General features: G+C 41.8%; 1 protein-coding gene across 1 annotated transcript; it reads left to right on the forward strand.

Moving 5' to 3' along the window:
• Nucleotides 1-17,195: 17,195 nt before the first annotated feature.
• On the forward strand, nt 17,196-44,900 carry LOC148014756 (Heavy metal transport/detoxification superfamily protein). The gene is made up of 4 exons (XM_087667306.1): nt 17,196-17,541; nt 19,443-19,496; nt 19,603-19,662; nt 44,399-44,900. Exons 1-4 carry the CDS (start codon nt 17,254-17,256, stop codon nt 44,555-44,557), a joined length of 561 nt encoding a protein of 186 aa, XP_087523432.1. The 5' UTR covers nt 17,196-17,253; the 3' UTR covers nt 44,558-44,900.
• The last annotated feature ends 27,189 nt before the right edge of the window (nt 44,901-72,089 follow it).

The raw sequence follows: 72,089 nt of genomic DNA on the forward strand, positions 1-72,089 counted from the left end.
CTTATCATGTACGCTAGAGTTCTCTCTCTCTCTCCCAACGTCGTTGTCCGCTCTAAAGCTCTCTAGCTTGTACTGTCCCGACTGGAGTTCCTCATGCTTCGCTCCCTAAGCTGATCTTCCACCTTTATTGCCTCTTCAAAAACCCTAGCTAGCATATCTCTGTGTAGGGTGGAGTTACTAGCCAAGGCCTGGTAGAGCTCCTCACTTCGGATTCCATTTATAACACCGTAGACATAGCCTTCTTGTTAGGTCGCTCATTGGGCGGGATCCTCTTAAAGAGGCTATGCACATGAGTGACGTAGTCCCTTACGTCCTCCTTTGACTAACATTCATCAATTGGATGATGAGGTTGTCAGAGTATCTTGCCTCAGAGAACCTCTTGATAAAATGGTCTTTAAGACAAGCAAAGTTCGTGCGCTCGGCTGCATTTAGACTAGTGTACCAAATTCTCCCCTTATCACCTAAAGACAGCCCAAAAGCTTGAGAGCATTGTGCAAGGTCTGTGAGACCGTTTGCTTCACAAACTTGCTCGAACTGCTCCACAAAGCTATATGGGTCGTTGCTAGGTTCATACTTGTCTAGTTGCTTTGCTACCACAGGGATCCTAGATTGCCCCTTTGCCCCTTGCAAGACCCCTAATCCTAAGAGTAATGTTGTGGCTAAGGCTGCTACGCTCTGCTCAACGGACGTGTTGTCCATGAGCCGCCTGGCTACAAGTTCACTTAATGATAAGTCAGCCTCCACTATTCGCTCTCTCTCTGCATTTGGTCTTGCCTTGGCTGCTCTAGCCAGGGCTAGCACGCGCGGCCTCGTACATATCTACGTCTTGTTGGAGTTTCCTAGCCTTTTGCTCGTGGTTATAGGCGATCATGCTCTCTAGCGCCCTTCTGATCGCCTTTCTTTCCTCTTCTAGGGTTGCTACCACTTCCTCTACTGGCCTACCCTGAACTACCATCCTAGCCAACAAGTCATAGTTGTTGACTAACTCCTACACCATGACTGGGAATTCTCCCAAGTCCAGTCGGTCCTCTCCTTGTCCACCTTGTAATCCTGACATTGCTCCCACTTCCAGCTCCACAAGGTCATCGATCAACTTGAGTAACTCCGGCAACTTCCAATCCTCTATGTTGTTGCCTTCCGGATCTTTGTATCCTCTTAGGGCCCTACTGATGGGGTTCTCTAGTAGCCAGCTATGTTTTGGGATCTTCTTCTAGTAGTGGGTTCCTTGATGTTATTATGTTTCCTGATGAGCTCCTTGTTATTGGAAATCGTCATCAATCTTATCCACAACTTGTGCTTCGTGCTTTCTAGTGCTCAGTGCGAAAACAGGCTTTTCCTTTCCTTGTAGTGCACCTTAGGTGATGAAATCAAAAGGTGAGGTGAGGATGCACGAAATGCTCAATGCAGATTCTACCCTACCCCTTACGTTTGTAGCCTGATGTGGCTCTAAGCACAGGTTCTGGCCGATCTAAAGTTTTATTGAAAGACCCTACTGTATTCTCTATTCTGCTTCAGGGTTGGCTAGTTGGTTGGCTGGTCGTCGAATGTCACGTCCAATTCCAAATTTGGTCTGCCCAGTATCTAGCTGTTCAGGGTGAATCTTCGGTCACCCTGTCTGGCCTCTAGCTTCTAAGGTTAAACTGGGTTTCCTGGGGGATCAGAGATGTGACCAAGGTGACCAGGACTGTGGGACAGGTTTAAAAGCCTTCTATTCAAACTCTGTTGAACTGGTCCGATTCTGGGAATCGGACGGGATGGTCCGATTCTAGCGATTGGACGGGATGGTCCGATTCTAGCAATCGGACGGGCGGGTCCAATTTTACTTAGGTATGACCTCCCTAGTCGGACGGGGGTGGTCCAACTACTGCAATGGGTTGAGTGGTCCAAGTCCGGGACTAGGACACGTGGCCTAACTTTGACACCAGATCCGATTCTGGGAATTGGATCAGACACGTGGTCTGGAGATCGGATTGGACAAGTGGTCCGATTTTTGGCTGGTTCGATTCTGGAGATCGAATTGGACAAGTGGTTCGATTTTCGGAGTCGGACAGTTCGACTGTTGAAATCAGACAGTCCTATTCTGGGACTCGGACGCACTGGTCCGACAACGCGGACGACGGCCCGCGAGTTGCGCGCGATGTCTCTAGGTTAATGTCTACTCTACCAAATTGTGCCATGCCTTCCAAATAGATCAAAGTAATAGAGGGGACCGCCTGGCATACCTCGAAGCGATGTGGCGCTTGAATCGATCAGTGCTTCGCGATTTCCCGCAGCTCTCTCTCTCTTACTCTCTCATGGCTCTCAAGCTCACTCTCTTCTCAGAAGTCACAATATCAAATGTAGCATTCCCTGGCTCCCTGGGCCCCTTATTACCTAATCCCAGTCTGCTGTAGACTCGGAGATTAATCTCTCACACTCTTCCAGCCAGATGTCTGAATCTGTGCCCCTACTTCCCTGTCTCCAGCAGCAGCAAAACCCTTCTTTTTCCTATCCTACACTTAACCTAATGCAACAGAAATCAAAACAGAGATAGAGATGGATGATCCTACTCTAACATTCAACAACAAATCAAAATACTTACCTGCTCCAGGGATTAAAACCTCCTAAATCTCCTAACTATCTCGAGCACCGGTTCAAGTTGCAAACCCTACTGCTATGCTCGATTTGATGTGCATGGTGCTCAAGGCTTGATTCCATTGATCCCAGCAACGGAACCAAAATGTAGGGGAGCTACGGAGCTCTACCCCGAGACCTACGGACCGCTTATTGATCAAGCGTTTCAAGCTGAGCAGCCATGGCTACCTCTCACATAGCCAACACGTAATGCCTACCTTGCGGGTGTAGTGAGCTTACCTTGATGCTCGATCGAGTTTCCTCCTCTCTCTTGCACTCCGATAGCTCCACGATCCTTGTGGCAAGCTCAAGCAACCTCAAGCCCCCTCCGTCAAGCTCCATCCTCCATAGCAGCGCGAGACAAGAGAAGAGAAGAAGAGAAGGGAAGATGAAGAGAGAAAATGGGGAGCTTCTTCTCCACAATCCCTCACTCTCACACACTCACTCCCTCACACTCTCTCAATCCCTCACTCAAGCACAAGCATGAAGGTAAGAAACAAGAGAAGAAGAAGAAGAAGCTTTAGCCACACCCCAGAATGAGCTTCTCATTCACTTTTGAACTTTATATACATGCCCTACTTTTTGGGCAGTCATCCCCACCTTTTACATGGCCGCCCTCTTTTCCTATTTCCCACCGTTCTAACTTATCCCATTCCCACTAATGCATACAATTTACATGGGAGTGAGCCCGGCACTCTTTTTACAAGGATTCAGGAGCGCCTTCATATTTAATGGCACACTTTTACTCTTTTCTTTTCTCGAGGTGACACCATCATTCAAATCATTCAAATTTTCAGGGTCTGACCTCCATCCAGGACGCCTTTTCCTTCCTTTGTCCTGTGCCTTCTTGGTTGTCTCCTTCTTCCATTTTTCCCGCACTTCTGCTCCATTTTTCGTTCCTCTGTGCTGCGGTAAACAATTGGAATGGGACTATACCCTACGGGTAAAGAGATTGAGCAGTGCATCCCTCTTGTTTCCCATTCTCTTTGAACCAAGTGCAGCATGGGTCTGCTTCGGTTTGGGTATCTCTGCATAAAGTCGGATGTCCAAGATCCGACACTAGAATGCTGTCAGGAGACCTTGGCCACTAGGAACCTAAATTTCAGATTGATCCCATGGGTTCGGCCACAAATGTTTTGTTGCGAGGTGGACTCAAGAAACCCTAGGAGACAAACCCCGTAACATTCCATGAGAGTTCCAGGCGGCATCGCTTAGATTTTATCTTGATGGACCACTAAAAACATGCTTCAGCCACGTTACAGGAAGGTATGGGCATGAAGCCATCCACTGCAAATTGCCTTGAGTAACCTTATCAACAATACTACCCAATGAACTGTTGATACCGCTTTGATAGAGAAGCTCCACTAGCTCTTCTAGCACCTGGTGATCAAAGGCTAGTTGCACCCAAGGTAGACATTAACAATCCACATAGCTAGACCCTATGCACCAATCACAACTTTGCCCCAAAGTAATGCTCCTTCCACTATATTGAGGAGCCAATATGGAGGAAGAGCCTTATATAAACCCCTACATCTCATATGATGAAGAGGGAAACCCAGTTCTTGTGGACTATATGCTAATTTCAATGATGACATTGGACAAGGGAAGAGGATGAGGATTAGGAGAAATGTAGTCCTAGGAACCTATGACATGTTGGAATTGCAATCACCCTAGACATATCTCCTCTTGGTGCCCTAAGAAGGAACAAACTAACAAAGACAAAGTCAAGTTGCGATGCCTTAAGTGTGATGTCACACATTTGTGCACTAATTTCCCTAAGAGAAAAGTATCAATGAGCAGCTCAAGCATATCATCCGTACCCTTTGGGATTTTTTGGTGTCAAATCTTTGGATGATTAGGCCAACCCTGTACCACGAAATGTGATGACTAGGGCACAAACCAAGTAGGCAGGAGTATCAATACTTAGGCTGAGCAACATGAATATTTCCTCTATTGGAAAGAAAAATAGGAAAAAGAAGAAAAAAGAGCCAAAGGAAAGATTACTCTGAAGAGTAATAATGCTACAATGGTAACATCCAATATGAAAGTACTAGATGCAAAATTTGAAACCTTAGCTCCAAAAGCTAAGACAAAGAGGAGTGCTAAGGTAGGAGAGCACCTTCACCTAAGGCACCAAATGAAGATCATAGAGAAAGTGAGGGGTTGGGAAGAGGAAGCTCAAGCACGTATGGGACATTCAATACCAAATCACAAAGATCATGAAATATCGAGCATAGAGCCACCCTCCTCTCCAACTTACATATGATCAGTATAATGAGCCAAGGGCTAGAACCTCATGCTCAACCAAGTGAATCCACCTTGCCTCAACATGACCTAGGGATAGAACCTCAACTACCCAAGAGAGATAAAGCCAACGACGTCGATGCAAGACTACTAGTAGCCCTCATGTCCAGTCAAGTGTTGTTGCCTTGGGGCAAGTAATGAGACAAAACCAAAATCTGTGGAATACATTCAAGATATAGATTGAGGAGCAAGAATGATCAATAGTACCACACAAAACAAACAATGACACCCACATTCCAAGTATGACACCCTCCATAGTCAGGGACACTAAGAGGTTTCAAGTTGGCTACAAGATTGTCAAGCTAATTTTCCTATCAAATACTCAAGGATCCTATGCAATTCTAATTTGCTCATTGGAACATGATCTGTCATAGGAATTGGCCATTTGCGTGAGCTTCTTGCCATCATATGCACATGGATACTATGGGCAGGTCATTGTTCTTAGGTATAGTGAATTTTCTAGCTTCATAGAATGCGCTTGCTTTCTCAACAGCCCTCTTGTAATCATCCTTGTCATTGGAGAACAACATGTAAATGATCGTGAGCACATGCATCCAATTGTGCTTGTCCTATGGACAAGGGATGTATTTGGTCAAGGGACTGTGGTTGGGTTTGCTACGTGATTCTCCATTGAACATGGTAGATATGGCATCTAAATCGACTAGAGAGGGCTTCCAAGAACTACTTCTATTCTGTTTCCAAAGAACATTATCCCTTTACAATAATCTTCTGTCACTTAAGCACCTTGCATCTAGGGTCTTCCTAGTAAGATATTGTAGTCCACACCCTTCATAATAACAATGAAATTCACTGAGAACTAGACTCTTGCTATCTTAATTTACCAGTCTTTTAAAACTCTAAATGGACAAAATTTTGTGCCATTAGCGAGTGTCACTGTGAATTTAGTAGTTTCCACAGGGGGGACTACCCCACGCTTATAACACTATGTGGCCAAGGACATCACTCTTGCCCCTATGTCCATAATGTCTTTTCAAGTCACGTCTCCTAATGCCACAATTGGTAGGACATCAGGGATTTGGAATATGATGAGCAAGTAGAGGATGAGCTCACTAAATGGGAGAGTTTTGACGAGACAAATGCATAGACTGTGACTCTAGGAATGAAGTGAGTGATGAGAAAGTAGGTATTATTGACTAAGACATAGAAATGTAGACAATTGAGCAGATAATTATGGACTCTAAGCCCAAAGAGATGAATATGTTCAATATTGAAAAAGGAGTCATCAGGGTGGATTGCAATTGATCCTTGACTGGAACATCGAGATGTGGTTGAGTATGAATGAGCACGATTGACCCAACTTCAATCTACAATGTTGTATGAAATGGGATCAGCATCAGAACTCTAAGCATTGGGTTCAACTGAAAGTCCAAAGTGAGTTCTAACAATGACCTTAAGATACCGTGACCCTCTAAGACTAGACACACTAAAGGGGACCTTCCAGTCCACCTGAGGCATAGTAGGTTGAAGAAGGAGAGAAATAAATAACCTAAGGACTTAGAAGCATAATAGTAAACGAAATCCCACAATTTGCCAAAATTCTTTACAAAGTTTTAAAAAGGTGACCGAGTAGTGTGTTGTTAGTGGGAGCCAAAAGGAAATGCCATGCCATTGAATTCATCGAGAAACTTATCAACCTGGCAAGGGAAGGGGATAAGTTGACTTGTGTTCATAGCTGACGATTCGACTAAGGAGAAGGAGACCAACCTATTCATCTCTTAAATGAATTATCAAACTTGTTTGCATGGCCCATGGAAGAGTTGAAAGATATTGATCTGAGTATAGTGACTCATAACATCCCTATGGTCCCTAATGCAACACCGGTCAAAACAAAGACCTTATGCCATGAATCCTAAGCATCCTCACAGTATAAAAGAAGAAATTGAGAAGCTTTTGGGCATTGGGTTGATTTACAAGATTGAGCACACTAATTAGATCTCACTTATTGTGATTATACTAAATAATGGAAAGATTTGAGTGTGTGTTAACTAGAAAAAGTCAATGCATCAATGAAGAGAGATAACTATCCTTTGCCTTACACCAACCAACATGCTTGGGAGAGCAGTAAAGAAGGAAGCCTATAGCTTTCTTCACAGGTTTTTGGAGTATAACCAACTGCAAGTCCACCGAGATGACAAGCACAAAATGGCATTCGCTATAGAATGGAGAGTGTTTGCGTATATATCATGCCATTTGGGCTGACTAGTACCCTATCACCTTCCAACACTCATATATGCAATCTTCAAAGACATGCTTAGGAAATTGTTAGAAGTATTTTTCAATAATCTATGTGTTCATAACAATGGGAAGGAACACCTAGAAAAACTTTGCATCACCTTTGAGCGATGTAGACAATATGTCTCTCATTGAACCCCTTAAAGTGCTAATTTTGGGTCAAGCATGGCTACATACTAGGGCACATAGTGTCAAGGAATGGGATTACCACGCTTACTTCTTGAAAGTTAAAGTGATTGTGGATCTTCCACCATTGAACAACTATAAGGGAGTTCAGTGTTTCCTAGGTCATACTGGATATCATCTGCAATTCATGTTCAATTATGCATTAATTGCTAGACCCCTATAAGATTGAAGAGATGAATGAACTATGGTTGTAGAGAGTTTGTTGCGAATCATATAGTTGATTGTGAATAGATTTTGGCTTGCTTAGAAGGAGTGCATTTGACTCTTTAGGACAAAAGTCTATGTTTGGAGTTAAAGAGATGTTGACTGTGGGTCCTATGTATGGGCCTATAGTAGGAAGCCTTCATAGCAAAGGTAGATGGGATTGATAGGATGCAAGATAACTATTTGAGCATTTTAGAGGTTAGAAGGTTTTTAGGGGTGTATGACTTTTACCTCATATGGATACCACATCTCATGCATGTGGTTAATGATTTGTATAAGTTATTATGTAAGGGATAGAAATTCTAGTGGAGTAGAAAGGAGACCAAATCCATAAAGAAGCTAAAGAGATTGTTCGAGTCTACACCAACATTGAGAAAGGCTAATTATTCAAAGGAAAAGCCTGTTATCATTACAGTGGACACTAGCTCAATTGGTATTGCATGGCAATCAGGCAAGATGAAGAAGAAGAAAATAGATATATGATTAGATTTGGTGCAAAAGTGTTACATGAAAGGTAGAGGAGATATCCACAAGTGAAGAGGGAGCTATGGGATGTTGTGATAGCCCTTAAATGCAATAAAGAGTACTTTATACATGCATATGTGGTTGTTGAAATGGATTCTTTGCCATTATTTGGGATGGTTGCTAGTTGTGCCACTTTTGATATGGCCATGCTAAGGTGGATTGCATATTTAAAGTCACTAAATCCTAAATTGCAGCATACTACAAGGAGAATAATCCAATTGGTGCAAACATGTTGTCTAGATTATGCTTTGAGGATGAAGACGGGATGATGGATGATGAAGAAGAGGGAAAATTTCCAATTGAAAATACATGTACTACTATTCAAGCTAGATTGGCAGCAAGTATAATTGCAAGCACAACATTAAATACAAGTACAATAGATGATTTGATAAAGACAATTATTATTGAAACAATAATTACAGTGGTAATAGAGAAAGTGTGTACAATGATGGATAAATCTTGAAAAGTAGAGAAAAAGCACTCTAGGTGTATTTTAGCTTTAGAGGTGGTCTTGGAAGACTTATACATAGGGAGATGGCTGAAAATAGGGCAACATCTCAACACATTGTCCAAGAGAGATTAATGATTTGAAGAATAATACAAAAGAATTAGAAGAAAAGTATATGGGTTATTTAAAAAAATAGATATATTTGGAAATATGCAAAGAAGAAGAAGAAGATAGAGCTACACAATTATAGGTAATGAAAGAGACTCAACCATAAACTAGATGAACTTATCAAGTAATATATAAGTGAGCTGCTTGTTAAATCTTCGTGTCCAGTCACACTGAACTAAAGCCCCTCATGAAGAAAACCCAACAATTGTCAATAGGCATATCAATGAACTCCCCTATAAACGTAGACTCTTTCATTGTTTCATCAATTGGACATGATACCACATGACACCCTACATGCATAAGAACAAGGTGATACCTATCCAATCCAATAGACATATAATACCCTATTTTGGAGCTTCAAAATATCCTTCTTTTAGCATAAAGATTCAATCTCTCAACCTCCTACAACATAGACTAAGAAACATCAAAAGAGCCCTCAATATCCCTCTTATCGAAATAGCCCAAAGCAATAGTTAGCACACAAAATCAAGGTAGATCAAAAAAATCCCTCCATGAATAATCGCTCGGGTTCCTTATTTAGATCAATTCATAGTTGTTATCTTCTTCATGCATCATGCCTTAATCATTTCAAGGAGATTTCTCTCAATCCTTTCCCTACTTATTGCACTCCCAGTACATAGTAGTCTCCAACCCAAAGTATGCTTTTTACCCTAGTTTGTAGCCATAACTATAAGCACCTAGATATGCCCACTTTTTGCGCCATAAAATCTAGGGGCTATCCTATAGGTGCCCACACTTCAATCCTCCTTCAAATCTTATATTGGGTCCACTTAAATATCCACTTTGCTACCCATAAAACATCATTTGACACTATTCACTCTAACAAAGGTGTAAATCAACTTCAACTTCATGATATATATGTATAGATAGTGTAAATTTAGCAAAAACATAGTCAATTCAATCCCATAGGTATATATGAAAAATACTATCACTATTAAATCTTCCTATAGTTTTCAACTATTGGACATGCACCATGATAGCCCTCAACCAAATCCATGCCAAAAGTTAATCAATGTAACATTAGTACCTTGGTCTTCCAAAGGTTTACTATCAATCCTCTATCCATGCAAAATGCTTGCAATGGATCCATGTTTTTCTGCAAGCTTTTGGGGAAATTTATGATCAATACCACATCATCTGTAGACAATAAAATGGCTATCAATATGCCAACCAAGCTCACACATAGTCCTCCTACTCTATCCACATATCATGCTTTAACTTTGTTTGAGTCTTGCAACACTCATCATCATACCAATTGTTTCATGGAGTAGTATTTTATGGTGAGGTTGGGAAACTCATGGTACAAGGAAAGGCAATATGTGCTATTGATGCATGCAAAACTTCTCCCAAGCTTGTGATTTCTGTTAACAATCATTATTGTCATGCCATGTCATGTCCTACCTGTGAGCCCTAGTCTAAGTCATACAAGGGCTATAGGAGCTTTGACATGTATGTCACTTGTTTTGACAAAAGAGGTAGCTCATTCTAGAGCACTCTGTTTATTACCTTTTAGTGCATTTTCTCCTCTAGTTAGGATTTTGTGTGCATTTCCCAAGCAATTTCTGCATTCGTTAGTCTATCTCACTTGTCAAACATTGTCCACCCTTTTCAGGATTTTTCTAAGATTGTTTGGCATTTTACCAACATTAAATGTTGGTCAACCATATTTTGGCCCCAGATTTTAAGTCAGCTAAATTTGGGGGTATTTGGCCATTTATAGTCTTCCCCACTTAGTTGGTAGATCATTCATTCATTCATCTTCCTCCTTCTTTGGTAGGTGCACACTCCAGCTCTATCATCTTTCTCCATCACTAGTGCTGCTATCATTATCAATCTGATCCGGTGCCCTCACTAACCTTGTGGGCTATGTGTAGGGATTGATTATTCCTCCTTTTATTTGCAACATTATTTCCTTGTTTAGTGCAAATTTCTTTATTCTTTTCTTACAATCTCTCTCTCTATTAATTTATCTCTGTGTTCATGTTCCTTCTTCCATTGCACACTCTCACAATTTCATCCAAGTAACAATATGGATCCAAGAAAAGAACTTGTAGTTCTATATACACGAGCCATCTCCTACAGAAACTGGTATTTAGGATATCTAGAAACTAGAGTGATATGTGAGCTCTTAGTGCAACCTCGAGTCATTGTAAAAATCAAAAGTGCATGTTCCATTGATAAACCAATAGGTCTACTTGGAAGGGTAAAGTCAATGATATCTAGCAATAAAGAGGGTGACCCCATCAAATAGTCTATTGTACTAGATTCCCCCTTGGTGTGAGGTGCCTCCTCCAACAAACCTAGAGGAGTCCTTTTAGTAGTCAACCAAAATTTATATCCATGCACATCACCATCTAGTCTCCCCATGGGAAACCTAGGACTTAGTTGAACATGGGAATCTCAATTCTACTTCAGAGGGGAAGCGTGGAAAAGTCACTCCTAACAGCAATCTAACGCCCACAATCAAAGGCAGTAGTGAGGTTAACACTGCACTTGGCTCAAAGAGAGTGAGAGACGGGGGACAGTATAACTCAACCCCCTACCCATAAGGTAAAATCTCAACTTCGGCCCCCTAAAACGGTGTTAAACCTTGTAACTAATCCTACCAATATTGGGAGGGTCACAATTTAATAAGCTCTATTTAGTGTTATCGTGTCCACCCAGTTATAGGCATTCAATTGTCAGGATCAAAGCCTCCCACTTTCCTCGATTGGGTTTGCTTTAGTTTTCTAATTAGCAAAGCATACTACCACGTTGTTTGGACATTAAAAAAGTAGATTCCTTTTATTACTCAATTAAACTGGGTTCATTAAACTCAATATTTAGCACACAACAAACAATTTGAAAATCAAATACTTTATTTCATAACAACAAGCAGAACCATCACTCAGCAGAGTGGTACAAAACCGTCTTTCTGCAAAGAGACATCGTCCAGCAAGCCTAGGATAGACCTTCCAATCTCATAGGATTGAGTTGTATGTGATCTCACTCCATCTGCAGTCAACATGGAATTTTTTGGCTTAGAGCCCCTCTAAGCTTCCCTGAGACTCACGAGCCGTCCTACATAGCAGGGGCACTTATCACTCGGGGCCCTTTGCCCTCTCAGGTGCTTGAGTGATCAAAAACCAAAAATACCTACCTCCCTTGCGAGAATACTACTCCCACCCACATGTGAGTTTTTCCACACTTCGTAGAGTGTTTAAGGAGCATTGGGTTGGAGACCCCAACGTCTCGAACCACCACAATCCACAACTTGTCTGGCTGTTACAAGCACAGAATCATAAGAGACATAATTCATCATTCACAAATCCAAAAGTAGTCATAACCATAAAACATTTTTAACACACTTGTCAATGTATGAGATGCATAGAATCTATCCCCCTCATCAATTCCCATGTTCTTTCTTAAAAAGCAATTGATAATACTAATATGTTTTTGTAAGTTTAAGTACGTTCTAACTAATCGCAATCTATGTAACATACTTATCCTATGGGCTTTTCTAACATTACTAACTTATCCCTTATTTCATCATAAGATGCAAAAAAGCAATAACATAAAATAGAAATTTTAGGAAGTTGTAAAGTTAATAGCTTAAAAGCAATAATTTTCTTATGTACTTAACTTGATTATCTCCATTTAGCCATCTATCGTGATTACGAGGTATGACCGCAACCTCGGTTTGTTGTGGGATAACTAGTCCTTCAAGTTGGATAGATTCGAGGGTAACTTCTGCTTATGCTTCAGCTTTGTGTTGAGGTTCCTCAACAACGACTACTTCCTTACGTTGGGGAGCTCTCCAAGCATGTCCTCCCTTAGCATCTCGACGTCTCTTGGGAGCCATGGAAGAAGCTTGATGGATTTGAGCAGCACTTCCACGTAGGTGTGGAGAGAGAGAGAGAGAGAGAGAGAGAGAGAGAGAGAGAGAGAGAGAGAGAGAGAGAGAGAGAGAGAGAGAGAGAGAGAGAGAGAGGCTTAGCTGATTGCAGCAGAGCTTCATCGTGTCAACAGCAAATACACTTTTTTATGGGTTGTTCTTCTGAAGTGATGCCCTATCCCTGTTTATGTAGTAATCTTGCTTTTAGCATTTTTATGACATCATCGATGATGTCAGAGAGGGGCTCCATTTTTGGAATGTAGTGTGGAGATAAAGATATGGCAATCACTGTGCGTTGCGTCATCAGGCGGGCATCACTCCAAGGCTCACGACTTAGTTTTGTTATTCTATACTACAAACATAGGTTTAATAAGATTGTCTTGGGAGGGTTTCCCAAGCCTTCCTTCCATGAACTGGCATATAATACCTCATCAATTATCTTTATAGTTAGAGCTACTTTTAAAAATGTGCAATCTTTATCGTTTTATTTTTTAGCATAAATCAAATTTTGGAAAGTATGCACACATTGTTAATTAAAATAAACTAAGTAATGGGGACATTATACTTGGGGTTTCAACATATGAGCCCTCCTGAACTTGGCCATCATGATATGCCATTAAATATGACCATCCTACGTGCGAGTAGTGCCTGATGCAAATAAATGTCTACCATACTCTATTATTTCCCTAGTGTCATATGATAATCTTTGCATGTTCATATCCTCTAGAGCCATCTCTCACTTGATACATGGCATCATGTGTGTCATGAATCACTATTTAGACAATACCTATGCATGGGATAGCACCTTTGTGTGCACTAAAATCTTTGGCTAGCAATGGGTCTCTTGTATTGGCAAGCCATAAAATGTCCTCATATAGTGCCATGTAAGGGAACTCTGGGCATCGTGCTCTATGGAGTGTGGGTACCTAGTCTACTGTGACCCCTCTGACTCATTAGCTTGCTGACTTTGGCTTTGTTTTTGTCTTGCTCCTTAGAAGCTTCTCTCAAGATGCCTAAATCTCCAATAAGAATAGTTCTAGGTATACATGGTCCTCGTATTCCATCGCCCTATAAAGAGGCCCAAGCCACTCTTGAAAAGGGCAATGACGTCTCCCTCTAATCTTATAATATATAATACATCTACAAATAAAGTGCTCCTTAGCCTCAACCTTTTGATGGCATAACTAGCACATGTGTGCATCCTCAAATGTGTATATGTTGTCTAGTCTTAATCTTGAGCTAGTGTAATGATTTCTGTATTAATCCAATGGTACTACGTATCCCATGGGAGAGGTGGATGTCCATCTATGTTGGTCTAACAACGAATTTGATACTATGCCATCTTCATACCAATGGGCTCTAGGGGATGCACCCATATGCGATCTATATCAATCTTCACAATATTTGCCCTAATCACTTGATTCCGCTCTGTACGCGTGACATCCAAGTATGGGCAATCCAAACTATATTGGAGTGGTGGGAGTGCATCCATCTCTAATCCATGTGTCATGAACCATGATTGCATATTTGCATGCAAACAATGTGTATCCCCACTCTTCATTAATTATTTCGAGGAAGTCAAAACCAATCATAGATATCTATATCTAGGGACCCATATTCTTTGTAAGCAAGTTACGACCTAAAATAATGGCTCTATGACCACAGATGCTGCTTCAATCTTTTGCAAAGGCATGGTCCCCATATTGGGGATATGCAATAGCAAGCTTGGGGTAACAAATGTATGAAATAGTAATAATTTTGTTTCAATGTTCTTGGGATTGAGCATGTATACTCTTTCCCTCAAGTGTTGTGGTTGTTGCATGACCTCTATCTGACCTAGAAGCTAGTGCATCTCGCAATGATAAATGTAGGTAATGTAAATGTGGCCCCCATATATACATAGAATCTAGCATACTCAACCATATCTCCGCTAAGAGTAAATTGATGTCCTTCTTGGGTCACCCAAGCTTGTGTGGCATTAAACACCATCACCTTAGTCTTTCGAAGCTTCACCGTCAATCCTCTATGCAAAATGCTTGCAGTGCATCCATGTGTCTCTGCAAGCCCTCAAGTATCCATGATTAGTACCACACCACATGCATACAACAAGATGGGTATCATTATGCTAATGAAGCTCACACTTGGTCCTCCTAATCTATCCACACAATCTGAGAGCTTATCAACATAAAAACCAAAGAGAGCAGACAAAAGTGGGCATTCCTACTTCACCTTGATAATATTTACCATCATATCTTAAAGCCCTCCTAGAGCCTGCACCCTCCCTATCTCACTGACTCATACAAGGTATAAATCCCCCATTATATATATTCTAGAGTGCCAATATGATGTAGTCATTGCATGAACCCAGCTTAGGGGAAAGTATCAAATGCTTTGAGAATTTCCATGAAGCAACATAAAAATCCTCTTCCCATGTGCGCTACCTTCCTCTATAATAGTAGATGTGATACAGGGCCGCCTTGCTAATGTATCAAGGTGAGTCTCATGTGTCTCGTAATGATGGCTCTAATCAAATTATAGTATGGACCCCTTAGTTGTCGCTGCTTGGTCGAGGTCATGGTGCTCGACAAAGTCCAATGGCCTTATCTAGTGTGACTTTGTGGTGTGGAGTAGGGGTCATTTGGTGAGATGGTTGTGTGTTTGTCGAGCTAGTAGTGCATGTTGGGTCTAATCTATGAAAGAAATTTGTCATTGCTCTCTACATGGGCCCCTTTGGGCGTTAGTCTCTTGTCTTGTAGGTATGTTGTGTGGCGCCTTTGGAGCTCTAGGAGGAAAAGCCCTAGACATCTCTAGTCCTTATACTCCATGACACGATGAAGAGGTCCAAAGCCATCAAGGAAAAGGCAATGATACCTTTCCTATATGTCATAATACACTGTACATCTGCATATGTAGTATTCCTTTGTCTCATGCTCTTTGTGACAGAGCTGGCATATCCTATTCTTCATTGGAGTATTTGTCCATCTGCCCGTCTCTATTCTCAACTGATGGGAGGAGTCGTACACCTGTCCAATAACAACCCACAACCCACATAGTGTCGGAGAGGTGCATGTCCATATATTGTGGTCGGACAATAAATCCATCCTTAGAGAGGTGTATGAAGTGGCTCTAGTAAAACTCTATATTTGGTCCGAGAGAGAGAGAAAGAAAGAAAGAAGAAAGAAAGTTATATTAACGTCTTCATTCGTGACATGGTATCAGAGTACCTGCACTAAGAGAGGTTGGTTTCGAAGGCTAATGAGAAGGAGAGCTCATAAGAAGGTGGTATATATCCCAATATCTCTCCTCCTCCCATTCCCGCTTTTTACGGCGGGTCAAGCGGTGCATGCGTCTCTGCGCCTGTCTATGTGTGATCTCTCCTCTGGCCTCCAAATCGCGTAGTTGTCGACGTAGATCTCTGCACTCATCATCATACCACCTGTTCTGTGGCATGGTACCGGTCCGAGGGGGTGCGTGTATGTGTGATGTGGAAAACTGAGTGTAGCAGAATCATGCAGAATGCGTGTGATATCAGTGGTCAGTGTATCAAGGGGTGCGTATGGATCAAGTGACGTGATGTGCTCCTCCAGATGCTGTGAGTAAACATGTGAGAGCTCATGAGTGAAGTGTATGGTAGTATGCATGTGGGGTATGATATCTGCAGGTGGTGATGGTAATGAGGTGAGGAGTGAGAAACTGAGAAAGGTGTGATTGGCACTGAGTGGAAGTCTCCCAAGGCCGAAGGACTCGATAGTATGCATCCCATCGATCGGTCCGAGCAGATAATCTACAGTACTCTCGCCCCCCCCATGTGGGAAGCATGTAAGACCTCCTGAATATGGCCGTCGTGCCATCCCGTTATAAATAACGAGATGATGTCTACTACCAAGCTCAAGTAAATGCCCTCCATACCCTGTGGCGTCTGGCCCAGTATGTGCTGACTCCCTACTGATCCCTAACTCCTCAGGGTCTAATGCTCTCATGATCTCTGGCTGCTCCATATCAAAACTCTCACACTGTCGGCTCTGTGTGCGCCCGTTGAAGTCCCCCATAAGGAAGACCTCACCCAAACTAGAATACAGAATAATGTCCTCTGAGAGCTGTGAATAAGGGGAGGGGGAATCTCTGGCCTGAATATCACCCTGCGTAGTAGCATATCTGGACCCTCGTGGTGAAAAGTAGCATACTGCCATATAAATCCATCTCTCATATGATATCTGCACTCTGATCCATATGTAACTGGCCTCCTCATCTCGTCTCACTAACTGGATATGTCTTTGTATCCCCTGACGGAATAGAACTGCCACCCCTCCTGAGCCCCTGAGAGAGAGAGAGAGAGAGAGAGAGAGAGAGAGAGAGAGAGGGCCAATTGGCTTTTCTCTCTCACTACATGTGGTAGTAAACCAATATAAATAGTAATATATAAATATAAATAAATAAAAAACCCTTTGAAAATTTAAAGATCCCAAGAAAATAGTATTGTTGCCACGTCACCAACATCAAGTTAGGGGGTAACCTCAATCTTAAAATACGAGAGTATAGATAGATATAGCAAAGATTAAAGATTAAAGATGATAAGATCACAAATAAAACCAGATATACCTATGCTATAATATTGGGTGCACTTCAAGGCCTATCTCTCAGAAGAGAATCAGCAGCGATGGCGGCCTGCCACCTCCAAAGCCCCATTGTGTCCCATTCTCTTCACCTATCGCGGCCTGCCCATTGCAGCAGCAGCTCGTCTACCCCACACTGTGCCGCATCCTGCACAATCTATTCGTTCCCCCGCTTGTTCCTCTCTTCCTCTTCTTCTTTTTCTTCGTCTTCTCTGTCTCATGGATTCGCCTCCTCCATCAGAAATCCACTCTCCGTTCGAGCAGTGGCCGAAGTCGAAGAGGCACCTGCTCCCGCTCCTGCTGCTACAGACGGCCTCACCATGAACCTCAAGGTTAGCTCACAAAAAATTACATTTTCTGAGAACACACTGAATCAAATGCAACGTCGGAACTTGAAATGCTGTTTGCTTTTGTTAATGCTGACCCACATCACGATCTTAGTCCTTTATACTTTCTAAGATATGGAGTTTTTCTTCACCTCCATATTGCCTGCATGTTTCGTAAAGGTTGCTATCATTTGAAGGAATTATTACCCGAAGGATGGTTGTAATCCTTAGATTTGGACTCGCTAGGAAAGGAGCTAACATGTGCGAAATTGGAGTTTAAGAATCTCCCTTGAGATCACTGATCTACTGATCAGGTTTTTAAAGCGGAAGGTCTAGTATGTTATCTGCATCACACACACACACACACACACCCCGCATGTGCACATGCACGCATGCAGAGAGAGAGAGAGAGAGAGAGAGAGAGAGAGAGAGAGAGAGAGAGAGAGAGGGAGGTGACTGCCCCATCGATGGAGGTCGTCAGTTCCACTCCTGTTGTGGTCCCTTGAACAGGTTCCCTATCTTGTCCTATTTTAAATATTTTCCGGGGGGCATGTTGGGCTGTTTTCTTAGCTGTCCATTTAGCTTTTGCTTATTTGCTGGCTGGATTTGAGCGAGGGGTGAAATAGACGTAAGGCCCTCTTTCTTCACAGGATTTGAATTCCGTCATATGGAAGGACAATCTTTACTATGGTGTCAGTTGAGCCTAGAGTTGGAGTACCTTGCCTTTGGATTTTCTTTCTGAAAATGGTGTCCTTTTTATATTTTAACTTTAGGCCTCTGTGCCGCATCCAGGGTTTGAGAGGGGGTTTAAGCAGCTATATTTGGTATGGACATCTCTTCCCACTAAGCCTTATTGTTGAGTTTGTGAAGGACATTAACTTGTCCATGTTTAGGATTTTGACATTTGGTAGGGTCTTCCCTATGCTCTTGTCTCTAGGCAACTATCTTTGTGTTGGGTGCCCAGTTAGTACTCTTCCATTTTATGAGTTAGGCTACATTTTTGATGCACGTGCTTATCTATTGAGAGACACCCTCCATGTAGCTGCATCTCTCTCAGTGCATATGCCATTTTTCCTCACTTTTTTCTTGGTGCATATATTCTTGCCTCTTTCTATCACGTTTTTACCTTTCTTTCTGCATTGAAATTTGTGGTTGTCCAACACGGCACACAGCTGAGAATGTGAACCTAGGTTCTATGATCTCAACCAATGCGTGGAAAGGAGGGGGGTTTGTAATGCTATCCACACATATAAAAACCCTCTCCTATGGTTGAGTTTAAATCCTAACATTATAAGGAAGTTTCTTAAAAAAATGGTAGGCCAGTCCTCCATCTCCTTAAGGTTTGGGTCTACATGGTTCAACCCATTGTGAAGCCTTGTAGTTAAGAGTGTAGTGGAGTGGTTAGTGTGAGATAAGTGACGTTTAGGAAGGATAAGGTTAGGTATGAGATACTATTATGTCGTTTGTAACATAACATTGTAGGCAAGATTTCCTAGTATCTATGGATGTGGATTAAGTGTTTGATATTAAGTACATAATAACTAACTGACCTGTTAGAGCTTTGGTTACCAATTTGAAATAAATTGACTTGATATCTTAGTCTTCATGTTACCCATTTTTTACCTTTAAGTTTTATCTCATATCATGTTTTATTTGCTAGGCCATTCCCTTAAAAGAAAACATTGGACCTGAATGATCTACAAATTTGAGCATTTTGTGTATGTATTTGGCATTGTTCCATGCATTTGTTTTGAGTTGTTGCCTGACATGGTTGCACTGTGGCTAGATATTAAAAGAGAAATGCACACTTTTATAGATCCTTGCATGCACACATGGATGTGAGGATATATGTGTGTGATGTTTGAATCAGTAATTGCTGTTTGGTGTGATTTTGTGATGTGATACAGGTGGAAGGAACTATTGCTGATTCCTTGATTCCAAAAGTTGAAGCTGCGCTGAAGGTAAGTTTGAAGTCTAATGTGACCCTGAACTTATGCTGACAGGTGATTACTTGTTTTGTTTGCATATTATATACAGTGCTTTTTTAATTGCATCTACTTTTTCCAGAACATTCAAGGGATTTCCAGTTCGAATGTCACTGCAAGCGAGGGGCTTGTCTTTATTGAGGTACCAATATCTAGACTGGTTTTTAGCTACTAACAATTATTCAGTGGCAATATGCCTGCAGCTTCCTGATCTATACAGAGCTCTTTTCTTTTTCTGTTGTTATTTGTTGGTGGTTTTTTTGAAATATTTCCCTGACATGTTTATAAATTTTACATTTGTATGGTTGTGGATGTTAAATTAAAGTCATCGTCTTAGCATAGAAGAGTTTTTGGCATCACGAACCAACTAATCACAGAGCTACTTAGAGCCACTTTCAAGGTGGGGGTACTAAATGCAAACATACCATGACATCATAAATCATGGCAGTATATCCCCTTGGCTTATGTGCTTACTAGTGAATGGACCTTCGGTCTAAAAGAGAGCTGGCTTTCTAAGTAGCTTCCATCAGGCTTTTGAAAGAGGATCCTGTTGCTAAAGTATTTACTATTCCTAGTTAAATGAGCTATGCTGAAAGTGATTCTTTGCCCCCCATTTTCTCTATGCTGTTTTTCCTCCTTTTTGTTTTGTATATTTTACTAATCAATACTTGTACAATTGGATCTCTCCATCTCTTATGCCATTGGGAGAAGCCATTGGTTGTGGACCATTTACCCAAGCCAAGCCTCCTTCTACCACTTGCTAGCTACAAATTTGTGATGTATATCAAGAGATTCTGAAGTGCCTTTTCAAAGGCAATGGGCTGCTAAAGTATCTGCTATTCGTTATTAAATGAGATATGCCTAAAGTTATTCATTGCCTGCCATTTTCTCTATGCTCTTTTTCCTCCTTTTTGTTTTGTATATTATATTAATCAGTACTTGTAAAATTGGATCTCTCCATCTTTCTTGCCATTGGTAGAGGCCATTGTTTGTGGACCAGTGACTGAAACCATCACTCCTTGTACCACTTGCTAGCTACAAATTTTTGATAATTAGATGTACAAGTGATCATCTAGCTGCTATATGCTGAAGATTGATGTGCAATCCGGCCCCCCTGTTGACCTTGATTTCCAAGCACACTTGACAACAGAACTGAAATGAAAACAATGTAGGATTGAAAGTACTCAGAAGATATGATACCCATTGATGATCCCCCATGAAGGAATAGAAGCTTTAGAGAAAATCTTGCTGGATACCTGGGTACAATGACTGGAGAGTGGAAGTGAACAGCCAGAACACTCAAACTTGAGTTTGATGATTGTTGCAGATAACTGAAACTTAACTTGGTACTGCTGGTTGATACAAAAAAGCAACAATGGAAGCTGTGATGATGATGGCTGTAGTTGGGAACTTTGGAAAACTTCACACGAAACTGGTTAGGCAGATTGCATAACTTGGATTATGAGCTGGCTGGCAACGCAAGGGTAACAAACAATAGCATGAGGCAACTTTTGTTGAGATTCAGCAATCACACTCACGGATAGCCTTTTTGTATGGAGCTTCAGGGCCAAGGACATGTAGGCTTACCTATCCCATATGCACAGTGGTGCCTACTGCAGTTTCCTACTTTCCTATAAAGCATTGTACTTGCTTCCTTTTCTTAATGCAATGATAGTACTCTTTTCCTTCCAGTAAAGTGTCAGTGTCATTGTCCACACACAAGATTGTGTTTATGAGTTCAAGTCTCAATCTTGAAACCTAATTCACTTGTGTGACAGTCAGTGTTTGAGTCTATGTTTACACGAGTCTTCTTCCCGTCTTTGAACCACCATAGCTATGCTCTAGATCCGTGTTTCTCAACATGGTATCAGAGCCCAGTTGGGCATGGATCAACTCGGCTTAGCTCTCCTCTGCTCTCTCTCAGCTCATATTAACCTCTGGTCAGCTCAGTTTCATCTCATGACTTCATCTCCCAACTCTACCTTCACTTGAGCTTCCATGGCAGCCATAGCCAGCAGCACCCTGTCAGATTGAGTCGCTTATATCTCACTCCACAGGCCAAATCTCTTGGAGCTTCTTTCTGGAAAAGTGTTCCCCAGCTCACAAAGCTTCTCTGTATCACATCAATCCATGACATTTGGCTATTTGAAGCTCAGCATTGTGAAAATTCTCGGTCACACTGCCATAGTCTTCAACTGTGACTTGCAGGACATACCCTCCATGGAGCCTTCATATCTCTCTTTGTAGAGCATATCTTTATGAACTCTCTTCTAGACATATCTTTCTCTACTTAGGGCGCTCCCTCCTGGCACAAAAATCGTCCACATTGTTGATAAACTAGCACGGCATTGTCGAAATTCGTGTTTGCTGACAAAATCTGCGCCTGGTCTGTTCGTCCGCTTTGCGCGTGCTGTAGATGCTGCGATCTTGACGAAGAGGATAGGGCTTTGAAAGAGCTTTAAGTAAGCTTCATTTCTATAAAAAAAGTTTTCAAAATGATCAACTACAGCTCCTGCAATCTGCAAAAAACCAGGCCCCTATCTGAAACCCTAAATTGTCAGCCATAGCCAGTTTCATCAAAGCTCAAAAATCTCATCATTTTCCCTCTCCTGCCACCTGGAGCAACCCATTGCCACTCTGATCTACTGTCCTAGCACCAAATCAAGGAGGGGAAGAACATGAGAAGATTGAAGAAGGATCGACAACCCCGAGCAAGGAAGATTCAAGCTCAACATCAAGTCTCTATATAGTGTGTTTTCACACTACCATTACTTGTGTCTCTTGACACATTGTAATCTGCTCTTTCACTTGTAAAATCTGAGAATCTTGGAGCTGATTTGCTGCTGCTCCAGCCATCCAATATGGGAAAAGACTCTCCAAATGCTCGGTTTAAGGGAGTCGGGTTTCACACCTGGCAAACCCGCATCAAGCTCATCCTGATGAAGAAGGGTCTTTGGGCCATCACAAATGGCAAAGAAAAGAAACCTCGAGATGCGGACCTTGCAGTTACTTGGCAGAAGAATGATGACAAGGCACAAGCCATCATTAAGCTGGAATTGGATGACAGCTACATCCATCATGTGGATGCCTGTGACACATCCCATGACACTTGGGACAAATTGGATACCTTGTTTGGTGCTCAGTCAAAGTCGTCTAAGTATGGTTTATTGATTGAATTTTTCCGACTTGATATGAAGCCTCATACATCCCTGGCTTCCCATCTAAATTACATGGAAAGTCTCCTAACCCAGCTTGCAGGAATAAAGCTAAAAATGGATGAAGATGTTTGTATTGGTGTCTTGTTAAAAAGTCTGCCTCCTGCCTATGATAATGTATCAACCACTCTAACCAATATGCCTGATCCTCAACTTGTTGATATTAAAGCCTTTCTGCTAGAGGAAGAAAAGAAACTTAAAAGCAAAGAAGAGCCTAGCACTTCAAAGGATGAACAAATGTTATATGTAAACAACAGATACAAAGGTAAAAAGGAACTGCTCTTCTGTGACTTCTGCAAAAGGACCGGACACACTGAGAAGTTCTGTCATGCTAGGAAGAGGTCCCAAAAGGCCTATCTTGCAGCTGCGAAAGAAGAAGAAGACCATGGACCAAAAGATGAAGATGAAGACCACCAGGATCGAAAGGACAAGCTTGATCAGTCCTACTCTCATTACTCTGATAGACTGTTTTAAAAGCCTTGTATCTCCTAGCCCTAATGCTTCTTGCCATAAGCTTTGTAAACTCCTCATGTAACTTGGCACTACAGTCCCTGTACACTTTGTGAGGCCCCTGTTACAGCCTCTGGATGTCCATCATGTTTTGGTGCCCACACTTAGCCTTTTCTGCGATAGCCTCTGGTGTCTACCATGTTTGTGGTGTGCCCACACTTTGCAGGTGGTTCTCATTATAGCCTCTATACACTTTGTGCCTTTCTAGTTGTGATTGAGGAGGGGTGTTGAGATTCAGCAATCACACTCACTGACAGCCTCTTTGTATGGAGCTTCAGGGCCAAGGACATGCAGGCTTACCTATCCCATATGCACAGTGGTGCCTACTGCAGTTTCCTACTTTCCTATAAAGCATTGTACTTGCTTCCTTTTCTTAATGCAATGATAGTACTCTTTTCCTTCTAGTAAAGTGTCAGTGTCATTGTCCACACACAAGATTGTGTTTATGAGTTCAAGTCTCAATCTTGAAACCTAATTCACTTGTGTGATAGTCAGTGTTTGAGTCTATGTCTACATGAGTCTTCTTCCCGTCTTTGAACCACCATAGCCATGCTCTAGATCCGTGTTTCTCAACAAATTTGTAGGTTGCAAAATACAGCATTTGGCTGTCCAGTTGGAGCAGCAAGCTGGAATGCAGAAAGGGTGGGACTGAGAACAACAGTGACAGGTTGAAATGTTGCTCTCTGGCAATGTACAGTGTGCAAATAGGGCTGCAACTTTGATGCGAGGATGAATTGAGAGAGGGTGTTAGTGCTGTACATATCCAAGGTGTATGGGCTCATAGGCGGAGTGTATTTCTTTTTTGAGGAGGCACACATTCAATGCTGGCTGACCTGATTGAATTGTTCTATTTTCTCTGTCTATTTGAGGCAGCCTCTCCTCCACTTCACGATCATTTAACACGAGCACATTACATCTTGTTGGAGAGAGGGAGACGAGGAGCACTTTGTTGGTTGCCCATAGTTCATACCTTTGTAACACTCTTGTGCCTTGGTATATGAATTTTATTTCTTGAGTACATTATCTTTGAGTTCATATGCTCTTGAGTTAGCCTGTTTTATTTCATGTTGTCATCTCCTGGCTGTGACCTTCATTAGAGTTTGATGGAAACAGAGTGTAAAGAAATACCCTAATGTAGAAACACAAATAAAAGCGTATGACAAAGCATAAACTCAACATAGAACACAATTAGGTTTAGGATAACTCAGTGACAATGAATACAGTGAATGAATATTGAATATACAGTGCTGATGTAGCAAACAAACCGTGCAGGGAATGAATATTGAACCTTGAATTCTTGTGTCTCGAGGATTAAGGCAGAGGTAATGAGTTGGAGAGTGTCGTACTCTTGATGGATCCTGAAATGTAGGCCTCGACAATTTCAAACAATAGCAAATGCAACAAAGGAGATGCCAGGTCAGTGTCGGATAGATAAAGGGGAGAGAAAACCAGCAAACACAGTTGCTAATGATGATGTGATAAGTTGATAGCAGCAAAATAAAGGTCTGATGATGTAGCAGTTGACGGTAGCAAAAATGTAGGTATGATGATGTGTTAGTTTGTATAGCAGTAGCAGATCATAAATGCAGCAGTTCAGCAGGTTGCTAGTTGTAGATGATGTGATTGATCAGCAAATGTAGGAGAAATCAATGTAGATTGCTTGATGGAGGCTAGAAACAGGTGCTGGATGGATGGAGACAATGTTGGGCAGCCTTGACTGAGATGTCCTTTGCAAATGGGTTGTGGGCAGCAAAGCTAGATCCTTGAAACTTGCAAAAACAAGATTGAGACTCAATGGAGGGTAGCATGTCTATTTATAGAAAGTTTTGGGTCCTCAGCACTCTAGAATCTCTTCTTGTTTTAACTCTCTTAAACTACTCTGTGTTTTAGAGTTTTTATATTAAATAAGCATTTTTGGGGCTGTTTAGGAGGCTAATCAGCATGTAAATCATAGTTTAGCTCATCCTCCCCTATGAGACCCAAAAATGAGTTAGAAAGGAAGGCCAATCCAAAGTGTGTGTATTGTTGTTTTTACCCCGAGGTTTTCCATCCCAAAGTAGCTAGGGCATCAAACAAAGAGTGCATGTTGGTTGCCCAATGGCATACCAAGACTGAAGAGGTGATTGTTATTACTAAGGGAGTTTGAGTAGGCATGCCAGAGAGGCTAGGGTATCATGCAATACCAAGACTTGCAAAGGCGGATGGAACCACAATGAACTTTCTTTTAAAATTTTAGGAGTGTTTGTTTAGAAAATATGGGTTGCGGTTATTTAAGTAACTGATGGGAGATTAACAACAAAAGGAGCTGGATCCAAGACCTTCACAAAACAAGCAAGCTAACCATACCATTATTGGGTATTGATGGTGAAGGAATGTGCTAAGGATGGGTAAAGCAAATGTGGTGGGTATGTGAGTGGCAAAACAAATGTGTGGAAGCAAGCTAGATAAGCTTAGCGAGCAATGGAGATTGCCATGTGCAATACCACGAATATGGTGGATGCAGAGTTGACTAAAAGGATCGAAAAGGGATAAATGCGCACAGATGCATGTTTATACAAACATAATGCTAATGCACTAGAGTTATGCAAGAGGGTGCATGCTCATTCAAAATGCTATTGCAAGTGTGCCATTGGACAATGCCCTTGTAAGGGAATTATTCACTTGTCCAATGTCCTTTTACTATGGGATCATCCTGATAGTGTGGATGAGAATACAAGTGTACAAAATAACAAATGTCTGAATCAAAAGATTGTAAAACCATGCTGTTGCCAAGAGAAGAAAGTTGTCTCCTCTCAATCTAGAAGGGAAAGTTGGAGGGTTGGAGGAGGGTATACCCAAGGCTATCCTAGGTAGAGCACATTGCAATATTGGCCTATTGACTACTTTGGTTAATATGTTTGCATAGTTGTCAGATGATGGCATCGACCTGCTCTCTAGTGAAGTGAAAGTGGACTTCCACATGCTGCCTCCGTGGTGTGATGATTGGATTGCCCATTAGAATGATGACAGAACATAGTCAGGGTTAGGGTGACTGAGAGACAATGAATACTCCTAATGAATACTTAATATGGAATGAATATTATACCTCAAACTCTCGTGTCTCATAAACCAAGGTAGAATTAATGAATTGGAGAATGTGTTGTACTCCTAACGGATGCAATAAGGCAGCCTCCAAGATATCGAACAGCAGCAAACCCAGCAGAGGAGATGTTGGATTAGTGTTTGGATAGGCACAGGAGAGAGAAACCAGCAAACATAGCTGCTGCTGCTGCTGATGTGGTAAGTTGATGGTTGTAGAACAAAGGTTTGATGATGTGGCAGGCTGATAGCAACAAAAATGCAGGTATGATCATGTGGCAGCCCGTATAGCAGCTCAGCACATCACCAGCTGTAGATCATGTGGCTGATTAGTAGACATAGTAGAAATTGATGTGGTTGATGAGCAAATGGAGTAGAAATTGATGTAGATTGCGCAATGGAGGCTGGAAATAGGTGCCGGATGGATGGAGACAATGTCAGGCAGCCTCAGCTGAGATGTCCTCCACGAATGGGTGTGGATGGCAAAGCTAGATCACTTGAAACTTGCAAAAATGAGATTGAGACTGAATGGAGGGAAGCATGCCTACTTATTGAAAGTTTCGGGTCCTCAATTGTCTAGAATCTCTCCCTGTTTCTCTCGAACCGCTCCCTATTTTAGGGTTTTTACATTATATAAGCATTTTTGGGGCTGTGCATATTTTAGCTTAACATGGAGGAGGTTACTCTTTCCAGCCCTAGTATTAGAGTGCATCTCAGTTTTAGACTGTTTAGGAGTGTGTTTACACTGGCAGCCTTCTTTTCCAGCCAGTGCATTTCTATTTTATGCTGCCCCTGGTTTGTGTTTGCATGTCCTGCAGCCTGCAATCAAGTTTGGGACTGTGACTGCATTAATTGCAGCTGCCCATGCAGTAGTCTGTCAGTTTTATGCAGGCGACCAGCATAAAATGCTGGTTGGCCCGATCTAGGGCATATTCTTGCAGTAATCGGCCAGATTTGGACTGCTCTACTAGTCAAGTAGTCCCTCCTCACAATTGACTGCATATTCAGCATTCACGCTTTGCAGGGTGAGCACTCTCCATCATTAGCCTTGTTTGGTGCCCTCACTAATGGTTTAGGCTGCATACAGGGTCCACATTGTATTCAGCATTCCATTTTCAGATTAGTGCAGATCTTTCCTTCTTTTTCCTGCATTCATATCAGTTTCTCTCTTACCTTCTCTCTCCATGTTCATGTTCTTCTGTTGTGCAGTGAGCAGTGTGACATATATCATCGCCAAAAGAGAGGACCTTGAAGTTCTATCAAGACGAGACCAGACTCTACTTGTTTTGTGTAGATTTGTTGCAAAAATGAGCCATTTAAGAGGGGGCAGTAACTGCCCATTGTTGGCGATAGCATATTGCTGCCCCTGCCCCAACTTCAAACACAGATTTTATTGCATTGTTCAGGCCTTTTTTGATGTATGGGGAATGTCTACACACTGTGTTGCAGCAATCTAGCTGATTTCTCCTTTGTTTGGGCAGCCTGATATCAAAACACAATAGTTTCTTTGTGTGCTTTGCAGATATTTTGAAAGGACTTTTGGTTCGATAGGTTTGATGACATTGATGAGGATATTGACCAATATTCCGAAGAATGATATCCTCATCAATTAGAAGCTCATCATGATCGTCTAGATTGCAAGGATCAACAAGAAAAAGATTGAAGATCATAATTTCGATCCAAAAGAGATCGACACTCTGATAGGTCCAAAAAAATGGAGCGGCTTCTCTCATCACCATCTTCTCTCTGTATTTCTCATAGGGCTTCTTCTGAGGGACCTTGCATGGCCATCATGGTATCATTTGTGTAGGTGTCTATTCTTCCCACATTGCCTTAGAAGGATCGTTTAGATGGCACTGACTACTCCCTTTGGTGTTGCAAAGTGGAGTGTATTTTGGATACCTTTGATTTATGGGCTTTTGTTACTACCCCTATACCTTGTCCAATGGAGGATCCTCGTATTGGTTCTACTATTAGGCAAATGGCTTTGTGGGATTGGCTCAACTCTCAAGCATGATCTTTTCTCTTTATGAGTTGCAAGGACTCAATTCTGGTACATGCTTGCAGAATCTAGACTACAACAGATGTTTGGACAAAGTTTTCTTCTCTCTATCAAATGAAGACCTTTGTCCATCATAGTATTATTGAGAAGAAGCTTTGAATGCTATCTATTGATGACTCACCTTCCATGAATAATCATATTAATAAAATGGAGGAGGTACAGGATGAGCTTGCATCCCTCAATAGGAGGATATCATTCAAAGGTATGGTGATGATCCTCATTACTCATCTTCCATATGTGAAGTATACTTACCTCTAGAGTTCGAGACACTATTGCTAATGAGAAACTTGCCCCACTTGTTTTGAAACAGGATGCGTGACACAAGGAGAGTGGAATTGATCTATGGAAGCTTTATTGCAAGCTTGAGAGGAGGCGATAAGGGCAAGGAGGCCAAGAATAAGGAGGAGTAGGATGTCAAGAAGGATGAGAAGAAAGAGGTGAAGCCTCGTGCCAAGGATGCTGCCGAGGATTCAAAAGTTGCATTGGCCATGATGATAGAATCTATATTTGTCCACTTGTTCAAGATTGAGGGCACTGCTCATGCTCCTTTATTTGAGAAATCATGGCTTGTGGAATACGGTGGATCATCCCACATGGCATACCATTCGGATTGGCTTTAGGAACACCATTTTGAAGGGTGTACTGTCCTGTCGATGACAACTCTTTCATGCCGGTTTAAGAAACGGGGACCATTGCCTTTCTATTAGACTGTTAGAGTTCTTTTGTTAAAGTCCTTTATGATTTATGTTTTAACGTATTGTCTGTTCATGGTTTGACATAACTAGGGACTGTGAAGAAAATTGCTAAGGTTTGCACTGAGGAAACACAGAGTGTACGACCATGACAAAAACACAAAGAGATAGACACGGACACAGAAAGCAAAACTCAAACCCTAAACACAAAAACTCAAAACTCAAACCCTAAATGCAAAACTCAAAACTCAAACACAAATAGAAGAAGGGAAAGAAGAACACAACTTTGAAGTGAATGAATACTACAAATGAATGTAAGAGTGTGCAGATACTCAAGGGTAGAGCAGTGTGTCGGAGAGTGACACCCACTGGAGATGGATCCCAAGTCTGTGATCACCAGTTGGGAGTGTGTAGTCTAGATGAGGAGGAGCACCAACACCTGTCACTTGGAGGAAGAGACACCAAATGCAAGCAGCTGGAGTGATAGGAACTGTTGTTAGGTTGGTTTGGAACCAAACGCAAGCTATAGAAGGTGATGAAGATGCTGGTGATGGTTGGAAGATGCCAAACGCAGCTTGGAGAAAGGCACCAAATAGTAGGCGACTTCTTGGAGGAAGGTGCCAAGGCACTACAAGGGCTGATGGAGAGGTGGTAGCAGTCTCGAAGGTTGGACAACCACATAGAGGTAGATTGATGGCTGAAATCTGCACTCAAGGGTGTGAAACCTGCAAAGACGGGAATGAGGCTGAATGGGAGCAGCTTGTCTATTTATAGATGTTGAAGGGTGCTCCAAAGAATTAGGGTTTTTGGGGGACCACTGAAACTCTCTCGGACCGCTCCCCTTTTTCATTAATTAAGTGTGTTTTGGAGCTGTTTAAGAATGCTAATCAGCTGAAAAACGTGTTTTAGCTCAACAGGGACATGCTTAGTTTTCACAAAGGATGCTAGGCTTATTTTAGCTAAAACCCTAAAACGGGGAGCGGATTGAGAGAGTTAAGTGGGAGAGAATCTAGAACCCTAATTTTCTATAAATTGGCAGCCAGCCCTCCACTCTTCCCTCAATCTCGTTTTTGCAGGTTTCAGGTGTTATCAGGTTGCTGCCCACACCCCGTTCGCAGAGGACATCTCAGCCCTTGCTGTCCATCACTATTCCCTATAGTCTGGCGCCTGTCTTCAGCCCTCCACACCCTGATTGCTGCTATTTCTGCTTGGTGACTGATTGCTAATCATCTGCACTGCTATCGTGCCACATCAGCAAACTGTTGCGTTTGCAGGCCCTAGCTGTCGCCCTGACAGTTTTCTCTCTCTTGCTGCAGTTGTTGCAATTTTTCTCTCTTGCAGATTGTCCTGCCTGCATTTTTAGTCTTTCTCTCTCTTGTAGGCTGTCCTACCTACGTTTTTAGTATTTCTCTCTCCTGCAGGTTGTCTTGCCTGCATTTTTAGTCTCTCTCACCTGCTGCCTGCGTTTTTAGTCTTTCTCTCTCCTCATTGTTGTCTGCATTAGATCCAGCTTCTCACTGCTGCGTTTGCTGGTGTTTGACATTCGAAGGCTGCCTTCCTGCAATTTGGGATCTATTTGGAGTACGACACACTCTCCTGCTCATTACCCTTGCCCTGATAGATACAAGAGTTCGAGGTTCAGTATTCATTCATTGCATAGTGTGTTTGCTGCATGAGCATCGTATTATTAGTAGTCATATCGTATTAGCAAACTCAATCCAAGGAAGGTAATGCTTCTAGTCAAATTGTCTATGGGATATGTATACACATAGCGTATCCTTCATAGTTTGATTTGTGGGCACTCACACATGTAACACTCAACCAAAGTTCTCATATGTAGTAAAAAAAAGTAGCAAGTAACTAGGCTATGAGTCTGGTGTATGCTAAGATGTCTCATGCTCAGCACATCATGACACTTGTATAAAGTTTTCTTGCTGATGTTAAGTGCGTAGCTAGCGGAAGTGTGAAGATTTGCAACAGGGGAAGTGTGCAGGTGAGTGAGAGTGAGAGTGACGGAGAGTAGGAGTTGATTTGGGTGTACCCACAATGTGTTGATACACAAAGAATTAAATGTATTTATACTTAGGGCTTGTAAGGGTGCATTCACATGTACAACATAATAATACACGTGTATAATACACGAAGGTGAATAAAGGACCTTTACATCCCAACAACCTCCCACTTAAAGGTTTGAAGTGAACCTTCAATCAACTCCCACTAGTTGTTTGTAATGCTCATGTTGAGCCTTGCTTAGACTTTTAAGGAGAACATCTGTAGGGTTGCCCTATGTTTTGATCTTGGTCATTGTGATTTGACCATGTTCTAGAATTTGTTTGATAAAGTGATATTGCACATCTATATTTTGGTGCGTGAATGATACATGGCATTCTTAGTAGATTGAGAACACTCTAGCTATTTCATCCCAACACTAGAGTACTCATAGACATGCCGAGATCCTCTGCAAGTTTGCTTAACCATATAGCTTCCTTAGAAGCTTCAGTAGCTAATATGTATTCAGCTTAGTAGTACTCAGTGCTATGATGTTCTGCAACTTGGAGTACCAAGAGACAGCCCTGTTAGCAATTGTAAAGATATACTCGCTAGTGGACTTGGGAGTGTCTAAGTCACCTGTCATGTTTTCATCACAATAACCCTGCAAACTAAGTGCACCCTACCCATAGCAAATACACTTTCTTTGTGTACCCTTTAGACATCTAAGAATACACTTGACAGCCTCCCAATGTGGTTTGCTAGGATCGGCTCCCATTGCACGAGCAATGTCTGGACTAGTGACCATAGCATACATAAGAGAGTCACAAGCTGATGCATAAGGGACTCCCTTCATAGCATTGGCTTCCATGTCATCTTTTGGGCTGTTGGCTTTACTAAGCTTAAGATATGGAGGTAAGGGCACCCCAAGCGGCTTAGTGTTAGCCATGTTGAATCTGTCCAGTACCTTTTCAATTACCTTTTCAATGTACTTCTCTTGAGATAAGAACAACAATTTCTGCGTTCTATCCCTGCAAATCCTCATTTTCAATATATGCTCTACATTTTCCAAATCTTTCATGGAGAAAGCTGATTTTAGCTGATCTTTGAGAGCATCCAAGCTAGTCTTTCTTTTCCCAGCTAGCAACATATCATCCACATACAAAACAAGTATGATGGGGTTGCTATTTGTATCCTTTTTCATGTACAAACAATGATCTGCATGGCTGCATGTAAACCCGTGAGAGAGCATAAAAGTGTCAAACTTTGTGTACCACTACCATGGTGCTTGCTTCAGCCCATACAAGCTGTGTTTTAGTTTACACACCAATTGCTCTTTTCTGGGAACTACAAAGCCCTCGGGCAGTTTTATATAGATCTCCTCATCAATGTCACCATGTAGAAAAGCTGTTTTCACATCCATCTGGTACAGCTCTAAATCTAATACAGCAGTGAGAGCAAAAAGCACACGTAGAGTGGTCATCTTCACAACAAGTGAGAAGACCTCTTGGAAGTCAATCCCTTCCTTTTGTGCATACCCTTTGGTAACCAGTCTTGCCTTGTACTTAGGTTTCCTATCAATTGTTTTTACTTTGTAAACCCATTTGTTTGGAAGAGGCTTTCTTCCTTTGGGCAAGGACACAAGATCCGAAGTATCATTAGCATTCAGATATTTAATCTCTTCTTGCATAGCTAGCTTCCACTTACTGCTGAATTTGCATGACTTCGCCTCTTTATATGTAAGAGGCTCACCCTCATCTGTAAGCATCACATAGTGCAAAGAGGGATCATACCTATGTGGCTGCCTTCTTAAGCGTGTAGACTTGCGTACCCAATGATTTGCATTCTCAGGAATCGGGTCTACATTTGGAGGCATGTTATTTTCAGCATTTAGTGGCTGTTGTAAGCCATTTTTAGCATGCTATTCTTGCTGTACAGCACCTTCATTTTCATTTCAAGCACCTGCATTTTTATAATCAACTAGTCTATCATGGTATCATCGCCTAACTGAGAGCACGGAGGATCTTCCCCGACAGAGAGATACCATCCCCTTCTTCTGCTGCTGTCGATTCCTTCCCCACAGCCAAGGCGGCTCATCCTGGCGGCTCCAACTCTTGCGTTTGCTGCAGGTGGCTGTTTCTGAGGCTGCCACGTCATCAACACTCCTCTCCTAGGCGGCAATCTCCCAGGCTGCGACTTGTATTCGGCGGTTTCTGTCTAGGTGATCTTCATCAGACATCATTGCGTTTTGCAGCTCTAGGTGTTTGTTGGCCTCCACAGTTTGCGTTTTGGTGGTTGGTGACCCTTTTGCTGGTCATCCTTCGGCATTGGCAAAGATTTCTTTGGTGTATTTGGTGTTTGCAGATTTGGAAGATGTCTGATCAGTTTTCAGGCTTTGATGACTCCGAGGATGAACTTCTTTCACATCATTCCTCTGAGCGGAGACAGGATTATCAGGAGTTTCGTGATCGACGACGGGAGGAGTCTCCTCGCACCCGTCCTTCTTCAGTCCATGCATCTCAGAGGGTTCCATCTACAATGAAGGTTCCATCGGTGAAGACTTCTTCAGATGTCCGAATGCCTTCCTTGATTCCCTCGATACAGGCGCCCATACTTCCTTCCTTTCCAAAGGAAGACAAGTTGGACGGTTCCAACTATTCCCTCTGGCCGTGCAAGGTGGAGTACATCCTCGATACATTCGAGCTATGGGAGCTTGTTTCTTCACCCATCGACCGGCTCCCCGTGGATTCGTCCTATGGAAGTTCTATGGACCGTGCAACCTTGTGGGATCGGCTCAACTCTAGAGCCCGTTCCTTTCTCTTTATGAGTCTTCACGACTCTGTTCTTGTTCATGTTCACAGGTTACAGAGGGTGGCGGCAGTGTGGAAGAAGCTTGTGTCTTTGTACCAGCATAAGACATTCGCCCACAATATTTCTTTGGAGAAGAAGTTGCGGATGCTCAATCTTGATGATTCTTCTTCCATGAAGGAGCACATCACGAAGATGGAGGACATGCGAGGCGAGCTAGCCTCTCTTGGTCGGGTGATTTCATCTGAGGATATGGCGATGATTCTCTTGACTCAGTTGCCGTCTCCCCGATATGATGTCTTTTACAGCAGCCTCATCACCTCGAGGACCCGCGAGAAACTTCTCCGGGAGGAACTTTTCTCGCTTGTCTAGGAGCATGACGAGCGTCTCAGAGAGGTGGGTGCCAGTGGCTCCACGAAGGCTTTTACTGCCGGTATCAGTGGCGGCAAGAAGAAGAAGCAACAACAAAAGGCGAAGGCCAAGGACAGGAAGGAAGAGGACAAGAAGGAGGAGGAAAAGAAGGATGCGAAGGAGAAGAAGCCCAAGTGCCCACATTGTGGGAAGGGCACTCATCCTGAGGAGAAGTGTTGGCAAAAGTACCCCCATCTGAAGCCCAAGGAGAAGGACTCCAAGGCGGCCCCAGCTACGACAGAGTCTGCTTTTGCGCATGTCTTTGTTGAGGAGGATACAGCCCTAGCTTCTACCACTCAAGAGAAGCCTTGGCTCTCGGACAGCGGAGCATCTTCTAATATGACCTTTCGACAGGATTGGCTTCAGAATCTTCGTTCGAGAGGGGGCACTGTCACCATTGGTGACAACTCTACAGTTCCTGTTCGAGGCGTGGGGACTTTACCTATGTTTTCTGACAGGCGGTCTTCTTCCGCCAAAGTTCTTTATGTACCTGATTTGGGTTTTAACCTATTGTCTGTGCATGGTCTTACTCAGCTAGGTACCTGTGTCATTTTTACGCAGAATGCAGTCACAGTGGAGGATGCTTCTACAGGTGATGCTCTTTGGATAGGTACACAGAAAGGTGGGCTCTACCAGCTCACAGCCTTGGCTGCGAGGGCCTCCCACGAGCTTGGGCTACTTTGGCATGCTCGTTATGGGCATCTGAATCTTGATTCTATTCGATGAGCTTCTCGGAGGAAGATGGTGAAGGGACTTCCCGATTTCCCTCCTCTCCACACCTTATGCCCCAGCTGCTTGAGGGGCAAGTAGCATCGGCAGCCTCACCCACAGGTTGCTTCCAGGAGGGCTTTTTCTCCGCTTGAGTTGGTTCACACTGACCTTTGCGGACCTATGGGCACGGGCTCCCTTGGGAAGGCCAAGTATTTGATGTTGATTGTGGGTGATTTCAGTCGTTATGTATGGCCTTATTTCTTGGAGTACAAGAGTGAGGCGTACTCCCGTTTCTGCGAGTGGAAGGTTTTTGTGGAGACACAAACAACTTCCAAAGTTCGTGGTGTACGAGCTGATCACGGTGGCGAGTTTACTTCTCACCTTTTCTCTCAGTTTTGCAGGGATCACGGCATTCGGGTGGAGTATTCCCATCCGAATACACCATCAGAGAATGGTGTTGTAGAACGTGCGAATCGGACTATGGTGGAGATGGCTTGATCCATGCTGGAGCATCGGAGTCTTCCTCATTTCCTTTGGGGTGAGGCGGTGGCTATAGCGGTGCATATTCGCAACCGCTCTCCGACTTTGGCATTGCAGGACATGACTCCCTATGAGGCTTTCTTTGGGAGGAAGCCTTCCGTGTCCCACTTTCGCATCTTTGGCTGTGCTGCTTTTGTCCATATGGACAAGACGAAGCGGAAGTCGAAGCTCGCCTCTAAGTCGCGACAGCTTATCTTCGTGGGCTATAGCATGACCACGAAGGGATATCGGCTCTACGACCTGACTACACGGAAGATTGAGGTGAGTAGGGATGTGATCTTCGATGAGGCTTCGGCCTCCGAGAATCCGATTGATGGTTCTCTTTCAGGTGCTTCTTCGACATCGACAGACCCTCTCCCACCTTCTCTCCCTTCACTTCCTTCCAGGATACCTCTCTGCACCCCTTCTTCTTCGGCTCCTCCCCCCCCCATTCCTCCTCCTACTTTGGTTTCTCCTTTCCCTTAGGCGGAAGTGCCTCCTTCTTCTTCGAGTACTTCCACCCCTTCAGCCTCCCTTTCGGAGTCTTCTAGGGATCCACAGCCATTCAATGGGGAGCCTTCTTCCGATGAGGAGGATCTACCTTACCCTGGTATGGGGGAGTCCCTTTCTGAGACAGGTGCTTTACAGGTTCCGGAGGCTACTCGGTCTCCCTCGCAGCAGGAGTCTCTTAGGATTCCTTTGTGGTATCACCGGCTTATACAGGATTTAGGTGTTACTCACTTTCCTGCTTCTTCTACAGGTCCACGCAGATTAGCCCGCTTACAGGCCCAGCGGGATAGTTCACTCTCTGTGAACTATGCTCTTATGCCACAGATTCTTCAGGAGTCTGAGCCTTCCACTGTGGAGGAGGCTCTTGCACAGGATATTTGGCGACAAGCTATGCAGGCAGAGCTCGATTCCATCGAGCGGAACCATACTTGGGAGCTTGTTCCGCGTCCCAAGAAACGGAAGGTGATAGGTGTGAAATGGGTCTTTAAGACCTAGTATCTTGCAGATGGCTCCTTGGACAAGTATAAAGCTAGGCTTGTTGCCAAGGGTTTTGCACAGCGCGCAGGTTTGGATTACTTTGAGACTTTTGCTCCTACCGCTCGGATGTCTACCATTCGTGTTCTTTTGGCTCTTGCCGCTCACCACCGTTGGCCTGTTTATCAGATGGATGTCAAGTCCGCCTTTCTGAATGGCGTCCTTGAAGAGGAGATCTATGTTTCACAGCCTCCTGGTTTTCTTGTGCAGGGGAAGGAGGATCATGTCTACAGGCTGTGGAAGGCCCTTTATGGCCTGAAGCAGGCTCCTCGTGCTTGGTACCAGCGGATTGACCGCTTCTTTCTTCAGAGTGGTTTTCAGCGCTCCAATCATGACCCCAACCTCTACTTTACGGTTGCGGGTTCTCCTTGTGTTTTGCTTATCTTGTATGTAGATGATCTTATTATTACAGGGAGTGCCACTCCGCCGGTGGAGCATACTCGGTCTATTCTTCGACAGGAGTTTGGAGTTCCCCTTTCTGATGCCACCCGTTATAGGTGCCTTGTTGGTTCACTTATATGGCTTCTTCACACTCGGCCCGATATCTCTTTTGTGGTGGCTTTGTTGTCTTCTTTTATGAAGACTCCTACTCAAGACCACTGGAGGGCTGCTTTGCGTGTTCTTCGGTATTTACAGGGGACTCGATCCTATGGGATCATGTATGGAGATGGGATCACTCTTTCTGGATGGAGTGATTCTGACTGGGCAGGTGATGTGGATTCGCGACGATCCACTACAGGTTATGCTTTCACCCTTGGCTTTGGTGCTGTCTCTTGGAGCAGCAAGAAGCAGCCTACTGTGGCACTTTCTTCTACAGAGGCCAAGTATCGGGCCTTATGTTCGACCGCTATGGAGGCCGTTTGGCTTCATCACTTGATGGCGGAGATTGGCTTTTCCCCGACAGGTCCTACGGAGCTGCGTGAGGACAACCAGAGTGCCCTTGCTCTGGCAAAGAACCCGGTGTTTCATGCTCGCACGAAGCACAGAGGTTCAGTACCACTATGTTCGAGAGCGGATCGTGGATTCGGAGCTGGCGGTGGCCTATTGTCCCACCGCGGACAATGCGGCTGATCTCTTCACGAAGCCTTTGCCTCAGGCTTCTTTGCTTCATCACATGTGGTTGTTAGGTCTTCAGACCCTCCCAGGATCTGGGAGTGGGTGTTAGCTTGCTCTAGTTCAGTGTCAGTCTGTCATCTCCTGGTTGTGAGCTCCTGTCATAGTCTGGCAGGAGACAGAGGAGCTCTGTCAGATTAGGTATAGCTGTTTTTTGTGGCAGTCAGCCTGTAGAGGCTGCTTGTTGGTGCAGTTGGCCAGTTTGGCCAAGTCGACCAGTTTTCTGGCCAAGTTGGCCAGCTTTTTGGCCAGTCCGCCAGATTTATGGCTGGGGGGCTATATATAGCAGCCCCCCCATCAGCCATACACATTGTTTTTCAGGTTCAGCGCAGTCTCTCTCCTCTCCCACTCCGGCATCGGTTCTGCCCTTGTTTCCAGCCTGATCTGGTGCCCTCACTGACGCTTCGGGCTGGGTGCAGGGACTGATCAGTCCATTTCAGAGTATTCAGCATTCATTTCAGTCAGTACAGATATTCTTCCTTCATTCTCTGCTTTCTCTCTGTCTCTCCTCTGTGTTCGTGTTTTCTTCTTCCGTTGCGCACTCTCACAATAGCATCATGAGGCTTATCATTTGAAGTAATAGATGGCTGCAAATTTTGTAATTTGATCTTTTTCATGTCTTCATTAGATGCTAAAGTACTTTTCAGCAACTTTGCCTCATTAAACACAACATTACGGCTGCGAAAAATTTTCTTGGATTGTGGTGATCACACTATAGCCAAATTCACCCTTATCACCATAGCCCATGAAAATGCCTTTGGTGGATTTTGGGTCAAGTTTACTTCTCAGTTCATCTCTAATATGCACAAAAGCAGCATAACCGAATATCCGTAAATGGTCATATGAGGCCGATTTGCCAGACAAAACCTCCTTAGGGATGCCATTATTTAAGCACTTGTTTGGAGAGCGGTTGCTGATGTGAACTGCGGTTTTAAGTGCCTCTCCCCAAAATTCATGAGGGAGATTAGCAGTGGACAGAATGTACTGCACTCTCTCACATAAAGTCCTATTGTATCTTTCAGCCGCACCATTTGAAGAAGGGCTGTAAGGAGCTGTAAGCTCCCTCGGGATTCCATGCAAGTCACAAAAAAACTTAAACTCAGTAGATGTGAACTCACCCCCATTATTAGTTCTCAAGCATTTCAGCTTTCTACCTATTTGAGTGGTCACAAATACATGAAACGTTTACATCAGCCTTGGTAATCCGCATATCTTGCTTGTGACATACAAGGGCATCATAATCTACTGCACATAATACATCAGCCTTTGCATTCGAGAGCTCCTCTATGACTACATTGGAGGCCCACATTGGCCTTTTCCTTGCCTTTGGCTGCCTCAGATGCATCTGTCTTATCCTCTTTTTTCTTTTTGTCTCCTGTATTCTTCTCTTTCTCTTGTTCCTTCTTGTAATATCTGCAATCAAACTTCTTGTGGCTCTTCCGATCAAACTGATAGCAAGTACCATTACTCTTTTTCTTTCCCTTGCTCTTACTTTTGCTTCTCTGTCTAGCATTTGCATTTTTCTTTTCAGCCCTGCCTCTAACATTGTAAGCTGAGGTATTGTCTTCTCCACTAGACTTACGTCTAATCCCTTCATTTAAGATTGAACCCCTCACACCATCATATGAGAGATAGGGGTTATTATTGAGAGAAACTACCAAGGTCTCCCAAGAATCAGGCAGTGTCATGATCAGAAAGATCGCCTTCAACTTATCATCAAAATCCAAATTAGCATCCTTGAGCTGATTTAAAATACCAGTAAATGCAGTCAAGTGCTCAGCTGTAGGCTTGGACTCATCTAGTCGCATATTTACCAACTTACACAATAAATGCATCTGATTAACATGTGTGGTGATCTCATAGGTATTTTTCAACTTTTCCCATATTGCATGACTAGTATCTAAGCCCTTAATGTCTGTCAAAATGTCATCAGTGACACCCATCTTTATATAAGCCACAACCTTTCTGTTGACTTTGGCCCAATTTGCATTAGGCATTTGTGTGGGTTTATCTTTTTGCAAAGCATCCTCACAATCCTTTAAGAACAATATGTCCTGCATACGATCTTTCTAAAGGTTAAAACCCTAACCATCAAACCGTTTGATTTCCATCAAACTCTTAATGTTAGAATTGGAAGAAGTTGCAGTCATTTTTATCACAAACACAAGTGTAAATGCACTGAATTGCAAGAGCACAAGCTAAACCAGAAAATACATTGCTGTTCTTGCCTAACCGGCAATAAACCTTTGCTGTTTTTACATAAACAAGCCACCACATGGGCAAATACTGCAGAAATTTATCAAAATTTGCACAAAATCCCAAATTTCCAAGTCCAATAGTACGTAAATGTTAGTCAATCTGACCCAGCTGAGCAGAATTTCATCAATACATGAAAAGGCCTAATTTTTCGAGGTTCAATGTCAGGAAATTTTACTTGGATGAGCAAAATTTCAACAAATTTGGCAAAATCCTTAATTTAACCGAGGTCAACATGCACAATGTTTGCAATTTTTGACACAAATGTCACTGTCAAGCATAAACAACATCAAATCTGGGAAAAGCCTCAAATTTTTCTAAGCTCAAATTTGCACAAATTTGAAAACAGTGCTTCCACGCGCAAACCCCCAAAGCAAGAAGTCTGCTTGTAGGGAAAAAAAAGACGAAAAATGCTTGGAAAGTGACAAATCTACTCCCATTGACCAACCACCTATTGTCGTGACCTATTGCTTTGTAGAAAATTGTCGCCTGATGCCACAGAACTTGTCACGAGCCAACGTGACTAGTCCCTAATCTGAAAACCTGTCGCCTGCTTTAAAACAACCTTTTGCTTGCCTGCTAGGTCAAAAACAGCCTGTTGCTTGCACAATATGTGATAGAATCTGCTGTCGCCTATGCAGATTTAGGGTTTCTCGATTGTCAGTTGACAATGTAACACACGAACATGTCTGAAATCAGTGGTGACTTGACTTGAGCGAACAGCCGAAGTGACGACTTGATGATTTTGCACGAGCAAAACAGTGGAGATGTTTTACACGGACTCCAAGGAGCGCGAACACTTTAGCCGAAGCTCTGATACCAATTGTTGAGCGCGCGGCTAGCAGAAGCGTGAAGATTTGTAGCAGGGGAAGTGTGCAGGTGAGTGAGAGTGAGAGTGATAGAGAGATTATGCGCTGATTTGGGTGTACCCACAAGAATAAAATGTATTTATACTTGGGGCCCGTAAGGGTGCATTCACATGTACAATACACGGAGGTGAATAAAGGACCTTTACATCCCAACAACGGATATATTGATCATTAGGTGTATAGCCTTTTTCTTGTTTAAAAAGTAATCCATTGCGAATGGAGTACTTTTTCGCCATCTTTCTCTGAGTAGCCAATTTTGTGGTGTCCGGACCATGAAAGCTTCTTGGGTTACTAGATCCCTCTTAAACTAATTACCAAATCTTACCAAAGTGAGATAATTTTGGCAATGCCCTTTGAGAGAGAGATAGAAATCAATTGAAATTTTAGAGAAGGATAAGGTATAAACTTCGGGGACGATTAAGAGCATCGACAACCATATTAGTCGACCCTTTTGATAACGAATCTCAGAGTCAAGTTTTTGCATAAGCTTTGTCCATCTTCCTTACGGCCACATGGAGATTGGGCTGATCACAAAGGTATTTCAGCAAATGTTGATTGGTTCAAATAATGAACCGGGTGTCATACAACTAATGGCACCAAATTTTAAGTGTATGGATGACCACTAATAGTTTCTTCTCTTGAGTGGTATATTGTGCTTGGAGATTTGTGAGCTTATGACTCTGAAATGGGATAGGTCAACCATCTTGATAAAGAACAATATCCATAGTATAATCACTCGCATTTGTACGCATCTCAAAAGGTTTATTTGAATGGATAATGTGCAACATTGGTGTAGTAGTAACCAATCATTTTAATATTTGAGAACATTGATTGAGCTCACTAGTCCAAACAATTGGCAAACAAACATGTTTTTTTTTGGGGTGCTTCGGATGCCCTTAAGTAAACGTGTTAAGGGCTCAACAATTTGAGTATAGTCCTTGATAAACTTCTAAAGAATTTAGTTAACACATAAAATATTTTACTTGCCTTATGGTTCTTAGAATATGCCCATTGAGTACTACTTGAATATTTTTAGGATTAATACAGGTATCATCAATCAAGATGACATATCCAAGGTATAAAGGCTATGCAAAAAAAATTTGCACTTGGATAGTTTTGCAAAATTGCTCTTATCTTAAGAGACATAAGACGATATGCAAATGATTTGCATGCTCCTTCACTTTTTGAGATACGGATGAAAGAAATCATTCATAATTTGTTGGAAAGTTACGTGACCATTAGTCAATCCAAAAGGCATGACTAAAAATTGATAGTGTCAATACCGCGTTTGAAATGTAAGTTTTGGGATATCCTCTAGAGCTATTTGTATGTGATTGTAGTAGAACCTAAGATTGATCTTGATGAAATATCACACATCACAAAGGTTTTTCATAAGGTCATCCATCCGAGAAAACATATATTTGTTCTTAATGATCATCTTGATTCTTACTTCCATAATCAACATAGAAGTGCATTTGCCATCTTTCTTTTTAGCGAGAAATGACAAGCATGCTCCACAAAGATTTACTAGGTTCAAGAAAATCCTTAGCCAAGTAATTGTGAAGTTGCCTAGCTATCTCGTCCTCTATTTCTGGGCTAAACCTATAGATTTACCAACAAATGGGATAGCTACTTGGTAACGTCTCGATTCTATGGTCTTATGTACTATGAGACAGTGGAAATCTGTTGGGTAAATTAGATGGAAAGACATTGGTGTACTCTTGTAGAATTGGATCCAAATATTTGCTTACATCTGAATTAATATTATCAATATTATTATTTAAAAAAGTTGCATTACATTGCAACATAGATGATTGAACTTTTTTAATAAACAAACATAAGTACCAACATCTAGATCACAAAAACATCTGCTAAATTTCAAAGCTAATACTATATATATATATTAGTTTTAATGATCTTAAGAGAGTGAACAGCCCTCGATCACATGATAGTGAGCATCAAGTTCAAAAGACTGTACAAGAGTTTTATAGTCACTGTACAAAGAGGAATATCTATCAAAGAACTATGGCATCCCAAGAATGACATCCACGCGGTGAAAGCTCATCAATTTGAAGTGTAGGAGCTCATGGTATTATTGGATGGAAAGATCTAGCCTTGGCACCATCCAATCCTTGCGATCCAGAGCAGGGCTGGACACGATACACTCGGCTAGCAAGTACCGTGTCGAGCTGAAGTTTTTGCATCAATTGAGAAGAAAGAAAATTGTGAGTAGAGCCATTGTAAAAAAAAATGTAATTGTTTGGCCGTTAATATGATCATTGATCTTTAAAAGGTGTGACTTGTGGGTGGCACTTGTGTGACCTTAATCTTTGTGCGCCCATATTGCTTGTAGCTTGTGTGCATTGTGCATGTATTGCCTGTTGTTGTAGGGCTGATGTGCAGCCTGAAGCATCACCACATTTGCTGTTAGCCAACACAGACTTGATGCTGCCTTCTGAACAGTTGCGTGCAAGGCCTTGGTCCGTCACCCCCTCATGCTCTGACACCTACCTATCGCATCCTAGACCCTACACACCATGCAACGCCTCGACCTGACGACCTGTCTATCGACACATTCTGTCATGCTCTGCCGCCCCATCGCGATCTGCTGACCTGCTTCCGACAGCCCAATGCACTGATCGGATTCGCTTGTCACCTTCCTGCCACTCCTGACAACTCCCAACATAATTAATATTATTTGTTCAATTATTCTTTTAGTTCTCTTATGCTAGCAAGCCTGAAGGGGGGGTGCGTGTGGGGTGGGTGCTTAGGGCCCAACTATTAGTAGAGAACCTTATTGTCATTCCTTAAGCCATTGGTTGGAAGGTCACCCGGCAAAGAGGAAGGCTAAATAGTGGAGTCTTGGCTCTCAACTGGCCCAAGCTCATTCAGGGTCAAGGTTTGCCAAGACAAGACGAGTTATATCAAGGAGGATATAACCTACACTTTTAATAAAACGGAGACATCCAAGAGGTGCTGACCCACGCATTAGAGCTTTTCACAACTTCTTTTGTTCGCACTACCAGATGTTTGAACTACTCATTGTCTCAAAAGTTAAAATATGATCTATGTGCTCAAGCATACCTCAGAGTCCTTACTAATATAGCCCTTCATACCAAGAACCACATGGATATGTGCCAATGTCCTAACCACCAGCCGACCAGTTTGACCATTAATGAACCAGTTCTTATTTTATGCCATTCATATCTATTAGAGGTGCTTTGTCATTTCATTCAAACTTGAAGGGTGGTCAAGACACTCACATGCTTGGTCAAGTTGCAAAATTGAAGGCAGTGCTCAGTTGAAAAAATTCAAGCCTCTGTCAACGTTTACAGAAGTCCCAACAAGTGCTTGCTTGTGTTAGTATGCTGAGATCTCGAGGATGGTGGTACTAGGTAAAGCTGTAATTAACTGTACTAGCAGTGAAGTATGTTTGATGCCACTCACAACTGTCAGTGGTGAAGTATGTTTGGTACTTACAATGAAGAGGGGTATTGTGTCTGAGATAGAGTTGTCACAGCAGCAGAATTATCATGTTTATCAAAATTCCAGCAATGTTATTTACATTTTTCATCCTCATTATTGCTTCGGTGGTATGCAGGTGGCCAAGCAAACCAACATTCAGGCCACTGGTGAAGCTTCAGCTTTGCTAGAGATAATTCGAGGAGAAGGTTTCAAGGTGATAAATCTGGGCATTTCCTTCGATGACATTGATGCTGATGGTGATGAAATTGTCTATGAATATGAAAGCACCTCGTGAAGTGTTGACATCCCTGGAGTAAATCGTGTTAAAACACTGAACAAATCTTGAAAAGTTTGTCCTCGTGGTGGATCATGTCCTACATGTCTTATTGATCCAAGTCTGAGAAGGTCCTGTAAATTCATGTAGCAGTCCTAGCTCATCTTTCCTCCTTGATTTAGGCAAGTTTGTTGGGTGGAGAGATTTCTGAGTAATTTTGGAGAGCCATTTGGCCGTTACAAGGATTTCACAAATTCCAATTGCATCTAACCAGATATCTCGATTCACTTCTGGATCACTTGATGTGAATTTAAAAGATGTATGACTGCTTCAAGAACTGTGTTATCCATTAATGGCATGAAAAGGCTTTTCCAATGAAAGAAGTACTGCCCCATGGTCAAAGTTTTACTTTTTGATACTTATTGGGTGCTTTGCCATCATCCTTCACATGCATGCCATACATTATTTCCTTGCTAGTACTTGCGGTTTTCCAAAAGGCTTTCTATGTTTTGACATACCAATGCAGCTGGTCTAGGATGGGACTGCAAGCAGTAAAGTGTAAGTCAGAAATACTTGGCCGAGGACAAGCATTGAAACATGAGTAGTTTGTGCGATGATAGGTGTGAACTTCGAAGGAAGAAAGACAAACCATTTGATACACTGAGGTGGATCACTTATTTAATGCAAACCATAGCTAAACGTTAGAGAGACTCCTTGTAAGAACTCATGTTTTGACATCTTCTACATCCATTTGAAAAAGAGAGTTTGCAGACCCAATGTAACAAGGCAATCTTTATCCATCGCTTGTAGATGACTATTAAGTCTTGCCATAAAAGACAGCCCTATATTATTGAATTGCAACCATATTACATCTGTGGGGCGGACAATGCTGCTGCTATCTTTGAAAGATGTTTTGCTTGAGAAACAATTATGTTGTAAATGTCGTGTGGAGCTTATTACGAGGCTGATATCATGGGAGGCATGTGCCGGCTTGATTATATCAAGCATAAATCTCGATGTAGAGATGCCACAGGTGGCTTGAATACTTTTAACATCAGCTCGAATCATGAAAATCTTGAGAATTGTATCAAGGCGCATGTAGACCTTCCTTTGGAATGACAGTGTCCATGGATATGTTCGTCTTTGAAATTGGCATCTTCATAATCATCTCCAACAAGTCCTGAGATATAATACCACATGATGAAGGCATGCACGTCAAGGATTGGGCTTACCCATCCAAAATTAAAGAGATATATGAATTGAAGATTTGATCCTAAGCCCAATTAACATAATATTAGTGAGTTTGGGAATCTTCCAATTCCCATTTTTGAATCCAAAAAGGTGGTACCCGGATAACATGCCCATAAGTTTCTCAAAACCATATGATGTACCTATCATTGGAAAGCGCTTGAAAAATAGAATCTATTGAGCTATAGAGCGCTCGATTTGGAGTTAGTGTTCAAGTTATGAAAAATACAAATATTTGACCACATGTCCCAAACTTATGGAAAATTTTCATATTCCCCAATATGGTGTTAATTCTTGAGCGAATGAAGTAAAAATGCTATAATAAATCTTGGAGGATGAGAAGGACCTAGATCACCAAAGAAAGCACTCATTTGTTGAAGCATCTTTGAACTTGAAATATGTAAAAGCTATCATCAATGCAGAGAGCATATGAGATTCACAACCTCCACAAAAGACCATTCTGTGAAGAATTATGATGGCAATGATCACGGGCTTGACTTTCATCCTCAAACACATCAATTGTTTTTTCCACATTCATTTACACACGTGTCTTTTATTCTTGAACACATTAACATAATTTTCTACATGGACTCAACATCTCCTTAAGTTCTCGTCCCTAGTGTAGGTCTCTCAAGGAGACACACACACACACACACACACACACACACACACACACACACACATACACACACACTTTTCATTGTCCTTTATGAAGCCCTTAAAAATTGATTGGTTGTATTTAGGCCATTATTAAACCAAGTGAGTTGGGTTAGTAAATGCAAGTAACAATACATCGCTAAGCTGTCCTCACTAGCAGAACTATGACGTTAAAGTTACTATCTTGCCTTGTGTGCTGACATGATTTAAGTATTGACTTCTTACATTCAAAGAAACTTGATAAGACTCAATGTGTCATGACATGTAGTAAGCATCATCTTCTTACATCCAGTGAAACGTGATAGGACTCGTTGTGTTCACATGATGCAATTTGTAATGTGGATTTCTTTGCTAAGAATAAAAAATATCTCAAGAGAATCTCTTGATAAAAAGATCTTTAAGCGTAGAGAAGTTTGTGTTCTTGGTGGAGTCCAAATTGATAAATGAAGTTTGTCCTTATTCTTCAAAGAAAGACTAGCTCGTGCTTGATTTTCTAAAGTCCGGAGTCCATTGGAAGAAAGACTAGCTCGTGCTTGATTTTCTAAAGTCCGGAGTCCATTGGCTTCACAAACTAAAATTGTCGATACTTGCCCATTTGCTCTCCCACCATGTAGGGAAATTTGGGTTGCTCATTGGTGGAAGTAGTCATCTCCTTAGACTGCTTAAAATTTGTCTTTGGATAAGGTCAGTGATCTAGTCCCTTGAAGTGCTACCTATCATTCCATTGATAATGAGCTCAAATCTTGTCCATCTCTCCCTTTTGCTCTTGGATTTCATATAATAACTTTCAGTTCCCTTGGTTTTGCTTCCATATTCATTATTGGAATCTATGAGCTCAATGATGGGACATTGACAAAAACACTCTTATCGATTCAAGAGCATTATTCACTCTTGGTACATTCACTTGGATGTCTCTATCTCATGCTCTTACTCTCTATCTATTGCCGCCTTCATTCATTTTCCCATGAGTGTAAGTGAACAAGAATAGAAACCAAGAGAACGTGATAAATGCTCATAGATACTTCTCCTTTTTGTAGTCTAGACTTTGAGGCCTTGATGCTCTTGTGATTCAAGGCAATGTAAGCTCCTCTTGGTTCTACTCATTCTTGATCCATTTTTTTGTGCTCTTGCAAGTGGAGAAGAAGATCAGAAGAGGGAAAGGTAGAATGGAGGCGATGGATTTCTCTCTCTCACTCTTCCTCTCTCATGCTCTCTACCTCTCAAGGTCTTTCAAAACAAGCAAGTAAGAAATAAACAAGGCATGCTAGATATGTAGTTAATGAAGCTAGACAAAAAGAAGATTGAATCCCATGCAAGTCTATGGGGCCTTTCTAACAAGTCATATTTAGAAACACAAAAGAAACTAGATGATGAAGACCACGAAGAATGTGGAGTTGCACAAGTTAAAGCTCAAATGAAGGATAATAATAAAAAAAATCAAGGGTTGCATTTTGGTTGATGCCATGATGGGCCCCCAAACAAGGGAACAATCAAGAAATTTTGGAGTTTGGAGACATACGAGTTAAAATTGAAGCACTAAAGAAATCAAAATGTTTTAAGGGAACTAAAAATTGGATTGAGGACAACCTCACACCAGAATAACTCAATGCTTGACCTATTGAGATCTTTAAGATAAAAAAAAACTTAGGAAAGAGGACAAATGGGTAGTTTATTTAGGTGACAAGAGATAAAAAATCCTAAGCATTAGGCACATGTAGCCCTCACGATATAGATTTAGAGTATATGACTTTCTCAAGATTAACATACCTATGTGAAGCTTGGATAGCTTACACAAACTTTATGAGTTACATGCAAGATTTTCAGTTTGCTTGTAACATAATTGAACTCACTTGCAAATTTATGATTTGCTTGTGACATAATTGAACTCACCTGCCAATTTATGCAAATTGCATGTAAATGGGTTCAATGCTTTGATGTTGTTCTCTGTTGCCAAAAGTTGGATGTAAAGAGGGTATCTCTATCATTACTAATACTCCTCTTGGGTAGACCATGTGGTTAGAAAACCTCTTTGATGAATAGCCTAGATATATCAAAAGGTTTTGAGGTTTTCTTAACAAGGATGATGCGGGCGACCTTAGTGAACATGTTTATAATGACTAGTATGGACTTATAGCCTCCTTGCACAATGGATAGGATGCTAACAAAAATCATAATAATGTATTTCCACTTTATTCGAACGATGCTAAGAGGGTGCAATTCTCAAGGTAACTTGACTTGCTTGACCTTGATCCTTTTGTAGCTTAGGCATTAGGTTATATAATTAAGCACATCAACCTTCATCCTAGGCTATAAATAACTTTTTCTGACTACATTCAAGGCCTTGGCATACACAGGGTGTGTCAGAGATCATAGTCTGGTTTCAGGCAGGCAGCAGCTGCACAGTCCAGCTGCACAGTCGGACTGTGCAGTCGGACTGCCACGTGGCAGTCCGACTGCCTGCAGCTGATTTTTATCAGGCTGCGCCCTATTTTGGCGCCCCATTCTAGGCAGATTTTCGCCTATTTATTGCTGACGTTTTCAGCAGTCTGGCATTCATTCTCTGTCGCAGATTACATACCGGTGCCGTGCAGATCTCTGTCTCTGTTCGCAGATTTCAGACAGCAGACAGTGCAGACTGCAGCAGACTTCGAGGTGGATAGCAGGTCGCATCGTCGGGGTGGAGACACGCAGTCCAGCACACTGCGCCCGTGTATATCTTTGTATTCAGCATTCTTTATACAGCAGATCTTCAGTGTACACTGTCTCTTTCTCTCCCTTCTCTCTCTGCGTTCTCTCACTCTCAGTCCTACGCTTCCGCACCGCTCCACTCTGACATGGTATCAGAGCAGTGTTTGAGGGCTGACTGAGCGCAGAATCAACCTGAAGAGGAGTTTCCATCGCGACACAAATTTGCGTTTTTTGCGTTTAAGGGCAGACAGGAGGGCTGCGCCTTGGAACAAGGCTGAAACGAGTGTGGGCGCACAGGAAAGGAGTACAGGTGGTGGATTTGCTGCTGTTTACTGCTGTTTGTCGCGGAGAAAGTTTGAGTTTTCAACCTAAAAGTGCAGGTTTTGCTTTTTCATCGCCTCCGGCGGGTGAAGGAGCTTCGGGACGCTGAAGAGCCTTAGCAGGCTGAGTCTACTCAGTCAGAGGGGGCTGCTTTTGCGTTTGAGAAGGCATTGCAGGTGAAGATGTCTACAGAGATGGACTTGGAGTTCTAGGCGATTATGGACCGGAAGGTGCCTGTCCTACCGGCTCTTCCTACAGATCAGAAGCTCGACGGCGACAACTACCGCATTTGGCGCGTTATGATGTTGGCCATTCTGGAGTCCTATGATTTGGCGGAGTTGGTACAGGAAGATATTGACCGGCCTTCGGTAAGAGATGAGTCCAAACTCTCTTCCGATGCTCGTGCGGAGTTGGCCAGGGCCCAGTCTCATTGGGACAAACTGAATGCCAGGATTCGATCCTTTCTCTTTCTATCATGCACTACAGCCGTGATCGCTCACATCGAGGACTTGACGGTGGCTCGTGAGATATGGCTGGAGCTTGATCAAATGTACAATCGGATGACCCTGATGAAGAGGGTTTCTTTGGAGGTACAGATGCGGACCTTGTCCGTCAATAAGTCTTCTTCGCTAAGGGAACACATTAACAAGCTAAGGCAGCTACAGATGCAGGTTCAGAATGCGGGGAAGCCGATCTCCTCCGAAGACATGGCGATTACACTCTTGTCCCAGTTGCCGCCACGATTCAGTACATTTTACTCTGCCCTTATTGCTTCGGGGCGAGAGTCTACTCTTCGGTGGGAGGAGTTGGTTCCTATGGTCTTGGACCAAGAGGAACAGTTAAAGGGACAGAATGCTTCCAAGACGGAGGCATTGACAGGTCAAGCCTCTCAGAAGAAGGGGAAGGACCAAAAGAAGAAGAAGGGGGATAACAAGTCCAAGAAGGACAAGGACAAAGACTCCACATGCCATATTTGTGGAAAGACTGGCCATTGGAAGAAGGATTGCCCTGACAAAGACTCGAAGGACACCAAGAAGAAGGAAACCAAGGATTCTGGAACAGTGGCTGCACCCTCATCAGCTGCATTTCTACATCTAGTTGTCATTGAGGACGCTTCACCGAATGCTTCTGATGCTGCGATGGCGGCTTCCCAATCACGAGAGTGGATTATTGATAGTGGTGCCTCACGGCACATGACTCCTTCATCAGATGGTGTTGCCCAGCTGCGACCTTCGCGTGGGCAGGTTCTCATTGGAGACAGCTCTTCAGTTTCTATTGCAGGTCGGGGTAAGATGCAGCTTATTCCGGATGGACGAGGTGGCACCCATACTTCAGAGGTTTTGCATGTACCAGGATTGGGGTACCATCTCCTTTCAGTCCATAAGATTTGTTCCCTTGGTCTTCTGGTGGAGTTTGACAGTTCTACAGTGCGAGTCCTTGATCGTGAATCGAGGAAGGTTCTATCATCTGGATATGAGGAGAACGGCATTTACAAACTGAAGTCTTCCACTGCCCTCTCTACTCTTCTTCTTACATCACAGTCACAGTCTGAATTATGGCATGCTAGGTTTGGTCACCTGAACTATGACTATCTTCGGAAGGCGTCACGGGGACAGCTTGTTCGAGGGTTACCGGATATAGTGGTGAGCCAGCAGCCATGTGTCTCTTGCATAAGGGGGAAGCAGCATAGGGATGCCATTCCCCACACCGCTTCGCGGCGGTCTACTTCACCGATGGAGTTAGTATCTACGGATCTATGTGGCCCTATGAGGAATGAGTCCCTGCGTGGGAGCTCGTACTTCATGCTGATCGTGGATGACTATAGCAGGATGACATGGGCCTACTTTTTGGCACTAAAATCAGAAGCTTTCTCGCACTTCAAGGATTGGCTTCTCTTTGAGGAGAACCGATCAGGCCGGAAGTTGAAGACCTTGCGATCCGACAAGGGAGGTGAATTTGTCTCTAATGAATTTGCTCGGTTTTGTGCAGATAGAGGAATTCACCAGGAGTTTGCCAATACGAATACTCCACAAGAAAATGGTATTCTCGAACGGAAGAACCGCAGTGTGATCGAGATGGCGCGCACCATGATGGAGCACCGACAGACCCCCCAGGTTCTGTGGGCCGAGGCTGTGGCTACTGCAATCCACATCCTTAACCGATCTCCTACTTCGGCCGTGGAAGGGATGACTCCATTTGAGGCGTATTTTGGGTCGAAGCCAGATGTTTCTTACTTTCGGGTCTTTGGGTGTGATGCCTATGTTCACATTCCCAAAGCTCACCGTGACAAATTCGAAGCGGCTTCCCGCAGACAGGTATTTGTTGGCTACAGCTCCCAGTCCCAAGGCTACCGACTGTATGATCCTGTCAAGCGGGATATATATACTAGCCATGATGTGCGGTTTGTGGAGGTTCCGGCTTCTTCAACGGGTGAGGAGCATCCCGTTCTTGGAGATCCAGGGGAGAGTTTGGCTCCTTCTACAGTTCCACTGGAGCCTGTGCCGTTTGATTATGATTCTGTTTCTGACACAGAGTCTACTATTCCACCGGATCCTTCTGAGGAGTTACCACCGGTGGACATTCCAGAGTCTTCTACTGATAGAGAACGACGAGGGGAGGTTCGGCCTCCTCCTCACTGGGCTCGTGACACACTCCGTGATTCAGGGATCGAGGGGGTTCCTGAGGAGTGGGGACCGCAGGATGGTCCGCGGCGGTCACGGAGGCACCAGGCGCATTCTTCGGAGCTTGTGTGCTCCAATTATTGTTTGATGTCCCGAGTTGTGCAGGATCGAGAGCCCACCTCCGTGAAGGAGGCTTTACAGTCCGCCCCATGGAAGAAAGCTATGGAAGCTGAGTTGGAGGCTATTGAGAGGAATGGCACTTGGTCACTTGTGCCATGCCCCCCGAAGAAGAAGGTGATTGGAGTCAAGTGGGTCTTCAAGACCAAATATCTCAGTGATGGTACTTTGGATAAGCACAAGGCTCGCCTTGTTGCTAAGGGTTTTGCCCAGCGCCCAGGGATTGACTGTCATGACACCTTTGCCCCTACAGCTCGTATGGCAACCATTAGAGCTGTTCTTGCTTTGGCTGGCCTGTTTATCAGCTGGATGTGAAGTCGGCCTTCCTGAATGGTGATTTGAAGGAGGAGATCTACGTTGAGCAGCCTCCTGGCTTTGGTTCTTCGGACGGGAAAGTCTACAGGTTGAAGAAGGCCCTGTATGGTCTCAAGCAGGCCCCGCGAGCTTGGAACGAGAAGATTGATTCGTTCCTCCAATCTCAGTTGGGATATCGGCGGTCCAAGGCCGATCAGCAGCTGTATGTTCACACTTCCGAGGATGGTTGTGTGCTGTTTGTATTATATGTTGATGATTTGATTGTCACAGGTGATGATGCACAGCAGGTCCAGGAGACAAAGTCAGCTTTACATCGGACGTTCGAGATGACGGATTTGGGGCTACTCCATTTCTTTTTAGGACATGAGATTTTTCAGTCTCAGAGGGGGATCTTTCTCTCCCAACAGAGATATGTTCAGGAGCTCTTGGTGTCTTTTGAGATGGAAGATTGTCGGGCCCTCTCTACTCCTATGGATCCGAACTGGAAGGCCACTTCCCACTCAGCTTCTCCTTTGGCAGATGCTTCCCGCTATCGACAGTTGATAGGGTCTTTGATTTGGCTTCTCAACACGAGGGTTGATCTATGTTTTGCTGTTGGGCTCTTGGCAGGGTTCATGAGTGAACCTAAGACGGTACATTGGCAGGCTACTTAGAGGATACTTCGGTATCTGAGGGGGACGTCTGATTTGGGGATTCATTACCCCGCAGGGACAGATGGGTCAGATCTTGTACTTGCAGGTTGGAGCGACTCGGATTGGGCCGGTGACGTGGACCACAGGCGGTCTACCACAGGTTACTGCTTTACTTTGGGTGCAGGTGTTATTTCATGGAGTAGCAAGAAGCAGCCCACGGTAGCCCTTTCGTCTACTGAGGCGGAGTATCGGGCCGCGTCTTCCACCACATGCGAGGTTGTGTGGCTTCGGAGACTGTTGGAGGAGCTTGGGTGCCCCCAGACTCGTTCTACATTGCTGCGATGTGACAATGAGAGTTGCATTGCCTTGGCGAGGAATCCTGTTTTTCATGCCCGGACGAAGCACATTGAGATCCAGTACCACTTCATCCGAGAAAAGCTTTTGGATGAGACCATCACTGTGGAGTATTGCAAGACGGAGGATAATCTTGCGGATTTGTTTACGAAGGCGCTTCCTCAGGCTCTACTTCGGCAACATTCCAGATCCCTCAGGCTTCTGCCCTGTCCAGGCTCTGAGAGGGGGTGTCAGAGATTATAGCCTGGTTTCAGGCAGGCAGCAGCTGCACAGTCCAGCTGCACAGTCGGACTGTGCAGTCGGACTGCCACGTGGCAGTCCACGTGGCAGTCCGACTGCCTGCAGCTGATTTTTATCAGGCTGCGCCCTATTTTGGCGCCCCATTCTAGGCAGATTTTCGCCTATTTATTGCTGACGTTTTTAGCAGTCTGGCATTCATTCTCTGTCGCAGATTACAGACCGGTGCCGTGCAGATCTTTGTCTTTGTTCGCAGATTTCAGACAGCAGACAGTGCAGACTGCAGCAGACTTCGAGGTGGACAGCAGGTCGCATCGTCGGGGTGGAGACACGCAGTCCAGCACACTGCGCCCGTGTATATCTTTGTATTCAGCATTCTTTATACAGCAGATCTTCAGTGTACACTGTCTCTTTCTCTCCCTTCTCTCTCTGCGTTCTCTCACTCTCAGTCCTACGCTTCCGCACCGCTGCACTCTGACAGGGTGTCCATGATAAGTTTATTATGTGTTATTTTCACCCGAATTTTATAGATGCGTTGCCTATCTTAGAAGTACAAATATTCTCCTTCTGAAAAATAGACTTTAGATTTGGCCTTCTCCCTAAGTGTCTTCTCTTTGGCTACCATGACGAACTCCCATGTCTTTAAGTACTTTGGATTAGCAAGGATTCTGAAAGTTGTGACTTACAAAATACAATTGTCGGGCATAGAAATTAAGTTGACCCAAAAATAACTAATGCAATCCCTATTGACCCAAACATAATTGATCATCAACCATGAAATTGAGACAAGGATATGTTAAAGTAGATAGGAGATTCATCCAAGGTCTTCAATCCAATATATTCACTACAAAAGGTTTGTAAGTTACTCAATTTGATAGTTTTTGGAAGATGAGCAATTTGAGATAGCTAATTGATTGGGACAGATAACTTGGTTAACTCAATGATAGACCCATTGACTCAATATGTCATTGTCTTGCCTCCACGATGAACTAGGGGATTGCTCAGAGATCAACATAAGATGAAAAGTTGGGCTAAGTGTAGTCTTTCATTCCACTATAGCTCAGATAGATTATTTCTCTATCATTCTAGAATGAATACAATAGTAGGATCCCAATATTGTCCAAACCTCTATACTACAATCATAAAATTTAGAAAAAATCAAGTCATGGGGGAATAAAAATTGTTTCAAGAATTCTTAATGCAATCTCTCACACAAGGCATGATTACATTATGAAGCCACTTGATTGTGAGGTGCCTCCTCCAACAGACTCGGAGGAGTCCTCTTAGTAGTTGTTGAGATATTTGCAATCACACCTAATGTAGCCTCTTTGTATGAGGTAGTTTGGACTAAAGACATGTAGGCAGACTGAATCCCATATGCACAGAAAGGGAAAACTGTACCCATCTAACAACTATAAAGCATTGTACTTGATTACCATTTTTCATATAGAATGATTACAATGTTATGATGCTTTGTACTTTCAGTTAAGTGTATTGTCTTTGTTAGTCCTACACAAGATTGTGTTTATAAGTCCAAGTTTCCATCTTGGAACCTAATTCACTTGTGTAACAGTTGAGTTCAGTCCTTGGTCAATGTCATCATGAGTTCAGTCTATGCCTACAAGGCGCCATAGCCATGCTCTAGATCCGAATCTTTAACATGGTATCAAAGCCCAATCGGGCATGGCATTGCTTCTCTAGCCTCTCTTGGTTCCTCTCAACCTCTACCCAGCTCACATCCAGCTCAGTGTGAGCGCATGACTCCAATTTCTCACTTGAACCCCATAGCCACTGTTTGGTAGCCATAGCCAGACAGGACATACAACACTTGGAGCTTCTATATCTTACTCTATAGGCCAAATAGCTCACGATTCCTTTTGTGGACATCCTTCTCTACTCAGGGCGCTCCTCCCTGGCATCTCAACGTGCAACATTGGCCAACTATATGATTCAGCATTGACGAAATTCGCTGCGCTACTCAGAATTGCGCCTGCTACTGTTTGTACTGCTGGCGTACTGCGTGCAGGCCATGATCTTGCCTAGGATCATAGGGCTTTGGAAGCCCATTAACCAAGCTTCATTACTATATAATTTTTTTTTGGAAATGGTTGAAATTACAATGCACATAGACTAAAAAACCAGGGCTTCCCAGAAACCCTAGAGTTGGCAGCCATAGCCAACTTCTCAAAAGCTTGAATTTTCTTCATTTTCTCACTCCTCTTGGTACACTGAAGCTGCTGCCACTTTGATCTGAGCTCCCAACTCAGTTTCCAGCAAGGATTCAAGTAAAATCTATCCATCAGCAAGGAGGGGACTCAAGTTGAAGGACAAGACAAGCATCAAGAATCAAGTCAAACTCAAGCAACAAACATCAAATTTCAAACTAGTATCTTTTGATACTACACTGCCATTGCTTGTGTCTTTTGACACATAATAAGATCATCTCATTGTTAGTTGTGGGTACTAATTTTAGGTCATGTCAATGACAAGCAAGAAGATTTCTATGTGGATACACTTCATGAAGAGTAGCATGACTCATGTTGCTTATCAATACTATATGGAAGACTTGTTTGTCTTACTTGTAGAGAATGATGGAGTTGTGAGCATTCAAGTGCTATCATTATTTGAAGAAATGCCTCCTACCTTGAAGATAGTGTAAGATTTTGAAGTCATTGCCTCAAAGACAATGATACATTTTCTTGAGGGAAACATGGACATAAAGACTGATGCAACTGATGCAACTGATGCAAGCAAAGTCAATAAAGAAGCAGAAGAAGAGGACCAAAAGATCAAAGAAGACCAAAAGAAGAAGCAGAAAAAGATCAATCATGAAGACTTTAAAGCGGCAAGCAAAGTGAAGAGTAAGTACATGATCAAAAAGAGCAAGCTGAACTACTCCGACAAGAAGACCTACAATAAATTGAAGATCTATGTCAAAAGTAACGCTAAAAATTGCAAGGGCATGCCGGTCCTTGATCCAAGTTGAAGTTTTTTTTGGCCGTGTATTGTCTAGTCCAAATGTCTTTATCATAAGCTTGTAAACTCCTCATGTAGCCTTGTACTAGAGTCTCTGTAAGGCCCCTGTTACAGCCTCTGGATGACCATCATGTTTGTGGTACCCACACTTAGCCTTTTTTGCGACAACCTCTGGTGTTTTGCCACGTTTTTGGTATGCCCACACTTTGTAGGTGTTACTTTCACTAAAGTCTCTACACACTTTGTACTTTCTGGTTGTGATTAAGGACAGGTGTTGAGATATTTGCAATCACACCTAATATAGCCTCTTTGTATGAGGCAGTTTGGACTGAAGACATGCAGGCAGACTGAATCCCATATGCACAGAAAGGGAAAATTGTATCCATCCAACAACTATAAAGCATTGTACTTGACTACCATTTTTCATATAGAATGATTATAATGTCATGATGCTTTGTACTTTCAATTAAGTGTCTTGTCTTTGTTAGTCCTACACAAGATTGTGTTTATGAGTCCAAGCTGCCATCTTGGAACCTAATCTTGTGTAACAGTTGAGTTCAGTCCTTGGTCAAGTCATCATAAGTTTAGTCTATGCTTACAAGCCACCATAGCCATGCTGTAGATCCGAATCTTTAACAGTAGTCGACCGAAATTCATATCCATGCACATCACCATCTAGTCTCCCCATGGGAAACCTAAGACTTAGTTGAACATGGGAATCTCGGTTCTACTTCATAGGGGAAGCGTGGACAAGTCACCCCTAACATCAATCTAAGGCCCACCTAAGAAAGACCACTTTGTAAGCAATCAAAGGCATGAGTGAGGTTAACATCGCACTTGGTTCAAAGAGAGTGAGAGACGGGGGAGAGTGTAACTCGATCCCCCTACCCGTAAGGTAAAATCTCAGCTCTGGCCCCCTAAAACAATGTTAAATCTAGTAACTAATCCTACCGATATTGGGAGGGTCACGATTTAATAAGCTCTATCTAGTGTTGGAAATTTACTTGACTTATCGGGTCTACCCAACCATAGGGGTTCGATCATTAGGATCGAAGCCTCCCACTTTCCTCGATTGGGTTTGCTTAGTTTTCTAATTAGCAAAGCATATTACCACACTGTTTGGACATATAAAATCAGCTTCCTTTTATTACTTTATTAAACTGGGTTCGTTAAACTCAATTTAGCACATAAGAAACAATTTAAAAAATCAAATACTTTATTTTACCATCACTCCATAGAGTGGTATAAAATCGATCCCCCTACCCATAAGGTAAAATCTAAGCTCTGACCCCCTAAAACGGTGTTAAACCTAGTAATGAATCCTTCCGATATTGGGGAGGGTCACGATTTAATAAGCTCTATCTAGTATTGGAAAGTTACACGACTTATCGGGTCCACTAGCCATAGGCGTTTGATCGCCGGGATCGAAGCCTCCCACTTTTCTCGCTTGGGTTTGCTTAGTTTCTAATTAGCAAAGCATACTATCATGCTGCTTGGACATAAAAAATCAGCTTCCTTTTATTACTCCGTTAAATTGGGTTCATTAAACTCAATTTAGCACATAACAAACAATTCGGAAATCAGATACTTTATTTTACCATCACTCCATAGAGTGGTACAAAACCATCTTTCTGTAGAAAGACACCATCCAGAGTCTAGGATAGGACCTTTCAATCCCTCAGGATTAGGCTGTATGTGATCACACTCCATTTGCGATCAACAGGGAATTTACTGGCTCAAAGCCCCTCTAAGCTTCCCTGAGTCTTTGGAGTTCTCCTACATAATAGGGGCACTTATCACTTGGCCCTTTGCCCTCTCAGGTGCTCGAGTGATCAAATATAAAAAACACCTATCTCCCTTAGGAGCATAGGATCCCTACTCGTAGGTGAGTTTTTTCAAAAACACCTACATTCCTCAGGAGCGTAGGACCCCCACTTGTAGGTGAGTTTTTTCTCACTTTGCAGAGTGTTTAGGGAGCATTGGGTTAGGGACCCCAATGTCCCAAACCACCACAATCCACAACTCGTCAGGCTGTGCAAGCTTGGAATCATAAGAGACATAATTCATCATTCACAAATCCAAAAGCAGTCATAACCATAAAACATTTTTAACACACTTGTCAATGTATGCGATGCATAGAATCTATCCCTCTCATCCATTCCCGTGTACTTTCCCTCTCATCCATTCCCGTGTACTTTCCTAAAAAGCAATTGATAATACTAATATGCTTTTGGAAGTTTAAGTAAGTTCTAACAAATTGTAATTCTAGGTAATAGACCTACCCCATGGGCTTTTCTAATATTACTAACTTATCTCTCATTTTATTGTAAGATGCAAAAAGCAATAACATAAAATAGTAATCCTTTCAAGATTATCTCCATTCGGCTATCCATTATGATTACGGGGCATGGCCGTAATCTCAGCTTATTGTGGTCCTTCGAGTTGAATGGATTTGGGGGTAACTTCCGCTCACACTTCGACATCGTGTTGAATTCCCTCATCAATGACTACGCCCTCGCATTGGGGAGCTCTCCGAGCATAATCTCACTCAGTATCTCGACGTCTCTTGGGAGCCATGGGAGTAGTTTGATGGATTTGAGGAGCGCTTCCGCATAAGTGTGTGTGTGTGTATAAAGAGAGAGAGAGAGAGAGAGAGAGAGAGAGAGAGAGAGAGAGAGAGAGAGAGAGAGAGAGAGAGAGAGAGAGAGAGAGAGAGAGAGAGAGAGAGAGAGAGAGAGAGAGAGAGAGAGAGAGAGAGAGGCTGCTTGCACAGTAGAGCTTCGTTGCATCAACAACAGAGAGATTTCTGCACGGATTGTGTGTTGTTTGTGTGTGTCTCCTTGATGTGACGCTCTACCTCTGTTTATATAGTAATGAGGGGGGGATAAAGAGAGAGGACGCTTGCTTTTTAGAGTTTTCGATGACATCATCGATGATAAAGAGAGAACACTTTCTTTTAGCGTCTTGGATGACATCATCGATGATGTTAGAGAGGGGGCTCCATTTTTGTAGTGCAAATATAAAAACTTACGAATATATGGGCGAGCACCATGTGCTTCGCGTCATCATTGGGTGAGCAGGTGCCACTCCAAGGCTCACTACTAAGGCAGCTACCAAGGCATAGACCTTGGCATACTTGCCAACGGGCTACGAAGGCTTCGTTGGCGCTGTTGGCTGCATGTGAGAAGCTCCCACTAGCTTGTAGGAAAATCTTCCCGAGAGGTCACCCATCCCGGTAGTGTCGTCACCCAAGTGCACTTAGTGCCAAGTGACTATCCACTAGGATAGTCCTTTTTGTTGTTCTATACTACAAACATAGTTTTAATAAGCTAGTCTTGGGAGAGTTTCCCAAGTTTTTCTTCCATGAGCTGGCATATACTATCTCATTAAAAATAATAGCTATCTTCATATTTAGAGCTAGTTTTAAAAATGTGCAATATAAATCAATTTTTGGAATGTATACGCACATCGTTTATAAACTAAGTAATGGGGACATTACATTGATGAAGTAAGGGAAACATCTCTTGAAATAAATGTAAACCTTGTACCTACATTTTCAAACTTGGGTAAATCATTGATTTAACATGGTGTGAAAATTACATGACTTTGAATATAAAACTTTGGCTTGGAGATAATGTTGAACTTGGATTTCAAAAGGTCTAATATCATAGTCTACATCATAGACACATTCATGCACTCAAATTGTTTTCCCATGCATTCAAAGTATTATACATAGGTTTCCATTTACAATGATTTGGACATTTAGATCTTGAAACTTGAAGAACCAAACAATGTAAGCAAAATGTAATCTTGACAGTAGCCTTGATGTGCTTCAAGTCTCTTATTATTTATATAAGATTATCTGTGTTGATGAGGAAATTTTCACCCATAATGTAAGCCCTCAGAGTCTTTCCATTTACATAAAATGTAAAGGGATCATGGCATAACATTTTATTCATTAGAAGTATAATTTTATTCAAAATCTAGTAGGCATTTAACTTGCATATAATTGTGAACATTATTTGGAAGATTAATTCATCATAAGGGTTCTAAAAACAAGGATAATAATTTACTTTATTAGTCCAAATTTGAGTCTTGAAAATATCTTAAATTGACCCTCATAATATATGAGAGGCCTGCTCTTTTTAGTCTCTAGAAGGGTCCTTGAGCTGTCTATTCAAAACCACTATGTTCCATGGCTAGCACTATCCAATTCCCTTTCGTGAACGTTGGATTTAGTTGACATGAGAGTTCTAGTTCTACTTGGTAGGAAAACATTGGATGGCTACCCTAACTATAATCTAAATCCCATCTAAGGAGGGTCATTTCATAATCTATTAAAATTAAGAGTAGGTGACATTGTGTTTGGGTCATAGAGAGTAGGGTACTCTTTTAAACTTCCATGTCTTTGAGGATCAGTGTTCTACCATACTCCATTCCTCGAAAACAATTTAGCTTGTGTTCTATCCTATTGGAGGTGGTCATGTCTCATACTAGCCCTTTCTGGTGTTGAAAAGCTATGTGATGTATCTGTTGGAAAATAGGTCAAATGATGTATGCTATACGACAAGGAGACTTGTATCCCATAAGCACAGTGAGAAGAGTGGAGAAGCTTGAAAAGCTATAAAAGCATGTACTTGGTTCATCTTTCAATGTAATGCTATCGTACTTTGTACTACACTTTGTGTCATTGTCAGGCCCTACTTGAGATTGTGTTTATGAGTCCAAGCGTTCAATCTTGGAACCTAATTCACTTAAGTAACAATTAGTATCATTTGTCCATGTTGCAATGATTCTAGTCACCACTTTCCAATCTCCATAGTTGCAGTCATGCTCAAGATCCATGCATTCTCACATAGTATCAGTACTATGGTGAGCGTAGGCTAACTCTCCTCACTGCTCTCTTAGTCTCTCACAACCTCTGGCAAACTTAGTCCAAGCACATAACTTCATCTCTTACTCCCTTTTTCACTCTACTCCTTTGGTCTGCCACCCCATAGCCAGCCTGTACTGATCTTTGTTGGAGGACTCAAGGAGAACAAACTAAGCCATATCTTTGTGAAAGATGCAGGATCTAGAGCATGGCAGATGCGGAAGCTATGAAGGTTGGAAGAGAAAGAGTGAGTTCATGAAGACCTAATATGATTGACTGTTACACGTGAATTAGGTTCCAAGATTGAGACTTGGACTCATAAACACAATCTTGTGTATAAGACTGACAATGACATAGAGACTTTATTGAAGTACAAAAGTACTATGATATTGCATTAGAAAAGAGAGCAAGTACAATGCTTTATAGAAAACTGGATGGTAGCACTTCTCCTACTGTGCATATGGGATTTTAGTCATGAGTCCTCACTACTCCTTACAAAGAGTCCGAAGTAGGTGTGATTACAAGCATTTCAACACCCCTCCTTACTCACAACCATAAGTACAAAGCATATAGAGGCTTTAGTGAAAGTAACATCTACAAAGTGTGGGCACACCATAAACATGGCCAAACACCAGAGGCTATCAAAGAAAATGCTAAGTGTGGGTATCACAAACATGATAGTAATCTAGAGGCTGTAACAGGGGCCTCATAAATTGTACAAAGGCTACATGAGGAGTTTACAAGTTTATGTTCGAAACATTAGGGCTAGGCAATACAAGGCTAACTTCTTCTTTTGCTCCTTGTTCTTCTTCTTCTTTAATAACAACTAGATAGGCCTTTTGGGACCTCTTTCTGGCATGGCAGAACTTCTCGGTGTGTCAATCCTTTTGCAAAAGTCACAGAAAAGCTGATCCTTCTTACCTTTGTACCTATTGCCAACATATAATGCTTGTTCATCTCTAGAGGTGCTTGGTTCTTCCTTAGTTTTTAGCTTCTTTTCCTCCTCTAATAGTGATGCCTGGATATCAACAAGCTCAGGGTTTGGCATATTGATTAGAGTTGTTGATACATTATTATATTCAGGAGACAAACTTTTAAGTAGAACACCAATGCAAATATATTATTCCATTTTAATGTTGATTCTTGCAAGCTGGATTGGAAGTCCTTTCATGTAATTTAGATGTGTGACAAGTGATGTATTGGACTTCATTTCAAGGCTGAAAAATTCAATCAAAAGACCATACTTTGATGACTTAGACTGTGCACCAAACAAAGTTAAGTCTCTTTCATGTATCCTATGAAGTATCACAATTATCCACATTGTGGATATAGCTGTCGTCTAGCTCCAGTTTGATAATGGCATAAGTCTTATTATCATTCTTTTGCCAAGTGACTACAAGGTTCACATCACGAGGCTTCCTTTTCTTTTCCAATGGTAATGGCCAAGAGGCCCTTCTTCATCAGGATGAGTTTAATGCGGGTTTGCCAAGTGTGAATTCCGACTCCTTTGCGAGCTATTGGAGAGTCTTTTTCCATGTTGGATTTGCAGGGACAATGGCAAATCAACTCCAGAATTCTCAGACTTTATTAATAGAAGAGCAGATTAGAGTGTGCCAAGAGACACAAGTAATGACAGTGTGAAAATACACTATGTAAAGGAGTGTGCCAAGAGACACAAGTAATGACAGTGTGAAAATACACTTTGTAAAGACTATGTCTGAGTTGATGTTGAACTTGAATCTTCTTAGTTCGGGGTTGTCGATTCTTCTTCAATCTTTTCAGGTCCTTCCCCTTCTTGATTTGATGTTGGGACAGTAGATCAAAGTGGCAATGGGTTGCTCCAAGTGGCAAGTGATGCCAGGAGGCATATTACACGGTGGATTCCGTGAGGTTTTACGGTGGATTCCGTAAACTTTTATTATCGGGGATCATATACAAAGTGGATTCTTTGTGCGAGAAGTCGATGGGGGACGCCTATCCTTTTCGGGCGTTTTGTTAATTTAGTGTGTACATGGATGATTCCATAGCGGGTGATTCCGCAATATATATATTAAATTAATAAACGTTTATGAGTTTAGAGTGCGCACTCGTGATAAATTAAGGTTAGGATTGATTTCTAACCAATTGATTTATTTAGTTGAAGACTGCTAGGTATTCACTTTTATCGGTTTGATTGTATTATTTTACTAACGATTGTGAATGCTTCAGTTGATGTGTAGAGATAGCAGCAGTGGCGGTGGAAAGCATTGGAGGATAGCGTGTATTCGAGTTATCATCTATATTTTGATGGGAGCATACCTTAGGCATGGTATTTATATTTTGTCGCGCCTATTTATTAAGGCGTTTGATATTTATTTATTATTTTTGTATACCCATGGGCGCACGATTTAGATATTTGTATTTGGACATTGAATTTGGGTACTCTTGACTCCTTGGGCGCCCGCCCATTAGCTTTATTTCTATTTGGCACAAAAGCAAACTCAAAAGCTAAAAGCGTGCTATTTTGTAATTTGGGCTATTATTTGAGCTTGAAGATGATTAATACATAAAATACATGCTTTGTGGAGTGCTCACACAAAGCATGGGGAGAGATTGCACCCAATTGGTCTCTTGTTCATGTCGTGCAAGTCTTCTACATTGTTTTGTGTGCAAAAAGTAGAGTTTTTTTGTTCTTGGGGATCTTCTGACGCTCACTATGCGTGCTTACGGTATCCGATCTGTGCACAAGTGGTATCAAAGCGAAGCTGAGATCGAGAGCTTCCAATCGCTATCCATCTTGCGCGAAGGCGGAGCTCTTGGAACGATCGAGCTCTATAGTCAGTTTCATCGCGAACGGTTGATATGAGTGGGGTCAAGAACCTCTATCTGCAGCCTTTGATCGCGAAGGACCGGCCTGAGAAGGCGGAGGACCACGTCAACATCTCCTTCTACAAGTCGTTTTGAACAGAAATAATAAGCTTTACTTCCATAGCTAAAAAGTTTAGACGTTCTATCTTAAAGCTTTAAAAGCTTATTACAAAGCTTAAAGGGCCCCCAAATTTTACGAATTTGAATGCGGTATGTTAATCTTTGAGCCAGCGGCAAAAAACGGCCCCCTCCCTACAATCGAAAAAAAATGGCGCCTGATAAGTCTCCTTTCTTAACTCTAAGTCACTTAAGCTTAACAAAAGCTTAATCATCTAAGTCCTCCAAGTTGTTTTACTTTGCAAGTTCTGCAAGTCTATAGAAGTCAAAACAGACTTATCTCAATTACTCCCATAAAGACTGTTCTTGCACAGAAGCACAGAATTACGAAATTGCTCCCTGGAAGACTCTGTTCACACACGCAGACTTGCTAAACCAGTTTTAGCAAACACAGAAGTTCATACACAGTTTTTACGAAGACTATAAATCCCGCAATTGCAAAAGAGAAAGACCGTAAAAGCCAAGCAAAAATAAATAAGCCTTGTATTCCCGACTTTGAGCTACACTCATTCCGCTAATCAGATTTCGAGATTGTGAGGTCTTTTGGATTTTTACAGGATGATGGAACAAAATATGGACGATTTTATGGCTGAAGGTGATCTTCCCGAACCTACGACGTAACAAAAATTGGATTTGATTATGATGCAGCTTGATGAATAACGAAGAGCCCAACAAGCTTTGCAAGTTCAATTGGCCAATTTGCAACGATTTACCACTGACAAAGATGGACCGCAACCCGAAGATCTTATCTGACGTACCATTGATGCGATACTCGAAGCTCAATCCATTCGCAAAGAAACAAAGATAAGTAAAAGAAACTTTAAATTTCGTACTTTCAATGGATCTCGAGATGAAAAGACTATACTTGCATTTATCAGTCAGTTTGATGATTACTTTCATGAAGAGACATACGCTGAGAAAGATAAAATTAAATGTGTCACTAATCATTTAGTTGATCCAGCATCTCTATGGGGAATTGTGATTTGCAAGAGCATTGATTGTCCCACTACCTAGGAGAGTTTCCAAAAGAAGTTTTTGCAGAATTTCCTTCCTCCCCAATTCCATGAAAAATCCATAAAGCAATGGAATCTTCTTCAGCAAAGAGATCGTGAATCTATTTTCCAATACACTGAACGTTTTTGGAATGTCCTACTGCAACTCCGCATGCTTGAAGACGTACCTGAAGCGACTCACAAACGCAAGTTTATGTCTGGCTTACTTGGACATTAATATGATGAAGTCAATATGTTCAAGCCTACAACCCTTCAAGATGCAATTTCTTTAGCTCATGACATTGAAGACAAGATTCGAGGAAGAGACAAGCGTCCACAATAATTTCAAGCAAATGGTAACTATAGTTCCAAGCAAATTCATTCAAATTTTAGAAGATTTAATCAAAGTCGTTTTCTTCCATCTACATTCCGTAAGTCTTGGACACGACTACCTTCTTTGCCATCAAATACCAATTCAAACCCTAAGCCATCCTCACAACCAAATCCCAATATTCCTAGACTTCTTGTCATTGCAAACAATGTATCTAAAGCCAAACCTATAGTTTGTTACAAATGCCATCAACTTGGACATCTAGCAGCCAATTGTCAATCAAAGAAACCACCTGTCCATATCAATTATCTTGGAGCAATGGAAGATGAAGAACGTGAGGAAATGCCTGACTTTACGGAAGATGATGACGACATTGCTTCTCCTTCGGATACTTTGCCAAGTATGCCAACTCCACATTCTTTGTTGACAATGAAATGTTTAGTGCATAGTAAAGAAAAGATTATTTTGCATGATGATTGTAGCACACATGATTTTATTTCTGCAAAGTTAGTGAAAGAATTGAATTTACAAACTATTTCTACACATTATCACATTAAAGTAGCATTTCTAGGCACAAGATATAATAAAACACAAGAGGTGCATAACTTAGAAATTAAAATTGGTGAATACACTGAACGAATGAATTTTCTAGTTGTACCTTTGCAGTCTAGTGACATTATCCTAGGTATGCCTTGGCGTCATCAGTATAATCCTGACATAGATTATTCTAAGCATTCAATTAAAATTTATTTCCAAGGAAAATAAATTACATTGCATGGTATGCACGCATCTAATAATTTTCCACTGCTGACTTATACTCAAGCTAAATGTGCATTACATAAAAGTAGCAAATCTTATTTAATATGTGTGAATGAACTTCAAGCTAAAGAAAAACATATACATCCTAGGCATAAACAATTTCTTGCTCAATTTAAAGATTGTTTTGTTGATGATTTACCACATGGACTACCATCTTCACGACCTGAAGATCACAAAATAGATTTAATTCTTGGTACACAACCATAATGTAAAGCACCATATAGGCATAATCAAATTGAACAGAAAGAAATTCAAAATCAAGTAGAGGAATTGCTAAACAGAGGATTAATTAGACCTAGTAGTTCTCCATTTGGCGCACCTGTTTTATTGGTAAAGAAGAAGAATAATACTTATCGCATGCGCATTGATTATCGTGCCCTGAATAAAATTACTGTTAAGAATAGATATCTGATTCCTAGGGTAGATGATCTTATGGATAAACTACAAGGTTTTGCCATATTCAGTAAGATAGACTTAAATCTGGTTATCATCAAGTGAGATTGGATACATTTGATTTATTCAAAACTGCATTTAGAATACAATTTGGACATTATAAATTTTTAGTGATACCTTTTGGTTTAACTAATATACCTGCTACATTTAGTCGAATAATGAATCACATAATTCTGAAATATTAGTATTGTGTTATAGTATTCTTTGATGATATATTGGTATTCAGTAAAAATAAGAATGAGCATTATGAACATCTGTCTTTAGTTTTCAAGTTGAAAGATAATCAATTGTATGCTAATCTCGAAAAGAGTGAATTATTTCAAACAGAAATTGAATATCTAGGCCATATTATTTCATCAGAAGGTATTAAGGTTGACCCTAAAAAGATAGAAGCAATATTGAATTGGCCCATACAAAAAAATGTACATGAGTTATGTTTTTTTCTAGGTCTTGCTAGTTTTTACAGAAAGTTTGTGCGAAATTTTTCATTACTTGCTTTGCCTTTAACTAAACTTTTAAAGAAGGGTATTGTGTATAATTTGATTGATAATCAACAAAAATCTTTTGATTTATGGAAACATGTATTAACACATGCTCTTGTATTACAACTACCTGATTTCAATAGACCATTCTTTTTAGTAGTTACTGATGCTAGTGGATCTGGAATAGGAGCCGTATTTATGCAAGATAATCATCCCATAGCCTATTCTAGCTATAAACTGAAACAATCCGAACTTAAATATTCTACATATGATAAAGAATTGCTAGCTGTAGTACAAGCCTTACGACAATGGAAACATTACTTAATGGATTTTGAGTTTATGATTAAGATTGACCAACAAAGTATTAGATATCTCCTTAGTCAACCCCAAATATCTGACAGACATATTAAATGGACAGCTTTCATTTAGAGTTTTCATCCCCTTATACAATATCAACCAATAAAAGAAAATGTAGTAGCCGACGCTTTGAGCAGACTAACAATTCATAATATTTCTGTGATATCATTTGATTTCCTTATTCCTATGAAAGATACTTATCATCATGATGTTACTTTTTAAGCTGATTGGAATAAATTAGTTGCAAATAATTGGATTTCTATTGATTCATTGTCTTACAATAATGGTTTCATGTTTTATGAAAAGAAATTATGTGTGACAATTCCATTTAGATATTTTGTTTTGAATGAGATTCATTGTCCTCTATATCAAGGTCATAGAGGTATTATCTCTACTTTGCGTACATTGACTGAAGATTTTTATTGGCCACATATGGACACTGATGTATCTAACTTTGTTTTTGAATGTTTAGTTTGTCAAAGAGTTAAAAGACATCATGGTAAACAGTATGGTTTACTAATGCCATTACCTATTCCATCACGACCATGGGAACAGATTTCTATGGATTTTATCACTGGTTTATCTAACACTAAAGCTAACTATGACATGATTTGGACTGTTGTAGACAGGTTTAGCAAACAAGCATATTTCATTCCATGTAAGAAAACTCTAATTACATCTCAAGCAGCTCAATTATTTTTGAAAACTGTTTTCACTAATCATGGATTATCAAAAGTTATTATTTTTAATCATGATTTTAGATTTTGTAATAATTTTTGGATTACTTTGTTTGCTAACTTAGGAACAAAGATTGATTTTTCATTTGTATTTCATCCTGAAACTAATGGTCAAATAGAAGCTACTAACAGTACTATTTTCGATCTTTTACGTACTTACACTATTTCTAAACCACATAAATGGAATACATATCTACATTTACTTCAGTTTGGATATAACAATACACCACACACATCTACAAAGAAAATACAATTTGAAGTTATTTATGGTTATAGATTGCCTACACCTGTTGCATCATTATCAAATAGAATTCAGACTGCTGATGATATTGCTAACATGCACGCTACTATTTTTGATGAAGTTAAAGAGATGATTGCCAAAGCCCAGCAATCATATACAAAACAAGCCAATAAGAAAATACAGGCCATGAATTTCAAAGTTGATGACTATGTTTGGTTACGTATAGAAAAACGTAGATTACAAAGTGTAGATAAACACCCAGTTATGAAATTAGCACCTAGATTCTATGGACCATTCAAGATCATACACAAAATCAATGACAATGCATTTAAACTAGAGCTACCACCACACTGGAAAATCCACAACACCTTTTATATTAGTTTATTATGACCCTTTAGGGGCCAATTACCTGTAGACCCTGTCTATGAAAACCCACCTTTGTTAGATGAAGAGACTGAAATCCTTGAGCCTGAAGCTATTATAGATACTGACTTTATGACCACTAGAACTGGCCATAGATATTCTAGATATTTGGTCAAGTTTAAAAACCATCCTATTGATGAGGCCCAATGGATATACGCTAGAGACTTAAATGCTTTCTCCACTCTGTTAGCTTCACATTGAGCTAATAGCAATTGAGGACAATTGCTATCCCACCCCGGGGGTATGATGCCATGAGGCATATTACACGGTGGATTCCGTGCCACGGTGGATTCCGTGAGGTTTTACGGTGGATTCCGTAAACTTTTATTATCGGGGCTCATACACAAAGTGGATTCTTTGTGCGAGAAGTCGATAGGGATGCCTATCCTTTTCGGGCGTTTTATTAATTTAGTGTGTACATGGGTGATTCCGCAAAATATATATTAAATTAATAAACGTTTATGAGTTTAGAGTGTACACTCGTAATAAATTAAGGTTAGGATTGATTTCTAACCAATTTATTTATTTAGCTGAAGATTGCTAGGTATTTACTTTTGTCGGTTTAATTATATACATAAAATACATGCTTTGTGGAGCGCTCACACAAGGCATGGGGAGAGATTGCACCCAATTGGTCTCTTGTTCATGTCGTGCAAGTCTTCTACATTGTTTTGTGTGCAAAAAGTAGAGTTCTTTTGTTCTTGGAAACCTTCTAACGCTCACTACGCGCGCTTACGTGCTTCAAGTCCTTGATGAATGAAGTGATAACACACTTCTATGTGCTTGTTTTTTGCATGAAACACATGATTCTTTGCCAATATGATGGCACTTTGTCTATCATTGTACAATAATGGCATGTCTTTAGCAAGGCCCAAGTCTCCCACTAGATGAGTAAGCCATATGACTTCTTTTCACATCTCTATGGTTGCAATATACTTAACTTCAGTGGGGTAGATAATGCCACACTTCTTTGAAAACAAGACATTTATGAGATTGCACCACTGTATAGGGTAAAAACATATCATGTGGTTGACTTTTTGTTGTTAACATTCCTTGCATAGAGTTTGTGTTTGTATATCCAAGTACACCACTACTACTTCTCCCAAAGCATATGCATATATCTCTTATACCACTTAAGTACTGCAAAATGCCTTTCAGTGCTTTCCAAGGCTTCTTGCCAAGATTTGACATGTATGACATGTATCCGTTTACTACTCCCATTACAAATGCAATGCCAAGCAATTGGTAGTTATAGTAGATATGAGACTACTCACACATGATGAATATGGGATCTTGAAAAGTTCAATCTTCTCTTCATCACACGTGGGATGATAATCAATACTAAGTTTCAAATATGGAGTCAAAAGAGTACTAATTGCCTTCCCCCTCGCAATATTAAAACAATGCAACACTTTGCTAACATAATCCTTTTGAGAGATTCTTTTGATGGCATCTATGGGTCAACAAATCAGCTAGGCAAACTCGAGTAGAATCCTCCACCTTGAAGGTGTAGTTAAACTCTTGGAGTTGTATCACCCACTTAGCGATTTTGGCTGAAACATCCATGTGTTGTAAGGCATAGGAAAAATGCTCTTCTGTCGTGATCACTGTGAACGGCCTAGGGAGAAGATAAGGACGAAACTTTCTTACAGCAAATATTAGAGAAAAAACCATCACCTCGACCATTTTGTACCCTTGTTCTGATGCTGCCATTACTCTGCTAGAAAAGTAAACTGGTCTCATTAGGCCAGTTTTAGCATCCTTTTGTATTAGTGCTGCCCCTAGAGCATCATCCCCAAAACTTGGGTTGACAAAAAACTCTTGATCCCAACAAGGTTGTAAAATTATAGGAAGGGTGCTAAGAGTCTTCTTCACCTCATGAAAGCACCTTTCGCTTTCGTCACTCCACGGGAGCTCCTCAGAGTGGGTTAACTGTTGCAGTGGAAATATTAATTGGGAGAGGAGATGAATGAACCGCCCCATATATCGCACCTTCTGAATGAAAGAGGTTAGTTCCTTCACAGAAGATGGTGATGGCACTACCAATAGGGCCTTAACTTTGTTTGGATCTGCCTCAATGTCCCTCTCACTTACGACATGCCCTAATAAAGTTACACTGCTTTCGCCAATGCGACACTTCTCATGGTTTAACTGCCCCCCCATTTGTGCGAGGCGGTTGAAAGCTTCATCCACCTTCCCTAGATGTAAAGCCTTAGAACTATAAATACAAAAATCATCAATAAAGATCCTGATGGATTTCCCAAAATATGGTTGGAAGACATAATTCATGAATAATTGGAAGGTAGCTGGGGCATTTGTTAATCCAAATGGCATTACTTTGTAAGCAAAACAACCCCAAGGTGTAATGAAGGTGGTATTCTGTTTATCCTCCTCAGCTATTTGGATCTGAAAATAACCTGAATACCCATCACAAATAGTGTATCTCTCATGCCCGGCCACCTCGTTGAGTATTTCATCCTGAAAGGGAAGGGGAAAGTGATCTCTCTTAGTTGTAGCATTTAGCCTCTTGTAATCCACACAAATTCTCCATTTTCCATTATTCTTGGGTATCACCACCACAGGTGAAACCCACTCCGAGTCCCCTATTGGATAGATGAAGCTTGCCTTCAAAAGTTGTTGCACCTCAGTGAGTAG

This window comes from Lygodium microphyllum, chromosome 25 (genome assembly GCF_053477565.2).
Source record: "Lygodium microphyllum isolate KBCC chromosome 25, Lygodium_microphyllum_v1.1.10, whole genome shotgun sequence".
Lineage (NCBI taxonomy): Eukaryota > Viridiplantae > Streptophyta > Polypodiopsida > Schizaeales > Lygodiaceae > Lygodium > Lygodium microphyllum.

Excerpts from the sequence above, each read along its gene's own strand:
- LOC148014756 (XM_087667306.1), top strand. The coding sequence starts at position 17,254 with ATGGCGGCCTGCCACCTCCAAAGCCCCATTGTGTCCCATTCTCTTCAC. Across the intron at positions 17,542-19,442 it reads GCCTCACCATGAACCTCAAG|GTGGAAGGAACTATTGCTGA; the intron begins GTTAGCTCACAA and ends GATGTGATACAG. Across the intron at positions 19,663-44,398 it reads AGGGGCTTGTCTTTATTGAG|GTGGCCAAGCAAACCAACAT; the intron begins GTACCAATATCT and ends GGTGGTATGCAG.